A 60948-nucleotide genomic window follows, 5' to 3' on the forward strand; every position below is an offset into this window, starting at 1 on the left:
ATCCATACAAAAACCTGCATACAAACGCTTATTACACTTTTATTTGAGTTGTCAAAAACAATCCAAATGCTCACCAACAGGTGGATGGATAAACCAATATACCCATCTAGTTGAACAATGAAAAGGAACGAACCACTGATATACCTAACATCCTGGATAAATCTCATAATAGTTATTTTGAGTGATGGAAATAACACAGGGCATACTGTATGATTTCATTTATGTAAATTACTAGAAAATGCAAACTAATCTACAGTGACAGAAAGTAAATCAGTGGTTTCCTGGGGATAAGAGGGTAGAGGAGGAACAAGAAGCAGAGATCACAAAGGGGCATAAAGAAACTTTGGGGACTGATATGTAGGTCCATTTTCTTGATTCTGGTGGTAGTTTCAGCGTATATATATATATATATATACACACACACACACACACACACACACATAGGTATAATTTGATAAATTTGATATATATATATATATATACACATATATATATATATATATATATATATATATATATATATGGTGGTAGTTATCATATGTATATATGGTAGGTACATTTTCTTGATTCTGGTGGTAGTTTCATAGCATATATATATACACACACACACACACACACACACACACATAGATATAATTTGATAAATTTGATATATATATATATCATACACATATATATATATGGTGGTAATTGTATAATTTGATAAATTTGATACATATATCAAATATATATACAATTTAAATATGTACTATTTAATGTACCTTAAATCAATTATTCCTCAATAAAACTGTTTTAAAAACCCATTTTTCTGGGGGGTGCCTGGGTGGCTCAGTCAGTTAAACGTCTGACCTCACATCATAATCTGACGGTTTGTGAGTTTGAGCCCTGCGTCGGGCTCTGTGCTGACAGCTCAGAGCCTAGAGCCTGCTTTGGATTCTGTGTCTCCCTCTCTCTGCCCCTCCCCTGCTCAGCTCTCTCTCTCTCTCTCTCTCAAAACTAAATAAACATTAAAAAAAATTTTAAGTCCATTTTTCTGCCTTCTGCTTAGGATATAGAAACATACAGTGTCATCCCTACCTTCACACAAAAAATCCAAATAGTCTGCAAAGTCAAAACTTCTGCATGCCATTAGAGAGATGGAGTTGCAGAGAAACCAACTAATCAGAAATCTAAGGAAAGATAGGAGCCTCCAAGGAGAGACACAATGCAAGCACTTGTTTGCCCAGGGTAGAGGCTGGAAAATTTGTAACAAATTGCTGGAAGAAAACTATAAGAGTATAGTGTGAGGATAGAGAACCCCAGACCTAATGAAAATCTGCAAACATTCATGTGCTTATAAGAAAGATTAAAGACATAGTAAAAGAGCTGAGAAAGCCTCCCTGACAGCGAATCACTTTAGGAAAAGAACAGAAAAAAACTGCTAGAAAAGTCCTGTCCATATCTTTCTCTCCATCTCTCCAGCAGAAGAAAAGCCTTAAAGGACTAGGGGAAAAGTAACAAACTCTGTTGCCCTCAGGCCAAGGATAACCTTGGATCTTTGGGAACAAAGTAGAAAAACTTCCTCTACTCCTGACTATGGGTAGGAAAATATCCTGAACCCACTCCCTTAGAGTCCAGAGAAGGAGAAGAGCAGGAAAACCAAGAAAACCCTATACTATAGAGCCAGACACATATCTCATGGCTCAGACTAAGGCTAAACTAGAGCAGAGATGCTCCCTCATCCACTACTACAAGGCTCACTTGTCAAATACCAAGTGAGAGCAACGGACTGCTGGGAAAGTGACAAGAGTGTGGAAAGAGACTTCTCAGGCACAGGCATGAGGAGAAGAAAAGAGTTAAAGTTGAAGATGGAGCAGACACTGAAAAGACGTTCTGGAAAACCAGCCCCCACTATAAATACAAGTTAATGCTAAGAGGAATTGAGGGCAATCATAGCAGCAATAAAACCCAAATCCAGCTAAAACCCTAACTAGATTGGCTCAACATCCCTCACATTGAAGTCCTAGCAAAAGAAAAGGCATGCTCATTTCCAGGCATGAGATCTACTTACATGAGTCTCTACTGCTTTACATAAGATGTCCTGCTTTTCACCAAACATTACAAAATTCCAAAGAAACAAAGAAACATACCTCCAAGAGACCAAGCAATCACACATCTAGTTATGAACTAGATGTTGGGCTAAAGAATTTTAAATAACTGTAATCATTACATTAAAGGCTCTACTGTAAATAGTGGATGCCGCGCAGGGACAGTTGGGGAATTTCGGAAAATTATAATGGCAACTATAAGAACGAACATGATATTATGTGAAAGTAGATTGCAAGTATTTAAATATGTATATTGTAGGGACACCTGGGTGGTTCAGTCAGTTACACATTTGATGTTGAGGTCAGCTGAACCTGCTTGGGAATTCTCTCTCTCAACCTCTCTCTCTGCCTCCACCTTGCTCATGCTCATGCTCTCACTCTCTCTCCCTATCTCAAAATAAATAAATAAATAAATAAATAAATAAATAAATAAATAAACAAACAAAAATTAAAAATAAATAAATATGTACATTGTAAACTCCATGAAAGACCCAACAAAACTTGAAAAATCAGTGAGACAACAATAATAAGCCAAGAATGGAGATAAAATGGAATAAAAAATATCAATCCAAGAGAAAGACAAAAAGAGGAATAAACAAAGAAAATTAGCTAGCAATATCCAGTAATCAATTAATATCCATAATTATTTTTGATATAAACAGTCTAAATGCATCAAGTAAAAGAAAACGGTGCTGTCACCTTGGATGAAAGAGTATGTCTCGGGGCACATGGGTGGCTCAGTCAGTTAAGTGGCCGACTTCGGCTCAGGTCATGATCTCGTGGTCCATGAGTTCAAGCCCCGCGTCGGGCTCTGTGCTGACAGCTCAGAGCCTGGAGCCTGTTTCAGATTCTGTGTCTCCCTCTATCTCTGACCCTCCCCTGTTCATGCTCTCTCTCTGTCTCAAAAATAAATAAATGTTAAAAAAAGTTTAAAAAAAAAAAGAGTATGTCTCAATATGTGATACCTGTAATAAACCCATTTTAAACATAAATACATAGATAAGGTTAAAAGAGATAGAATGAAAAAAGAGATACTCTGGAAATACTAATCAAAATTAAACTTAAGAAGATATATTTCTTTCAGACAACATAGACTTCAGAACAAACATAATCATGAAGAGAAGTACCTTGTGAAAGGAGTCAATTCACCAAAAAGACATAAAAATCCTAAGGTGCCTGCCAATACAGCTTAAAATTTTTTTTTAAGTTTGTAATTTTTTAATTTGTTTTTTACTTTAGAGAGAGAGAGAGAGCATGAGCAGGGGAGAGGCGAAGAGGGAGAAAACCCTAAGCAGGCTCTATGCTCAGCACAGAGCCCATCACAAGGCTCCAATTAAGAGTTGGACACTAAACTGACTGAGCTACCCAGACACCCCTAGAGCTTCAAGTTTTTAGTAAAAACTCACAGTTTATGACTGCTCAGTCAGTTAAGCATCTGACTCTTGATTTCAGCTCATCTCATGACCTCACAATTCGTGAGTTTGAGCCCCATGTCAGGCTCAGTGCTGACAGTGCAGTCTGCTTGGGATTCTCTGTCTCCCTCTCGCACTGCCCCTCCCCCTCCTCTCTCTCTCAAAATAAATAAATAAACATTAAAAAAGAAAACCATAGAACTAAAGAAGGAGACTAGTAAGTCTATAATTTTACATGGGCACTCTATCATTCCTCTTTCACTAATCAATAGAACAAGTAGACAGAAAATCAATATGAATATAGAGGAACTGAATATTCCTATCAATAAACTTGACCTAATTGACATGTATGGAACACTCTATCTAATAACGGCAGAATACACATTCTTTTTAAGAGCACAAGGAACATTCACTAAGATCAAGAATATTCTGAACTGTAAAGCAAACTTCAACAAATTAAAAAGTATTAAAATCATACAAAGAGTATTTTCTAGCCATGACAGAACTAAATCATTAATCAAAACCAGAAATATTAATACATAATCCCCATATGTTTGGAAATTAACACATTTCTAAATGTATCATAGGTTAAAGAGGAAGACACAAGATAATTCAGAATATACTTTGAATTGAATAAAAATAAAAACAGCATATCAAAATGAGACGCATTAAAGCAATGCATAGAGAGAAATTTATAGCATGAAATGCTTATATTATTAAAAACAAAGAGGTCGCAAACCAATGACTTAAGCTTCCACGTTCATAAACCAGGAGAAAAAAAAGAAAAAACTAAACCCAAAGCAAGCATAAAAAAAAGGAAATAATAAAGAGAAAATAATGAGACCAGATAAATAATAGAGAAGAATCAATGAAACCAAAAGCTAAATACTTTAAGAAGATCTAAAACATCTTTTTAACCTCCAGTTGAAGAGATAGTCTTATTAACCTCCAGTCTGATTTCTAAGAAACAAAACAGGAAACATGCAAATCACCAAAATCAGGTAAAAAAAGAAGGGACATCACTTAAGACCCTCTACATATTAAATGGATAATAAAGGTGTTTTAGTTTTCAATCCCTGGCATAATAAATCACCACAAATGTAATGACCCAAGCAATACTCATTTATTATCTCACAGTTTTGGAAGTCAGAAGTTCATTTTTTTTAAGTTTATTAGTTTATTTATTTTGAGAGAGAAAGAGAGCACACCAAGGTGGGAGGGGCAGAGAGGGAGGGAGAAAGAGAGAATCTCAAGCAGGCTCTGTGCTGTCAGCCCAAAGTCCCTGACAAGGGGCTCAAACCCAGGAACCATGAGATCATGACTGGAGCTGAAATCAAGAGTCAGATGCTTACCCAACTGATCCACTCAGTCACCCTGTAGGTCAAAAGTTCAGATGGGCTCAACTGGGTTATCTTCTTAAAGTTCCAGAAGGCTGAAATCAAGGAAGTTGACTAGACATGGCTCTTATCTGAAGGCTCTGGGAAGGAACTTTCTGTCTGCCCATTCAAGTTATGGCCAGAATTCAGTTCTTTGAGATTAGGTCCCTGATTCCTTGCTGGCTATCATTGGGAGTTTTTCACAGCTCCTAGAGACCACCCACATTTCTTCCCACAGGAGCCTCCATCACCCGACCCTACCCCTGCCATCTTCAAACCAGCAATGAGTCAGAGTTCTTCTGATGCTTCAAATATCCCTTATTTCATCTTCTGCTACTAGCCAATGAAAACTGTTCTGCTTTTAAATGGTGCACCTATTTAGGACACCCAGTCCCACCCAGATACTCTATCTTAATATCACTGATTAATAACTTTAACTATATCTGCAAACCCCTTTTGCCATGTAATGTAACATAATCATGGGAATGATGCTCATCATATTCACAGGGAAAGAAATTATATAAAGGGAAAAGTCTTTCAGGGTCAATCAGGGTCTTAGAATTCTGCATACCACAAGTGAATATCATGAACAATTATATGCCCAGGAACTTTGACAACTTAGATAAATTGAATAAATTCCATAAAAGACATAAAGTGCTAAAAATCATCAATAATTAAATAGATAACCTGAATATTCCTGTATCTATTAAAGAAACAGAATTTATACTTTAAAAACAAAAAAAGACAAAAAAAAAAAAATACCACTCCAGGCCCAGATTACTTTATTGACATATTCTACTAAACTTTTGAGGAAAAAATAATAGCATTCCTCACAAGAGCTTTCAGACTTCAATCAGGAGGAAACACTCCAGTTCATTTTTTGACACCAGTATTACCCTCATACCAATACAGACAAAAACATTAGGACAAAAGAAAACTACAGACTGGTATCTCTAATAAACACAGATTGAAAAACCCTCAACAAAATAGTGGCAAACTGAATCCTGCAGTATAGAAAAAGGGTAATATATCCTGACCAACAGATGCTATGCTGAGAAAAAGCTAGATTCATCAAGGCCGGTTCAAAAGTTTAAAAGAAATCAATCAATGTAATTTACCTACTACCCAACTAATGATGAAAACCTACAAGATCACTGCAACAGACGCAAAGAGCATTTGACAAAATCCAACATCCATGACTGACAAAAACTCTTAGCAAACTAGGAACAGAAAGGAAATTTCTTAATCAGATAAAGGTCATCTACAAAGTACTTACAACCAACATCAATACTTAATAGTTAAGACCTAACACTTTTCCCTAAGACCAGAAACAAGGCAAGGACATCTACTCTCACCACCCATACTGATAATTGGACTGAATATCCTAGAAAGGCAAAAACCTGCAAAATAAATAAAAGCCTACAGATTGAAAAGATTAAAAACTTTTTTACAGATTTACAGATTAAATTTACAGATTAAACACTGTATTCTCAAATGACATGTTAATCTACATAGAGAATCCTATGCAATCCACCAATCTATTAAAACTAATAAGTGGGTTTAACAAAGTTACAGGATACAATATCAATATACAAAAATCAGTCATATTTCTATCCACTAGCAAAGAAAAATTAGAAATCGTATTTTTTTTATTTTTTAATGTTTATTTATTTTTGAGAGAAAGAGAGAGACTGTGAGCAGGGGAGAGACAGAGAGAGAGGAAGACACAGAATCCAAAGCAGAATCCAGACCCTGAGCTGTCAGCACAGAGCATGATGGGGGCGTGAACTCATGTCCACAAGATCATGACCTGAGCCGAAGTTGGACACTTAACCTACTGAGCCACCTAGATGCCCTTGGAAATCAGATTTTTTTTAAATTTCCATTTGATTATAGCAGCTCCAAAAATATAAAATATTAAAGTATACATATGGCAAATCTATGTGCAGTATTGTTATACTAAAACTAAAAGGAAACTAATGGAAGAAATCTAAGAAAATCAAAATGATGAAGAGATATGGAATATTCACGGAATGGATGACTCAATACTGTAAAGATGTCAATTTTCCCAAAACTAATCTATTAATAAAACTCCAATCAAAACTTTTAGCCAATTTTTATCAAAATCAATATACTGATTCTACAACTTATATAAAATCTGGAAGATCCACAATATTGTAAAAATAAGAACAAAATTAGAACACTCACACTACCCCATTTACTCACTATAAAGCTAGAGTGATATTGGAGAAAGGACAGACATATAGATCAATGAAACAGAACAGAGTCCAGAGATAGATCAATATATATATGGCCAATTGATTTTTTTATAAAGGTACAAAGGCAATTTAATGAGGAATTGATAGCCTTTTTAATAAATGGTCCTGGAAAAATTAGATACCCCTATGCCAAAAAATAAACCATGTAAAATTACTCATGCATTTTATACAAAATAATCCAAAATGGATTACAGATCTAATTATAAAATGTAAAACTATAAAATGTTTAAAACAGAGAAGAAAATCTTTGTGACCTTGGCTTGAGAAAAGATTTCTTAGATATAATACCAAAAGCACAATCCATTTCAAAAAAAAATCAATTGGGCTTCATCAAAATTAAGGGCTGCTCTATGAAAGATACTGTGAAATAACTGAAAAGATAAACCATGGACTCAGATGAAATATTTACAAATTATATATCTGATAAAGGACTTACATCCAGAATACATATAAAGATCTCTCAATATTCAATAGTAAGGAAACAACCCCATTTTTTTTAATAGGGTTTATTTATTTTTGAGAGACAGAGACAGAGCACGAGAGGGGGAAGGGCAGAAAGAGAGGGAGACACAGAACCCAAAGCAGGCTCCAGGCTCTGAGCTGTCAGCACAGAGCCCGACACAGCATTCAAACCCACGAACCACGAGATTATGACCCGAGCCCAAGTCAGTGCTTAACCGACTGAGCCACCCAGGAGCCCCAGGAAACAACCCCATTTTTAAATGGGCAAAAGATTTAAACAGCTGATCCACCAAAGAAGTTATGTAGAATACAAATAAGCTTATGAAAAGAGGCTCCACAAAACTAGTCATTGGGGAAACACAAATATAAACCACAATGAGATATTACCATTACACACCCATCAGAATGTGCAATACAGAGGAACTGGAACTCTCACATACTTCTTGTGGGCATGCAATATACAACCACTTTAGAAAATGACTGTATTTTCTAACAAAATTAACCAACCATTACCATACAACCCAACAATCCTATTCCTTGATATTTACCCTAGTGAAATAAAGCTTCACACACCTAGTGAAATAAAAGTTCACACAAAATTCTGAATGTGAATGGTTACAGAGGCTTTATTCATAATCATCAATGACTAGTATCAATCCACATTTCTCTCACATGAAGACTGGATAAAGAGACTGTCGCATATTCATTCAAAGGTATACAACTCAACAATGAAAAGGAACAAACACACAAAAATTGGATGTACCTCAAATGTGTTAAAAGAGTATTGTGTTGAAAGAAGCCAGATTCAAAAAGCTGCACACTGCATGATTTAATTTATATGACATCCTGGAAAAGGAACAACTAAAGTGAAGGAGAACATGTAATAATGAAAACCACATCAGTGCCAGGGGCTGGGATGGGTGGTGGGTTTTTATTATAAAGGGGCACAGGGAACTTTACCAGATGATGGAACTGTCTGTATCTTGATTATAGTGGTGTTTACATTACTATATCCATTTGTCAGAATTACATACTAAAGTGTAGAATATGTGTATCAGTAAGTGTCTAATATTGTGTATCATTAAATCTGAATACAAATGAAACAAACCTATCCTCCTATAAACATCCACTGAGGGACAATTCCTTTGCAAAATTATGAAGTCAATAGTTTATGTTCAACAACTCACACCTACTTTTTAAATTCCTCCTCCCCAGTTATTAATAATCCGTGATATGCCCCCACCGCTACTTAGCAGTCCTCTCAGGCTTATGTCCCAGGGAGGCTCTGTGTGAGAATTCTCCTTCCCTGGAGTAACCACTAGCAATCTCCTTTCCTGATCACTAAGGAGTCTGTTAATTCCTAGACTTCAATGCCATCATTCAAATACAAGACTCTCAAATCACTCTGGGGCCCAAGATGAGAATTTTTTCAGACCCAAGGTCTTTCCTTGAAGTCCTCAAATAATATCATACAGGCAGTCATAAGATTGGTTTTATATCAACTTCAAGAACCAGTGCTGCAAAGAGGAGTTTCTACAGCAAATAATTCCTCACCAGGAGAGCCCCTTTTATCCAACACAGATTTCTCTTTTCTGTAGTTCTTTAATCCAAAATCTCATTTGCGTAAATCCTCCAGGCTCAAACAGATCTGGGTTAAAAATCCCAGCTTTGCTCTTCGGAGCTGTCTGTCTTTGGGTAAACTACTTTTCTTCTCTTTGTTTTGGTTTCCTCACATTTTACAGGGAAATGAATCACATCTTCCCCACACAGACTCTGTGGAGATTAAATGAGATAATGCCCTGAGCACAGGATCTGATACAAAGTAAACAACTGGTAAGTGTAACTACCACTGCTGTTATTATCCTCAGCAACACTGGCTCTGAGTAAGAATCAAACCGGCAACTATACAAATGCACATATTTACATGACTAACTAAATGAAGATGAAGCTATTCACCATGGGAAAACAATTTAAAGAGACCCAGCTCTGCTTTCTACAAGGGCTGCTTCCTAACATATGTAAAAAAGCAATGATAATTGCCTGTTATGACTTAAAGATCCACCTCATTGGTAACTAAATGCCACACTTGCAAATGTTAACATCATAGACAGAATGACATTTTGCCCCACTTCGAAGATTTAGGCTACTCTCACCCTAATTATCACAAACACATTAACGGTCTAAATCCCTTCACAGGCATCAGGAATTTGTTTAGCCACCCAAGAAAGAAAAAAATAACAGCCAGAATAGCCTATTTCATAACTATTTCATTAATTATCTTGGGAGCTCAGAACTATGGTCTCAGTCCAGCAACCACAGGCCACTGGTAAGAGTGACTATGGCAACCACGTTGGTGCCCCCATCCTGACAACTTAACAGGAGACATTATGACAGGAGGTATCAGGAGGTACCGTTGCCACAGACACTCTTAGAGACAGCTAGTGGTTGCTTGGTAACCTGCTCTCCTGTACCGGGTTAGCACAAGATGAAGTGAGGAGCTAACGAGGGCTGACGTGAGTTCATACTTACTTGAAAGACGGAGAGAAGGTAGGATGCAGCCAAACATTTCCAAGAACGAAAAGAGCTCAAAACCCATTATATCCTCGGAGATTACGTTATAATTTCTGCCAGCATCACTTGTAAAACACACCTGACATTTTACTAGTGAAAGGAGCGACTTATAAAATTAATTATTATTCTCTATGAACTCTCTATATGCATACATATGATTGCAACGATTCACTTAGTAGCTCCTAATATTAATTATTGATTGACTCTCCTGAGGACTACAACTTATTAAATCTTATTTGTAAAAACAACAGAGTGGCATCAATAGGAGTGTTGAACAGCGGTTGATTAATGAGGGAGCCTAATCATCGTTGAATCCAGGGGAGTGTTTTTTCCCCATTTCAATCCATTTGGTTGTATTATATTGCAACTTTAAATAGCAGCACTAAGAGTAAGCCCCATGAAAATCATTGTTTTTATAAAGAGAAATGAACAAATCCTTTAAAGAGTATTAACTGTCATTAGTAACCTATGACAAACCAAAATCACAATCTCCTACAATTCTTCATAATTTAAAATATAAGTATGCTCAGAAAAGAAGTTTCTTTTCCTTTCTGGAAATACGTTTTTGTTTCACTGAATCTTTCTCATTGCCAATTTTACAATGACTCTGTAAAGATTATGCTATATGATATTTCCAACATCCCTACCTTATTCTAGGGTCTAGGAGATCCTTATTTGGTCTCAGGAATCCTGGGAAGTAACTGAAAAAGACAAACAGGACTTGGAGAAGAGACGTGGATAAATGTGCTATTTCGGTCTTTCAATAAGGAGTCAGACTACTTCAAAAAGATAGTCTTGGCCACAAAGCCAATAGTATTTCTAATGACAGGGAAAAATCTGTTGTAAGATGGTCGACAGGACTGATAGGGAAATTCCAGTCCCTGACCAAAGACTCCCTTTCCGAGTTCTTCCTACCCAGCTTGCCGAGCGTGTGCACTCGCACGAGCGCCAAATTACTACTAATGCGGAATGCGGAAGTAACAGACTATAAATTGTTCCCTCTGCTTAAGCTCAGGACTCAGACCCCTGGAAAGTGATCTCTTCTGTGCCCGCCAGTGTGAAGTAAACCTTCTGCCTTCCAAGATCCCTGAGTGCCGCTTGGTTCTTCCACCAGGGCAGACCAGGTTCTGTAACACTAGAAGAAGAAAAGGATAAATGAATACACTAGGCCACTACTGCCTAAACTAGAAAAAAAATAAGTGAAATTGCTCTTATGAATCAATTTCCTAGACCCTGTTCGCATGCAGCTTGAAAAGGCACTACAAATAGTGGACATCTCAGAACCAAAATCATTTAAATTACAAATGGGAAACATTTTTATAACTATCCATGCAGTTATTCATTAAATAGTTATTAAGCTACTACTATGGGCCAGGCACTGAATATAGAGTTCCATTTTTAAAAATAGAACTTATCTCATTTTGATATCTTGGAATAGGTTTACTTTATAGACAATGAATATACTGAAGAAAATCAGTGATTTTTAGTCTTTTAAAAATTGCATAAATTACATATGTTGGTTATACATATCTGATTTTCCTTAGTCTTAATCCTCACACAGCTCCTGTTCACTTCTGTAACCCAGGGGACCTGACTGAGATACAGCCTGGGCTTTCAGCCTCTAGTCTCATCTGGCTGCCAGCCTGATTATGCCAATGGGAGGCTATTTAAGGTTCCTGGTACCAATTCCAATGTGGGGGTGGGGTTCCTTACACCAACAAGTAATTCTCAAAACACCAACAGCGTGTCCAAAAATTCAACTTTATTATGGGTGGCTTAGTCTGTTAAGCATTCAACTCTTGATCTCCCCTCAAGTCATGATCTCACCGTTTGTGTTACCAAGCCCCATGTTGGGCTCTGTACTGACAGCATGGAGCCTGCTTGGGTTTCTGTCTCCCCCTCATTTTTGCCCCTTCCCTGCTTGTATTCTCTCTTTCTCTCTCAAAATAAATAAATAAACTTAAAAAAAATTTTAACTTAATTCTGACACTATCCAGGAGCAGCATCAGATTCCACAGGTTTAAGGCTCAGTCCCACAAAACTAGCCTCCCACTTTTCTTTTCTTTTTTTTTTAATGTTTATTTCTGACAGACGGAGAGAGAGAGAGAGAGAGACAGAGAGACAGAGCATGAGCGGGGGAGGAGCAGAGACAGAGGGAGACACAGAATCCGAAGCAGGCTGCAGGCTCTGAGCTGTCAGCACAGACCCCGACGCGGGGCTTGAACTCATGAACTGCGAGATCATGACCTGAGCCGAAGTCAGATGTTTAACCGACTAAGCCACCCAGGCACCCCAGCCTCCCACTTTTCAACCCCCTGACAGTTCAGACATCACTAGGAAGCTTCTGACCAACAGGCTACAAATTGGAGCTTCTCACAACCTTCTCCTCTGTTTCAATTAATTTGCTAGAGTGGTTCACAGAACTCAAAGAAATGTTTTTCTTACCAGATTACCAGTTTATTACAAGGGGATAAAACTCACAATCACCCAGAGGTAAGAGATGCATAAGGCAAGGAATGGGGAAGGGGTGTGGAGCTTCCATGCCCTCTCCAAGCTTGCCACTCTTCCAGAACCTTCTTGTGTCCACCTATCCAGAAGCTCTCCTTTTGGGTTTTTATGGAGGCTTTATTAAGTAGTCATAATTAATTAAACCATTGGCCATTGGCGATTAAATCAACCTCCAATTCCCCTTCACTCCCCAGAAGTCAGGGTGTGACTGAATTTACCAACCCTCTTATCACCTAATTGGGTCTCTTGGCAACCAGCCCCATCCTTAGGTGGGGGCCATAGTCACAGCATTAACATAACAAAAACACCTTTATAACTCTCATTCTTAGAAAATTCCAAATGTTTTAGGAGCTCTATGTCAGAAATGGGGACGAAAACCAAATATATACTTCTTAGCATAAATCACAATATTCCAGAGTTAACTGTGAAAAATGGATGGCAGGAGGAAGGAAGAAGCCCGGGTTTTTCTCTCTGTGCCCCATCCTCTGCCTCAGAGTCTCCAACATGGTTCCAGCTTTAATAGGGTGACTTCAGCCCCTGGGGCTTATTAGTTAACATCACCCCATTGTCCTTTGTCTTCAGCCTGGGAGTGGAAGTGGCAATTTGCTGTTGCTAATTTCTGGGATGGCTCAACACTCTCTGTCTCTTTAAAGCTTCCACCACCTGAATGATCAATTTCCAACACTAAACTCTATGTTTTAAATACATAGAGTAGTGTCAATTTTAATGGTAGAACCCTGATTGATATACTATGTAACAGAGAAATAGTTGGACACAATTTGAATTATCAATAATGAGAAGATAGTTAAATCAATTATGTTGCAGTCAGAAAATTTTACGGCTATGATTATAAAGCCTTCATTCTAGGATTATAAAGACTTCTAAGGAACAAGGAAATGATCATGACATATAATGTTTAGTGAATAAATTTAGAATGTAAAGAAACCTACTGTATGACTATAACTTTAAAAGAAAATCAGAAACCCTGTTTAAGGGCAATAATGAGATCCTGGGTGAATCTTTTACTGTACTTAATTTTTTTTCTGTCATGTATTATCATTTCTATCAGTGAACAAAATAATATAAAAAATATACACATTCCTCAGTGACTGCCCGTTTGGAATTTACTTTCACATATAGGACGGTTCTATAGCATAAACATGATAGATCTATGATACTTAGGGTGTGATTTGAAAGTCTCTAGCCAAACATCATTTGTCCTATTATCCTATAATGAGAGCCTGATAACCCAACATGAAGAGTATGTTTTAGTGTTTGTCAATGAAAATAAAGGTTCGTTTAACTCTATAATATTGTATGTAACTGGTAATACAGGAGCCAACTAACAGACGATGTGGGATTCATTTATTTAAATAGCCCTAAGCACCTACTGGAATCTTTGGAAAGTAGCACTGGGAAGGATCAGAAGACAGAACATATACGATTAAAGGTCTGGCTGGGCACCAAGTCCCAAAGCTTGGCACACTTAGAAGACAATGGCACCAGGTACCCAAAAGGAACTGGCAAAGAGAATTTGAAATTTGCAAGAGTTAGGGAGGGAGAATTTTTCTAAGACTGATCTGTTTCATGTGTCTTCAGATCAGTTCAACCCTGTGTACTCAAGGAAATCTTAACAACCATAACCATCTATTTGTGGACTACAGGGCATCAGTCTTCTGTGACACAAAAGTGAGATTGAAATCACTTTTGATGTAATGGTTGGAACAACACTAATAAAATCCTGTCAAGCTCCTGGGCTTTTTAAATTCAATGTTACTACTCCCACCACCCCACTAAAAAAGTCACTAAATTCATAGCACAGGCATTCATAAACAAAATATAAATATGCAAAAAAAAGTAAACAATGTAAGAAGAATAACATTATTTTTGGAGCTGGAAATCAAACTGGATGTATTTTAATTATTTTAACTAGTATAAGACAGTTGACGGTGGAAAAAAAAAAACAAAAAACGGAGAAACAATCCAATTTACACAGGGGAATCCCACAAAGTACAGGAATTGTCACCCATACTACCCCAGGAAGAAGGAATGAAGATGAAGTTTAAAAAGATTTAAACGAAAGTCTGTACAAGTAGTTATTTCTCTACTCGATCTCATGAGCTCCTTCCAAACAAGTAACCACTCAGCAGAAGAATGGAGGTTTGCTGTATGGATTCCTGGATATGGAGACACCAAACATAATTGGAAACGGGCAATAAATAAAATGTATGCATTGAATGTTGAAACCACTATCTCTCTTCCCTATATTGGCCCTCAGGACACAAGCAGCAAATGTAAATCACTATACTTAAGACCGAGAGAAAGTACTCAGGGGGATATGGTTAGACCATGAGAAAAGACATAAACATATTGGCATCAAAGACTTCTCACTGAAAACAGCTCAGACAGGTCATGCTACAATAAAGTCTAAAGCCTACTAGCCACATAAATGTGGATACAGCCTCCACTCAGTTATTTCCCATGTTTCAACATAAGTAGCCATCACTTCACACCCATTAGGATGGCTCCTATAAAATAAATAAATAAATAAATAAATAAATAAATAAATAGCAAGTGCTGATGAGAATGTGGAGAAATTGGAACCTGTGTGTACTCTTGGTGAGACTGTAAAACGGTGCAATCACTTTGGAAAACAATGTGGAATTTCCTCAAACAAAAGTAGAGCTACTATATGATCCAGCAATCCCACTTCTAGGTGTATATCAAAAAAAAAAAAAAAATCAAAAATAGTGTCTCAAAGACATATTTATACACCTATATTTATGACTGGGTTATTTGCAACAGCCAAGAAATGGAAACCACTAAAATGTCCATCTATGGATGAATGGATAAACACGATGTTGCCTACACATACAATGGAATATTTTTCAGCCTTAAAAGAAGAAAATCCTATGACATGATACCACATAGATGAACCTTGAGGACATTATACTAAGTTAAATAAGCCAGAAACAACAACAAAAAAATACTTTTGATTCCACTTATATGAGGTATCTAAAATAGTCAAATTCATAGAAACATATGGAATGGTGGTTACCAGAGGCTGAGGGAAAAGGAGAAAGGGAAATTGTTTAATCGGAATGGAGTTTCAGATTTACAAGGTGAAGAAGTTTGGAAGATCTATTTCACAACGGTGTGAATATACTTAACTCTACTGAAATTATCCTTTAAATGGTTAATATGCTTAAAAAAAGAAATACACAAGTATATTCATTCACACTCATATGTATGTTTGCATATGTATGTAGGTTTTTAGAATATTTGCAAGTAGACTGGGTAAGTCATAGGCTAGGGCAAAAGGGAAACGATGTGTTTATTTGTTCTTTTTTTAAAAAGTTAATGTGTTTTTTTTAACCATATTTACATATTTTTTCAACTAAAAAAGCCAAATAAAGGGGCACCTGGGTAGCTCAGTTGGTTGAGTGTCTAATTCTTGATTTTGGCTCAGGTCATGAGGTCATAGTCTTGGGATCCAATCCCGAGGCTCAGCGCAGAGCCTGCTTGGAATTCTCTCTCTCATTCTCTCTCTCTGTCTCTCCCTTGCTCCCTCTTATGCTCTCTCTCACATGTGCTTTCTCTCTCTCTCAAAATAAAAACTTTTTTAAAAAGCCAAATAAATTATAAAATATGCTCCTTCCACACTCCTGCCACCATCACTCTACCTGGAAACCCTAACCCACAGACTGACTGGTCAGAATTACAAAAAGCTTACTTCCTCAGTGTGGGACAATTTGTTGGTATCATTCATACTCTAGAGTGCCCTGTAAGCACAGGCTCAAACTAGTCTCCAGTGGAAACCACATCTTGCTTAACTCTCTTCTCTGGTTATCCTGCCTCCCTCTCTCGATTTTCCCTGAGTGCACTCCCTTAAGAAGTAACTTGTACAAGTGTTCTGATCTCAGGTTGTTTCTAGGGAGCCATACATAAGACAGCATTCTATATTTTGCCTTTATGTGCTACCTAAGACTTTACTTGTTATTGTCTTTGCTACTACATCATAAGTCTTTGAAGATAGGGTCCATGTTTCTTTCTCTACAGTGTTATCAACAATGCCTCACAGAGTACCAGGTACAAACATGGTCAGTGTGCAGTAAGTAATTGTTGAATGAATATTAAATGAATCTAAGTATCATTATCCTGCCTCAGTGAGGAGCAGGGTTGAACCATATGCTTTTGACCAATTCCTGGCCCATGATAAATATTCACAAGTGCTGGGATGTCTACCACAAGAGGGAAGTAGAACTGGAAGTTTCATGATGCTACTCTTTGATCTGTTGACCAATGAACCTTGTCTACTTGCCTGGACATAGTTAATTATATGATTTTCACCTATTCTGCGTGACTACTTAGGCAGTAGTCTGTCTTAGGGTAATTTAAGACATTGGCCCCTTCTTCCATTGTCAATCTGTAATCCAAAGCAGTTAAACCACCTATCAAACGGTGGCATCTTCTTCAAGTATGAAAGTGAATGGGAAATTTTATATCTCCATAATTTGGAAAATGGAAGTAACATAGATCACCAGGGAAAAAAAGTTTATTTTCTCTGGAAAATTTACTTTATGCTCTCTCTCTCTCAAAACAATAAACATTAAAAAATAAATAAATAGGGGCACCTGGGTGGCTCAGTCAATTGTCTGAATTCAGCTCAGATCATGATCTCACTGTTCATGACTTCAAGCCCTGTGTTGGGCTCTGTGCTGACAACTCAAAGCCTGGAGCCTACTTCAGATTCTGTGTCTCCCTCTCTCTTTCTCTACCCCTCCACCACTCCCCCCACTCGTGCTCTCTCTCTCTCTTTCTCTAAAATACATAGCATAAATAAATAAATAAATAAATAAATAAATAAATAAATACGAGACAGAGACCACAACAGACCAAGAGAAAAAATGACTTCAAGAACAGAGTATATTCAGGGATATGAAAACTATCCCCAAAGAAATAAGCTATTATATCCTAAAACAGAAAGCAAAACTAATATTAATAATAATAATAATAGTAATAGAAGAAATGAAAAATTTAATTTAAGAGTTTGAAGACAAATAAACTTGATGCATACCGCCCAAAAAAGCAAAAAAAAAAAAAAAAAAAAAAAAGTAAAGTAAGGTATAATAACTTAAACTAAAAACTGAGGAGCCAGTTCAAGGGATTCAACATCCAAATAACAAGAATCTCAGATAGGGAGAATAAGTGGGGAGAAAAGAAGGAGGGAGATGAAAGAAATACTGTTTTTTTAATTTTCAAAACTTGAAAAACATAAGACTCTAGGTTGAAAAAAATCCACCAGAATGCAAACTGGTGCAGCCACTCTGGAAAACACTATGGAGGTTCCTCAAAAAGTTTTAAAAAATGGAGCTACTCTACAACCCAGCAATTACACTACAAGGTATTTATCCAAGAGATACAAAAATAGTGATTTAAAGGGAGACATGAACCCCAATGTTTATAGCAGTACTATCAACAATACCCAAGTTATACAAAGAGATCAAAGGTCCATTATTTGATGAATGGATAAAGAAGATGTGATGTGCATATATACACTGGAATATTACTCAGCCATCAGAAAGGATGAAATCTTGGGGCGCCTGGGTGGCTCAGTCGGTTGAGCATCCGACTTCGGCTCAGGTCATGATCTCACAGTCTGTGAGTTCAAGCCCCGCGTAGGGCTCTGTGCTGACTGACAGCTCAGAGACTGGAGCCTGCTTCGGATTCTGTCTCCCTCTCTCTCTGACCCTCCCCTGTTCATGCTCTGTCTCTCTCTGTGTCAAAAATAAATAAATATTGAATAGAGTAACATTTAAAAAAAAACGGATGAAATCTTGTCGTTTGCAACAATGTGGATGGAGTTTGAGTGTATTATGCTAAGTGAAATAAGTGAATCAGAGAAAGACAAATACCATATGATTTCACTCACATGTAGAATTTAAGAAGCAAAACAGATAAATATATGGAGGGGGAAGAGAGAGGGAAGCAAAACAAGCTTTTAACACTTTATAAAACAGAAAGTTTATAAATATTTTAAAATAGCTATTTTTAACTTTTTTCTCTTAAAGAGGTTAGGTCACTGAGTGTCAGAATTAGTACTAGGTTTATTAATTTATTGTTGTTATTCATATTTATTATGTTTATTATATTTATAGATATACACATTCATTTCAAAACTGTTTACTTTTACTTACAAATATAAACTACTTCTACAAAATACCTAAATTCCAAAAAGAAAAAAAATGTGTATGTAGATTGCAAATGCATACTAGTTACACATACTCTGTTAAATAAAATGCTCAATAATCCAGAATAACCAATTCTCAATAATATCATATAATAGAGTTAAGCTATAACTACCTTCTTAGTAACCAAAACTAAAGTTTTAACTATCCAGTTTGGTATATGTCAGTGTGTGTCTGTATAAATATATATATATATATATATATATATATATATATATATATATATATATGGAATTGGCTCATGGGACTGTGGAGACTAAGGTTAGTCCAAAATCTGAGGAGGTAAGTCAGCAGGCTGGAGACCCAGAGAAAAGTTATAGTTCAAGTTCAAAGTCAGTCTTCTGACAGAAATCCCTCTACTTTAGAGGAATTAAGTCTTTGTTCTATTAAAGCCTCCAACTGACTGGAAGATACCTACCCAATTTATGGAGAGTAATCTGCTTTACTCAGTCTACCTGCTTAAATGCTAATCTCATCCAAACATTCTTTCACAGAAACAACCAGAATAATTTGACCAAATACCTGGCCACCATGGACCAGCCAAAATGACACATAAAATTAACTATAACAATTAACATTAATTATTTAACCAGCTTTGAAGTCATCAAGAAAACTACTTGCCAAGCTTAGGTTTTCTCCCCAGTCCAGGAGGCAAGGGAAGGTGTGGCACTAAATGTGACATCAGCTGGTCACAGAGAGTGAATGTGGCATTCACATCTCTTGACTAGACTACCAACCCCAGTGGAGCATCAGAACTGAGTACCCTACTAGTTTGCATTTCTCCTCTTCTAAGTGGCTATTTCACCATTTAATAAAAGGAGACGGTAAATGGGGTCCAATTTTCCCATCTGCTAACATGATAAAACTGGATGATAGTAGATGGAATATTGGACTCAGTACGTTATACCCCACCATCCCCAACTCTCACACACATCTTGATTCCTCATATTCTTTAAACATACTTCTTTTAGTTTTTTATTCAGAAGTCATCCAGAGAACTATTCAACTATTTCTAAGGCATCATTGCCACTGCTCTCTTGCATAGAACAGAGTATGTGATGGGGATAAAAATCCTCAATATTAGGAATCAGGAAAAATGCATTAACAATAATAATTTGAGAGTGAGTACAGGTTATGACTTAATAAAGTCAATGATTCCATATTGCATACAAATAAAACTAGTTGTTTTTTTTTTTTCTTAATTCCTTACGTTTACACTATAGGCTGTCCTTTTTAAGAATTAGTTAGAATGGAGCAGTGGTGTTGTATGTAAGTGCTGAATCACTATATTGTACACCTGAAACTAATATTACACTGTATGTTCACTAACTGGAATTTAAATAAAAACTTAAAAAAAAAAGAATTAGTTAGAATGCATCATTGTTGATATAACATCTATGTAAGAAAATTAGGAAAGATGTCAGACACATATGCCCATTAAACCCAGGAAATAACTCAACTCGGGTTGTTCATTGGATAAGAAATAAAATATGAGTTTGGGGGCTCATTTTAGTGTCATTTTTTTCTTGAAATATTTTATTTATTTGAATAAATATGCATTTTATTCTGATAATAGAAACTTCAAATTATGTTATTCACTCAAAGTGTAGCACATAGCAGTAATAATGATATAAAATAATGGTAGCAAAATATGGCTTCTCCACATAAGATAGAATAGCAGATGAACATAAAAAAAAAAAATGCAAGTTCAAAGAGCAATTTATTCAGTGGCCAGCAAGCAGGGATTTGTATAATCTAGCCTAGAGGAAACAGAGGTAGAGATAAGCTTCTGGGAGTCTGATCTAATGACATAGATGACCAAGGCTGAACTTTAACAAAAATAAATTATTTGATTTTCTCCCCAGTCAAACCCCAAGCCTATATGTTTAGTAGCCATGAAGCTTACCAGCAGGGCTTCATAACATAAAAAAGGATTCAAAAAAACATCAAAGAACAACATAGATCCTTAAAATATATTAGCGACCGATCCACCTAGAGTAGGTGTTACTTCGTGAAACGGTACTAACATCCATTCCGTGCAACTTTTAAAACATCAAGTTAGAGCACTGCTACAATCACATAGAAGTGTTGAATGAGGTTCAGTTATGTGAGTCAACACAAATATATTTCCACTTCTTCAGACTTAGCAGTTTATATTCTGGGAACTTTCTACAATACTCTTATGGCAGAAATGACCGAGTGGGTCACCAAAAATGTCTTCACCCTTTTCCATAGAGTGTAGAGTTGTCCTGAGAATCAATTGTCCAGCCAGGACAATTTTTTTCAAAGAAAAAAATTTGTATATAAAGAGGCCATCTGACCAGTTCTTGACAATGTAATGGTAGCAATGGTACATGCTGCTTCCAAACAATTAAGAGTGAATGTAAGTTCTCTCTCCTCACTCTATCTGTCTGCTGAATGAAGACTCGGGCCCCAAGAGATAGCATCATCAGAAGGTAGCAGGAGACTGGGTCCCTCAATAACCACATGGAGAAAATTCACATGCCAATCAAGAACACCTGCATTGGATTGGTATGTATACAAGAAAATAAACTTTCTTAGGAAAATCTCTGAAACCTTGAAATGTGTTTATGACAGAGACTAGTGGTGTCCTAACTAGCATAGATTTATGTGTGAATCATTTAGTGAGGGTCTGTTATATGCAAATACAGTAGAATAAGTTTATTGAACTATTGCCATCCTTCAAGTCCAAGTTCATATGCTATATGTTGTGAGAAACATTTTTTAAAATCTAAAATTCACGGATTCATGGGTGGCTCAGTTAGTTGAGTGTCCAACTCTTGATCTCAGCTCAGCTCTTGATCTCAGGGTCGTGAGTTCAAGTCCCACGCTGGGCTCTGTGCTGGGCCTTGAGCCTACTCAAAACAAAATAAAATAAAATCTAAAATTTATACATTTATTGAGTGTTTACCATGATCCAGACATTGTGATAAAAGCTTTACAAGTTTTAGCTACTTTATCTCATGTGATCTTCTGTAATGGGCTCCTTTAGGGCACTGGCCCAGCACACAAGACATCTTCGCCCAGCCACACCCACCCAGCCACAGCAGTAAATCAAAAGTCATTTTGTTCCATATAACCTCCTGATCACAGGTGATCAAAAACCGTGATAAGGTTGAACAATCAGGAGATCATTAGTGATTTTCTAGTAAAAATTTTTAGAAGTCTGCAAAAAATTTTAAAAAATAAAAAGTAAATTTTTAGAAGTCTGTACATTTTGCTCTAGCCACATGGCCTTCATGTAACATGATCTGACTCAGTTTAAAATGCTTTTTTTTTTTTTGCGGGGACTGGGGGTAATTCTTTCTAATTGTTCTACAGAATAAGTATTTTGCATAGGGCTGAGCACACTAAGGATTATAAATCATTTACCACTGCCTGTCATCATATGTCTTTAATAGAATGCATGGATACAGGGCTCTAGAGAACCAATATAATTAACATATTATCAACAGGCTTAAGTTTGATGGCTGAGTTTGTCACTTTATGTGTTTTTGCGGTATCTATTCTGCAAGTTCTAACAAGGCCAGCATATGCATAGTTGATTTATGAATTATAATTTAGAGGGCACTAAATATCCACTATCAAATTTTTAAAACTCGCTATAGCTTGTCATACCCTTAATATCCCACCAGTAAGGTCATCTAAACCCATCTTGCTTAAAGCAGTTATGTTTCCCGAAAGTTTGTCAGATATCAATCGCCCATTAATGTCTTGAGCCATGGATCAGGGCAGAGTCTTGAAGGGAAAGACCCTAGGATATGTTTGTTTTACAGAAATAATGAGGTCAGGCTCATGGAGGAGTTCTTCGCCTTAATAGGAGACATAATGCTAGAGTTCTAAGCAGCCCTAGAATTGCATTAAAGCACCAGGTCCTGAAAGTGGGGGTTACAGAGAGCTAACATTTGTCAGGAATAACTATTACAAGTTAAGCTGGTGTTATATACTCACCTAAACTCCCTAGACACTGACAAAAGCAGTATCTCTCGAGTATACAAAGGCAGAAAAATCTATATTTTGGTATATGCTGAGCTTCAGTATGGAACTACTTCCTGTCCACATTTTTACTGTCTTGTGCAAAGAGTACATCAAGGGAGGCAACTGAATCATGAAAGGTTGAGTGAGAAACCATATTTCTAACTCACATACATATACAATGCTTTTGGTAACTCTTTAGAAATATCATCTATACGCTTCATAGAGAAAGTCTGTCCTTACAAAAATGAGGGAGTCCTATTCTTCACACCCTGTGCAAGTCTACTTCCCCCAAAGAGCAAGATATCTCTGTGTCTGTCGTGTGGTTTAAGGGACCTAACAGATTATGTAACATAAACAAAACACACTAAAGTATAATGTTGACACAGACATAGATTGAGTTGACTATCACAGTAAATAAAGGTTGATTGAAATAGTAAAACCAAAAGAGAAAATAGGAATATGCTAAATAATATAAGAGTTGGGAAAAAGGCCTTATTGACAGCCATTATAGTTATGTTATTGGCATATATAGCTCTGATGGGGAAACTTGAATTAAGTTTCATCTCCCCAAAATCATTTTGAATTCTTTATACTGTCTTGATGATCAAAAATCTCAGATTAATTTAATTTATTTTTTTTTTAAGATTTAATATTTAAGTAATCCTACACCCAACGCGGGGCTCAAAGGTAAAACCCTGAAATCAAGAGTCCCCTTCTCCACCAACTGCATCAGCCAAAGGCCCCTTAAATTAATTTTAGAACAGTATATGGTATAAGTAACTGTTAAATAAGTGTTTGTTAGTTTCATTAAGAAGGAAACAATGGGGGCGCCTGGGTGGCTCAGTCGGTTAAAGGTCCGACTTCGACTCAGGTCACGATCTCGTGGTCCCTGAGTTCGAGCCCCGCGTCGGGCTCTGGGCTGATGGCTCTGGGCTGATGGCTCGGAGCCTGGAGCCTACTTCCAATTCTGTGTCTCCCTCTCTCTCTGCTCCTTCCCCGTTCATGCTCTGTCTCTCTCTGTCTCAAAAATAAATAAGCGTTAAAAAAAATTTTTTTTTTTTTAAAAAGAAGGAAACAATGTAGACAACACTTTGTAAAGTTTACATTTGAAGGGAAAGAGGTAGATCTGTTGCTAAAGGAAAGAAATGGAATGTTCAATAATGTACTTTTAGTGGGAAATAGAATTTTAGAGGTAACAGGAAGAATCTATTGAAAGAGAAAGTTGATATGTGAGCAAGGAAAAAAGTATCATCAGCATTAACAATCTCATTGATTTGATACATATAGGATTTAATATTTTCTGATATTACAAAGGTGAGTAATTTTCAGATTATCTTTCATTAAGCACTAAATATTAGTTTATTCTCTCTAAATGAACTATGAAGATCAGCTTAACTATAGCAAGTCAGTCATCACAGTGCCAACATTATACTTTTTATAATTTGTGCTGAAATTAATGTTACATATTTCCTTTGCCTTGAAAATGTAGCACATATGCATATTTCTATTTAAAAGCCAAAGGTGAAACTTAAGATAATTTAGCAAGTAAATTATTCATAATTTGGTTAATTTCACTAATAAAGGAAGAAAAATCATTCTATGTTTGAAAAATACGTGACTGTCTTTGAGAACATAAAAGGTAAACAGGTAAATGTTAATAAATTCTCATTAACTGCAGCCATACCTTAGAAACAAGGAGGAGGGAGTGTGTTCTCGGGGTCTGTCAGCTACACTTGAGGATAGCTGCCAATCAGATATATTGAACAGTTTTGCGGGCTGCTCTGCCTCAGTGAGCAAAGCTATCATAAGAAACCAGCAGAGAGTAGCACACTTTCTATGGGGCTGGGAAAACAAAGGGTAGAGCGTTAACCACACACAACAAACACTCAGAGAAGAGAAACTACAAAAAAAGAGCAATCAGTCTCTGTGTGAAAGTACTATTTTTTTTAAGGTGAACTTATTCACCTATTTGAAGATCCAATTTGCCAAATTACAACATTTGAAAATTACCGTGATCTGATATCATAACAAAGGCATTGATGTGTGCAGGCACTGGTGTGTGTTCTGATGCCTCTGCCTTTGTCTATTGTTCTTCAAGTGACTGCCTGATAATCCTCACTCTTTATCTCCTCAAAGATCTCTTAAGGTCTAAAGAAATGAAATCCTTGGAGGTATCATTGAGAGACATAAGATATGCAAGAGTGAATTTCTAACATGGAAGAGCTTACCACAGGCATCTTTTCCACTTGGGTGAAAAAAAAAGCATCCCTCCTTTTGTGGTCCATGTGTCAGGGCTAGATCCTTGGCTGGATGTGACAGCACGATCATAGCAAATAGGGCTCTGGCCACTGGAAGGGGCACCTTCTAATTAATGCTGCAGTGACATACAACCTCTTAGATGCAACACTGTAACAGGATGTGGTCCTGGCAGTACTATTTCTCAGAACAAAAACATGAGGAATATGGTGCATCTGTCTGTCCATCAACTCTCTAGGTGACACACTGAAAGTCAGCAAGACCTGGAACTGTGTCTCAGGCACCCATCTGACATCCAAACACATGAGTTCTTCCATAGCCTAAAGTCATATTACCTTCCACTGTGTTCCTAGCAGAACGCAAAAACTAAACTCCTTAGTTAGGATCTGTACCTCCAAATAATCTCTCAAGTTTTCATCATGGTTTCTTTTACCATTATGGAGACTTCTCAGCTGTTCCCAAGGACACTGACAAGGACTCAAGAGATTTTAGAATCTCTCCTTAACTTTGTTCATATCTAAGAGAAAAGAGTTGGTTTTCAGAGTATTATCACTGCCCCAGTCATTTTATTTATTTATTTATTATCTATCTACCTGTCTATCTATCTATCTCCATGTCCCTCTTCGACCTCCATTCACAACACAGACCAGGCAAAGGGCCTGGGCTGGGGTATATATGGGTAGGTTTATTCTGCCTTCTCTTTCTGTACAGTCAGTGTAAGAACACAGCCTGTGGTAAGCACCAGGAGGCTGCCTGAGGCATTTTAAGACAGAAGACACTGGGGCCATGTTTAAATAAAGAAGCACTTCCGGGGGTGTCTGGGTGGTGCAGTCCAATTCACATGTAAGAAACCAATCAGGGGCTAAATGACCATAACTGGGCAGGTTGTCATAGCTGGATCACAAGGGGCCAGATAAGAACAGTGATAACATAAGCCCACTTGGGACTTTACATTAGGACTCTTTCTGTTCCCTTTGTTTAATATCAATATTGACTCTTGACCTTTGGAAGACACTGAACTTGTAAGCAAGGGAAGAAGAGTTTCAATTTTGGGCAGAGAAATTTGAGACAAAAAAGAGGCAGGTTTCAGCACATCTGGGTCTTTCAGACCATCTTACATGATTGACACATTCTCCTCTTTTTGTCTGGAAGTGCTTCTTTTTTTTAAAGCCTTTTTTTTTTTTTTTTCTTTTAGAGAAAGAGAGAGTGCAAGCTGGGGAGGGGCAAAAAGAAGACACAGAATCCTAAGCAGTCTCTCACTGATGGAGCAGAGCCCAATGCAGGGCTCGAACTCACAAACCATGAGATCATGACCTGAGCTGAGATCAAGAGTCGATGCTTAAACCTGCCTCTTTTTTGTCTCATATTTCTCTGCCCAAAATTCAAACTCTTCTTCCCTTGCTTACAGGCTCAGAATCTTCCAAAGGTCAAGAGTCAATATTGATATTAAGCAATGAGAACATAAATAGTCCTAATGTAAAGTCCAGAGTGAGCTCATGTTATCACTGTTCTTATCTGGCCCCTTGTGATCCAGCTATAACAACCTGCCCAGTTATGGTCATTTAGCACCTGATTGGTTCCTTGCATGTGAAGCCACACTATGGCCCATCAGCCACTAAACACTATTTTTATTTTTAATGTTTATTTTTTGAGAGAGAGAGACAGAGACACAGAATGCAAGTCGGGGAGGGGCAGAGAGGGAGGGAGACACATGATCTGAAGCAGGCTCCAGGCTCTAGGCTGTCAGCACAAAGCCCAAGGGACTCAAATTCACAAGCCCTGAAATCATGACCTGAGCCAAAGTTGGATGCTCAACCGACTGAGCCACCCAGGCACCCCTAAAAACTCTTTATTCAGCCATGTCATAAGCTGTGGTATATAAAAAACCATCCACATGACTGCCTAGGCCTATAAAGTCAAAGAAGAGAGCTAGATTCACACCAAAAGGAAAACTTGTGAACATTTGTATTTATAAACTGGTAATCTTTATTTGACAAATTTCATCGAGGATTTTAATGGAATCTGGATTATAGCCAGGGAAGATAAAATACAGGTGACAACTAAGTCTTACGTACAGTCATTTTTTTATTTTTTATTTTATTTTTAAATTTTTTAACATTTATTCATTTTTGAGAGACAGAGTGTGAGTAGGGGAGGGGCAGAGAGAGAGGGAGACACAGGTCTGAAGCAGGTTCCAGGCTCTGAGCTGTCAGCACAGAGCCTGACGTGGGGCTCCAACTCATGAACCATGAGATCATGACCTGAGCCGAAGTCAGACACTTAACCAACTGAGCCTCCCAGGTGCCCCTGTACAATCATTTTTTAAAAGATGATAACCAAATTGCGCTTTTTTTTTCCTACTTTTACTACTGGTATATGATTTAAAGCATAATTTAGATGAGATTTAACAATTTATTTAAAATAATGGGAAGTGAACCAGCCTAGGAGTCAGGAGTCACACACACTCTTGTGTGTCCACACAGGCACTTTCACACACTAGTTATTAGGCAAGCCACTTAGTGTCACCTTTTCTCTCATCTATATCTGTAGAATGAGAGATTCACACACATACTCTTGAATTCTGAATTGATTGGAATCTATTAATGACCATACAGGAAACCCAACCCCACCCCACACCATAACCTCAGTGTAGATTGGATATTTTTAGCTCATTCAGAGTTTGCTGGTTGTATTATATTGACTTTTACACGGTCAAAAATGCTAAAAAAAAAAAAAAAAGAAAAAGAAAAAATCAAAGTCAGTCTGGTCATGTTACATAGTGTGTTAAAGCTGTTTGCTGTAATAGGCAAATCTAGAAACAGATGAGAAAGTTGATTTTTCATTCAAGTAAAGACCAGGAGCTGGGGGCAGGGGGGAGAGAGGGAGGGAAAAATTTGGCTCCATATAGTCATTCAGGGATGCAGACTCATGGGGTCTCTGCTGAATTTGACATGTGGCTTCCATGGTTACCCTTAGCATCACCATTCAGCCAATATTTGGAGAAAACAAGGCAAATGGAGCATCAAAGGGGAGTTTCCATAGAACAGAACTGGAAGTATTATGTATAATTTTTGCTATGTTCTGAAGAGGGAGAGCAGTCAGATTTAGAAAGCAGCTAACTACTCTGTGCCACACAAAGACATATCCAAAAGGCATTTCAGAGCAGGATATGATATATAAATTCCTGAAGCCCCAGCTCAGGTCCTCTTTGTTCCATAAAAACGCACTTGGTTACCACGGGCCTCTATGATTCACTTCCCCTCTAAACTTTTTATCTGTGCCATGTGTTTGGACACTTATCATTTTGTCTTGATATTTCTTTATGAAAGCATGTTTCCTTTGTTAATACCATAACTCTCAAGAATAGATACAGTTTTAAACTTTTTATTTCTAATCTCCTAGCTCCTCCCTTGCCATCTAGCACAACTTAATTAAAGCCATTAACTACAATAAATTTGATTAATTAATCTTGGTGAGTTCTTTCAAAATACACATAAATGTAAGCTATATTATGGCAACAGTGGGAGGGAGCATCTGTTTTTTTCCCAGTCCCATTGCCAAGAACAGTGCTTGGCATATTAAAGCACTCAAAATTATTTGTTGAATGAAAAGCAAAAGTTCTATGATTCCATGTTCTGTGATCATCAGGCCCTGCTACTTTTCTTGGGGTCAAATACTTATGACAAATTCTAGTTTAATAATTATACTAGTACTAATAACAACAACAATAACAGCTAACACTACTATAGTGCCTACCGTATGCTAGACATATAGAAAAACTCATTTAATACAAAAATGTTTTGAGATAGTTATTAATGTAGGTTCTTTGTATATATCTACCTTTTGAACCAATGCCAGCCTTTAGGGAGCCTTTGTGCAAATTAGAAAGGGCACCACAGGCTCTACCATTCACTAATCTATATTATCAAAGAGCATCCAGAGCAGACACTTGCTCATAAATGTTGAATAGATGAATGGATCGATGAAAAAACTATACTATTTGAGTGGGTCTGAGAGATAATAATTCCATTTACTTTAATCTTTTTATTGTCTGATTTGCTCTAATTTTTCTACAATGTTAATATGTCATTCAATGCATAAACTTATTTGATGGAGACAAAAGAAGTCTATAAGTAGAACAAAATGCATCAATCTGGGTGAGTATATTTTTAAGAAAGGAAATTAACATAATGCTCATACATGACGTCCTTTAATTTCCAAAATACCTTCCTTCTTTGATAGAATTTATCATTACAAATGGTCATTTGTAAATCTTTTTATACCTCATTTCTGCAGTTGAAGTTTGTAGAAGTGGAGCAAAATGATATTTATAATTAATTTTTCATTCTTAAATTTTTTTTAAGTTTATTTATTTTGCAAGAGAGAGCATGAGCAGGGGAGGAGCAGAGAGAGAGAGAGAGAGAGAGAATCCAAGCAGGTTCCACACTGCTAGCATGGAGACCGATGTGGGGCTTGAACCTGAACCATGTGATCGTGACCTGAGCTGAAATCAAGTGTTGGATACTTAACTGACTGAGCCTCCCAAGCACCCCTAACTTTCATTTTTAAATAATTATGTAAGTTACATAAAAATCATACAGAAGACTCACATGTAACTCTCACTGAGTTTCTCCCAGTTCTAACATCTCATATAACTATAGCACAATATTAAAACCAGAAACTGACACTGGTACAACCACAGAGTTTATTCAGATTTTACCAGTTTTATGTGTGTATGTGTAGTTCTATGAAATTTTATCACATATGTAACTACCACCAAATCAAGATATATCTAAAGAATACAATCAAAGCATATTTTAGGATTAAGATACCCTAAAATAAAATTGCTAAATCTCTCTCCTAATGTTGTCATTAGACAGTTGGTGGAATTATAATTAATTATCAAAGTAACTTGGATAAACAGGAAATATTCTCTCTATTTTTCTATTTTCAAATATATTGAAATTTTTAGGAAAAATTCATTTTAGATGTTCTGAGGGATTTCTCTTTTTAGAAAGGAATCTGGTGGATAAGACTTACACATGAATAGTCATCTCATTTTTTTTACCATGTCCTTTATCATTTTATGAATAAAGATTAGCAGTTCGAAACTTCAAAATGTTTATTCAGTTATTAATAACAGGTGATGCAATGTAAGTACTCTGCCACCAGGTGGTGGTCCCTCCAATATTTGCTTTGAGATTCAAATTAAAACTAGGAATGTTTTCCATGTAACTCACTGAAATATAACTTTTCATGCTTTTTCTATTTAGCTACTTTAATAATCAGATTTAGTCTAGCATTCAAGGACCTCTATCATTAGTCCCCAATTTCTTTCTCAGGCTCAGCTTCCACATTTTCCCAGTTAAAGGATTTGGTAAGTCAAATCTGATCTCCTCACTACTTCTTTCATATGTTTTTTCTCATTACACTTCTGTATCACATTCCTTTTTTAAAAACCAGTATAGGAATATAACACCTGGTACCTAGAGGGACTAAATGAATGCTTCCTATAAGCTTTTGCTCACTTATTCTTTGTATCTAAATGCTTAAATTTGGATATAAAATGCCACCTCTCCTATCTTGCTATAAAAATCCTTCAATGAATGCTCAATTTCAGTGTCACCTCTTTCACCCTTCCACCTTCATCCCAGGAGGAAGTGATCTTCCCTAGCCATATGTGGGAAATGCTCTGTCTTTAGCACAAATATAGCTCTTCCTCATTGACTTAAGTTGTAGTTTTTAAATATTAATCCCCTATTTTATTCTTCCTTAGCCTTTAGCACAGTATTTGGGTATTCAGTGACTATTAGCTGAATTAATGCATTTCAATATCACATTTTAGAGAAAAATTTGAAAAAGGAAATCCCTATACCTATTACCTTTTTTATTGATCATTAACTTTCCTTTATCATTTATCCTGAATGCTAACTTGAAGTCAAATTCCCTACCTTGTAGTTTAAAAGCCATTGAAGTGTCGAGCCTTCAAGAACTGGGAGGGCTGGAATCAATAGTCTTTAATGTATTAACACTTCCTTGATACTCAGTCATACTCAGTCATACTGTTGGAGCAAGTCATTATTCAGCCTGTTTCCAGGTTACTGGACAGATGGATTCTCTTCTGTCCCACTTACTACTTGAGTCAATTAAAGAGACTCTTCTTTTCCAAACCTAGCCCCCCCTCTTTGCTCAGAAGTCTCACTGCTTACTGTCTAAGCTTACTTTTTACATCTAACACTAGAACTTTTAAGAAAAACATTACTTTTTTTTTCTTATTAAAAGGAAACATTACAAGCACTAGCTATGTTTTTCTTTTATTAGAATTAGTAGCTAGGTGACCTTGAATTGTATGTCCAATAGATCTTCTTTCAAAAACTCTCTAGTAATAACTTGAGTTCCCAACCCAACCTAGTACAGAGTTCCCAGAGCTGTTTCCTGAAAGAGTATATGTTCTTCCTAAAGAAAAGAACATTTTAAAATAAAACTATTTTAAAATGAGGTTTGGGGATGGAAATTTAAGGCAGTTTCATGACAGTAACATTGATCTCTTTTGGCAGTTCTGATATTTATGTATTGGGTTTTCTCAAAGCTAGGTCACCTTTCTCTGCAACCATTTGGTCTGTTTTAAAAAGTGATTTCCTAAAGACCAAAGACTACTTTTTTCTATTTAGAGTCCAACTTCACACTGTCAGAACTTAAAATTCTCCAGACTCCCATGGAAGAGCTACTTTAGGTCAAAGTAAAGCTAGATATAAATGCCTAAATATCTACCCTCAGAAAGGTCTTAGTCTTCAGAAGCGTTAATGGTACCACTTATGACAGACTCCATAACTGTTCCATTCAACTCTTGTGACTACAGACCCCCATATCTAGATAATCAGTCATGGTTTTTGTTAGCTCTGCAAATACTGAATTGGACAAATATTTATTCAACACCAATTATGTGCCACATACACTAGTAGGCTCTGAGAATACAAATTTAAATAACACATGATTCCTGCCCTTGAGAAACTGACTATGTCTTGGTAATGTCTTTACTCTGTCAGATATTCTACCCTCACATCTGTGTGTATTCAAGTCCCTGAATCCTAGCCTAATATCACCTAAATAATTGATTTCCCAGAGAGCCCAAATTCTAGAATGTTCTGGAGCTCACTGGTGCTATGACCCACGACCAAAAGTTTTTCTTGTAGTTTTAATCCATTGAGATCTGATACTGACTCAACAGCAGGAATAAAAATGTTTAGCAAATACTAGGTTACAATATCTGTGCTCGCTCTAAGGTTTACAGATTTTCCAAAATAAAAGAGCCATAAGAAATCATTTAAGTTGGTGTTCCACATGGATGTATTTTAATTTGCATAAGGATCACCTGCAGATATTGCTAAAATGCAGATTCTGATTCAGTCGGTCTGAGGTGGGGCCTGAGACTCTGCATTTCTAAAAAGCTTGTAGCTAATATCCATGCTGCTGGTCCATGGACTATACTTTAAGCAACAAAGCTCTGTGCTTTTTTCCCACTTCTGAATGAAGGCAAGCCATGAGAGGTGTTCAGGATGCAGTCAATATGGTCATAAACTCAGAAAAAAATAATAAGTATTATTAAATTCATTCAATCAACCAGTACAACAATTAGTTACAAAAAAAACAAAAAACAAACAGCAGCTAACTCTGGTGGGGGGATACAGTGGATGAGCAGAGTTCTCTCTACCCAATCAGGACATAAAATTAAAGGCAGTAGTTTTAACTTCTATAGCGTTTGTTTAAAAATTAAAAATAGAATTACTACACGATTCAATGAGTCTACTTCTGGGTGTATACACAAAAAATTGAAAACCAATTCAAAATGATATTTGTATATCCATGTTCATAAAAGCATCATTCACAATAGCCAAAAGACAAAAGCAACTCCAGTGTCTATTGACAGATAAATGATATACTACAACATGGACAAACTTTGAGGAGACTGTGCTAAGTGAAACAAGTCTGTAACAAAAGTACAAATACTGTATGATTTCACTTGTATGGGATACCTAGAGTAGTCAAACTCAGGGAAACAGAAAGTAGCAGAACAAAGTGAATGCACTCAGTGCCATTGAACTGTACACTTAAAAGTGGTTAATATCATAAATTTTATATGTATTGTATCACAATTACATTTTTTAAAAAAATTAAATGAGGTTAAAAGAGATTTATACCAGGGTGTGAACTATCCAATGGAACAACATTAATGGTATCTTTGGAACCAGATTTGTTTTACCAGGGTTCAAGTTCAAACCAGCAGCAGAGGAAGTTCCAGACTTCTCTTTATTCAATTCAGACAGAAAATCAATTTGATAGGAAAAAATCTGTTATAAGATGGTCAACAGGACTGATCGGGAAATTCCAGTCCCTGACCGAACGAACACTCCCCTTCCGGGTTCTTCTTCCTACCCAGCTTGCCCCGGGCGCGCGCTTGTGCGCACGTCCCAAATTACTACTAATACAGAATGCGGAAGTTAACAGACTATAAAGTGTTCCCTCTGCTTACCCTCCGGTCTCAGACCTCTGGAGAGTGATCTTTTCGGTGCTACTGGTGTGAAATAAACCTCCTGCCTTCCAAGATCTCCAAGTGCCGAGTGCCGCTTGGTTCTTCTGCCAAGTGATCCAGAGCAGGTACCGTAACAAATTAATGGTATGACTTGTACCCAGGATTATGAATGTTAAGACTAACTTCGTTATTGTACGTGAGAGTTGCAAAGGCCACAAACAAGAATTCAACACATCCGTCCACATTGTAATTAGAATTACCTTGTATATCTGTAATCCTAGGTTTTGTGTCCTGGCCAAAATTCCCTGGTCCTAAGTTTCCCGGAGTTATAGCCACAACTTTCTCAGAAAGCTAAAATTGTTCACAGGTGTATAAATGTCTTATAACTCTGAGAAATTTTTTTATTCAAGAAGATTTATTAAGTAAATCAAAACGCTGTTAATAATTTATGTAAAGATTAATCTGTTGATTTGGTATGTAAACTATGTGTAGGTTAGATAAATATCTTTAAGATTCAGCCCCATGATTGAATATGTAAAAGTGGACATATAATCAAACATGCAAAATATAAATAATTGACTTCAGCTTTCTGATTTCAAGTTGAAAAGTATGTTTATTTAATAATGTTTGTAAACATTCTTGAAATGATTAAAAAATATGGTTCACTATATTTATAAATTTTAATTGTTAGATATATTGGCACTCACACTTAAATTGTTTTACATGCTTGGTTAAATATTTGAAGTATTTATAAATGAAAGGTGAATATACTGAATTTATAAATACAGTTTTAAATGTTTAAGGATATTAAACTAATGAACTTTGAAAATGAACTGATTATCAAATGTGTTTATTCTGTTCTAAGTCGATTGAACATTGATCAAAAGCCCTCTTGAAAATAATTTCTAAAATTTACTACATATGAAAATCAAAAAGCTTCAGTAAAATAAGATTTTGAGTTTAATACTGTAATAAATTTAGTATTAATTTAAAAGACTAAGGAAACATCAAAATATTTTCTGTGCTCAAAAACCCACCAAAAATTTCACATTGGCACTCCTAAATCATCTTAGATAGATATTCAGCCTGTTTGACAAGATGAAGAAGATAGATTCCAAAAACTTGTTTGATGGAGTTATATAACCTTTAAACATTTCCTCATTCCACTTGTGGTAGTTGTGCAGCCAGGACAGATTGAAAGCCTTGAGGCAAGACTGAGGCCCCCATTGGCCTGTTTCAGAGTACCCTGGGTTTAGAGAAAGTCCTGAGAAATTAGTTGTCAATGCCAAGCTGGGCGTCAGCAACCAACTGTGCAGCACAAAATATTTGAAAGTCAGAAATCAATTATGTAAATCACAGTTGAGGAATGGATAAAAGTGTCAGAGCTTGCAATGGGAGAGAAGCCAGGCAGATGGACCAGAACCCTAAAAGCAGACAAGAAGCTCCCTGAGAGCAAAGCAAATATTGTTCTTATTCACTGTTGTATCCACAGGCCTTCCAGGCAGGGATCACATCTTATTTATCTCTTATATCACCAGTTAGCATGGTTCCAAGCATAAAATAGGTGCTCAAATATCTGTTGAATGAATGAAAGACAAGATAACAAGGCTTCAAAAGTATCCGGTAGGCAAAAACTAATGGAGAGGAAAATGTAAAAAGAATGTTGTATTTACAAATAACCAAAGAAATTAACATTCTGCCCCTTGATCTGCCTCCTACTGTGGTTAGCATTGATTCAACAGGTAACTGAAAATAGGATGATTGCTTTGAGAAGAAACAAACAAACAAACAAAAACCATTATTTCCACTCCAGTGGATAAGCTCAATAAAGGTCTTATCCCAAACTAGCTGTGTTTTAAATTTGAGGGGGAGAAAAAAAAAGATGATTGGTAGGGTTCCTAGACAGAAGCTGCTTCTGATGGATACTATTTATAAACCAAATGCAATCATCACTGAGGGTCTCCATAGAGCTTCAGCAAACCCCATTTCTGGAATAGACAGAGTTTATCATTCCCTGAGACCGGTATTCCTGGGAGTGTGCTCTGTATACCATAAACCTTGTGGAATGGTGATAATTATTATTTGAGAAAAAGATGTCCATACAAGGTTGCTTAAGTAATTAATTCCTAAGCCTAAAGTATTTGACCTTAATTAACTTTTTAAAACTCCCTGCATGAGCCTATATCCAACTTAAAAAAAAAACAAAACAGATATGAATAGATGTTACCCTCTGCCAGACAAAAGTGAGAGGGGTTTCCTCTCAACTAATTGTAAGAAATGCAGTTCAACAAAAATAAACACAATGGCTTTTTTCTTTGCAGGACTTCTCAGAGTCAGTAATATTTTTATTCTCACTGTGAATTTTTAAAGAAAGCATACCATTGTTTTCTAAAGTTTTGGAACCTTGATTCCAAAGTAACTTGAAGAAATAATGTTTCATAGAACCTGCTTAGACCCTTGAAGCCAAGCCCAACTTGGTTTGGAAATCAATTAATGAACAATTCTTCATAGGGTCTAATTGAAATTTGGCTTTATGGGAGGAAAATTTTATTTAATGCTTTTAGTTCATTGATTCCACTGTTGGTAAAATCCCCCCTTGAAATACAGCTACCATAGATTAACGATGCAACTTCAGAGAAATTTTAAATGTAATACCAATTTTTAAGGACTTCACAGTAATAGACGAAGTCTGCATGTGATGCTCACATTTTTCAAAGAACTTTCCCTCATTTATTAAAGTCTCTCCAGTACCCCTGTAAAGTAGTTATGGTACACGTATCCCTTAACAGCAGTAGAAACAGAGCTATGGCATTTTATGGACACGTCACATCTCCACTCTGTCTCTTGGTTTCAAGGCCAGGTTGTGTTATCTGTTTCTGAGTTGGGTTTGTCTGTCATTAGCTGTGCAAATGTTTACTCGCTACCCTTAACAAGTATGGTATAAAAGGAGCCATGGTGACACTGAAATGCAGATTTGAAGAATTAATTTATACTTGAAAAAATTTTCACAGGCAGAACAAGTAGGGTAGTGATTAACCTAGCACCTTTGATTAGAACTTTTTTCCAAATGCGTTGCTCTCTCACTCAATATTCAAAGTAATATTTCTCCCACTTCTATGTACTTTGTTTTCTAAATCAATTTTCTCAACTTTCATCGATCATGCAATCAATCAATAAAACCAATTCCCCTCATTGGTCTATCTCTTGAACATCAAGGTAGCCATCTGGTTCTGCAAAAATACATCCCAAAATGATTTAAATGTTCTCTAAGTAATTTCTCTTTCTGAAGTTCGGGCGAAATATCAAAAAGGCTGGTCCTTACTCACACGGGATATCAGCATCAGGACCAAAAAGCATCCAAAATTCTTGATTCTCTGGGTGACCAAATCTAAACCATTCACCAAACATCTCTTTGTATAATGGATATTACAGGAAATGTTTCATTCTTAAAGATCCCCCAAATCAAGTTGATAGCTCCATGCTTTGAGTACCAAAAGGATTCTAAAGTAGTGATAGTTGCTGATATAAATTCCTCAGCATTTCAATTTCCTCTCTATAAACTATAAATATGAAATTGCTGATGCTTACAGGATAGGAATCTTGTTTTATTCATTTCATATTTCCCAAGCACTTGCTACAGTGTCTGGCCCAAAATATGGGTTCAAGAAAGGTTTATTGTTTTTATCAACTTCTCTGCCTGACAAAAATAAATAAGATTCCATAATTTTTTGGCCCAATCCCAGCATGAAGATAGACACTGGGAAAATCTGGCTCCATGGTACATAAAATTCCTTTTTCCAAAATATTCAGAGCATCAGATTAGCTGATGACACACAGGCCCGAGATGAGAGAGCACCCATCAGGGTTTTGGTATTTTGGTTTTATAAAAACCTTGAGAAATTTTGTTTTGAAGCTGATAGTTTCAAAAAAGTTCTTTGAATTTTTTAGAACATTTCAATCACTGCTTTTCAAGGGAAATTTTAGTAATTTTTTCCAGCTGAATGGAAAGCTGTGCTATGCAAACAACAAAGATTTTTTTCTTTTGAAAGTTATTCATGTCCTGCTTCTAGGATTGCCAGGGGAATTGAATTTTCAAAAAAAAAAAAAAAATTTAACCAAGCTGAATTATATTGTGTTAGAAACAACCTAAACTCTGAAGTTCATAAGTTTTATGTTTCCTTCTCAACTTGGAGCCCATGGTTTTCACATGGGTTCTGAAGTTAGCCAAATACATTTGCATGGTCTATAGCCAAATTTCTGTTATTTTTCAAAGTATATTTATTTTTACTAATTTTTATTTTCATTCTTTAGTCTTATGCAGGTAATATAAAAGGGTTGTAAGGACTTGATCTCACGACTGTGAGAGCATGACCTGAGCTCAAATCAAGAGTCAGACACTCAACTGACTGAGCCATCCAGGTGTCCCTCTACTCACTCATTTTTTAACATACCCTTTTTTTCACCACTTTTCTTTTTGTATGGTAAAAATTTTCCATAATTGCATGTGTTTTTATCCATATTTTAATTACAAGAACACTGAAGCTCACTGGCAGATAGCTTAATAGAATAGCTGTGCCTCAAATCTAGAACTTTTAAGCTCCAAGGCCTAACTGCACCCTCCTTTCCAGTTCTCAAACTTAGGTATACATAAAATCACCTGAGATAGTTTCTGTAGCACAGATTCTCGGCACTGTTTCTGGGGATGGTGACTCAGCATCTTCCTTAGGCTCAGAAATATGGATTTTTAACAGTGATCCCCCATGATTCTAAACCAAGTCACCCACATCGCAATTAACTGGATGACATTCCAATTAGGATTTGACTATACCTGCTTCCTCTCATCTGCCCCTAGAGATGAAGCAAGATTATACACATCCACAGTCTCAGCTCCACCACCAATCACCATATGGTATACACCAGAGTAAACCGCTTTCTGTTTGGATCCTGGTTTCTTTAGTCTGTTAAATGAGAAAAATTGTATTTTCCTTACCTCAAAGGATTGATACAAAGATAGAATGACATAATAGATACCATACATTTATAACAGCAGAAAATACTATTTAAATGTATTAAAGATGTTTTAAAGACAAAACAAAGACATACAACACAGGTTGATTTGTATGCTTTAATACAGGGTTGTCTGATCACAATATTGCAAACAATAGTTAGACATTAAGTCTACATTTATAACCTCTTAGACTTACTTAGCCTTCATTTATAACCACTGTGGAGTGTAGAAAATCCTTTAGTAATGTGCACACACATGCACCTGCATGCACACATACATATACACACATACACACACATATACATAGGATTGCCACTGCTAAATTAGTGGCACATTTTCCACTGTCTCCATTCTAGACATCATCAAAAGATTAAAGATCTCTCTTTTTAAGACAATGCAGGTGAGTTAACATCCAAGTGTTACTAACTGTTACGACTGTTACACTCCCACTGACCCACGGGGGCATTGTAGGGCCCCAAGAAGACTCCATTCTCAGTCATGAACGAGTATGGACTTCTACTACCTGTTACAGTAGAAAGAAGGTTCTGAAACAATTGGTATGACAAAAGAGACTGACACCAAACAGACACAGCTTGATTTCATGGCACACCACATGGAATTTTTCTAAAAATGAAGAAACTTTAGCATTTCCTTGTTATTTGGGGCTACAAAGCCATAAGCCTCCCACCTATCCTGGTCGGCTTTGAAATGAGCAGACTGGCTGGAAAACAAGAGGCAATTTGCATGTGAAGAATAAACAAACAGAAGTCTGCTGTATACCGTGTCAAAAAAAAAAACAGAGTTGATGTCTTTGTTTAGAAAGGAGAAACCGCAAAGTTTAGCAGGTTAGCAACACAGCACTTTCTCTTCCTGCCTCCTTCCTAATACATATTAGGAATAAACCTGACTTGACCTCAATACATCATCAATAGCCTTCTCCCATTAGGCCTCACTGATTCAAAGCTTTTCCCCACTCCAATATATCAGGCACACAGCATCAAATTTCTTAAATAATGATCTCACCACCTCCCCTGCACCACAATCATGAAATCGCTTTATATTCTATAGCATCAAGTCTATATTCCTCTGCCTGGCATTCCTTGCCTTCCATAAATTTTCTTCCACTGTCAGGTTTCCAATTATTCCTCATTTTGCCACACCTCCCTACCCCACCCCCACCTCCTGACCTACGCACATTCACACATTCTAGTAAGGTCAGTATCTTCAGTATCCCCCAATTCAGATGCACTCACCTCTGCCTCCTTGTTTTCACTGATACTCAAACCAGGCAAAAAGTATTCAGTGAGACTCCATGTGCTTAAGTGACTGTTCAAGGCTCAGCAGGAAAAGATCCCAAATGTTAACATTTAAGGAGCTGGCCTCTGACATGGAGAGCAAAACATTTATTCACACATATGTTCACAAATACATGCAGAAAAGACAGTTTATGTGGTCATTCTGGCCAGAAGACTGAGTTCTGAGCAGAAGTGATATGTATCTCTTTCAGGCCTGCCTCATAAAAACTTATGATTGTTTACACTGGTTCTTTTATCTTCCAACCAGCTATAGAAGATCCAAGAGAACGTTGGAACAGTGCAATCTAACAGAAATACAAGTCACATGGGATTTTAACTTTTCTAGTAGCCACCCAAAGTTTAAAAGTAGAGGTGAAATTAATTTTAAGAATGTTTTTTATGTAACCTAATATATATGTATATCTATATATAATATATGTATAAATATGTAAAAATATATACATTTCCACATGTAATTTAAAAACTACTAATATTTTACATTTTTTAAAAATTCTAAGTTTTCAAAATCTATGTGTATTTCACACTTCCAGTACATCTTAGTTCAACAGTGTCTCACATTTCAAATGCTCAGTAACCACATGCAGACTAGTAACAATCTTGGGCAGCATATCTCTAGGGGATGGTGAAGTCCCAAGATGGAAGAAGCCTTTTCTTAGCTTATTCCACCATTAGTATTCTCAGTAAAATGTTGAATAGAAGAAGTGAAAGCTGATGATCTTAAGGGAAAAGCATTTAGCCTTTCATAATTAAGAATGATGTTAGCTCTAGGATGCATATAGATGAGCTTATTAGGTTGTGAAAGTTTCCTTCTATTCCTAATCTACCAAGAGTTCTGACTGATATTAGATTTTATTAAATATTGTTCTGTATCTATTGAGATAATCAAATGGATTTCCTCTTTTGTTGGTTAATAAGGTGCATTCCATTGATTGATCTTAAATGTTAAACCAACCTTGCATTCTGGAATTGGACCTGTTATTCATTATATATCATCCTTTTCATGTATCCTTGAATTTAATTTACTAAAATTTTGTTTAGAATTCTTGCATTATGTTCACAAGAGATTTTGGTCAGTAGTTTTCTTTACTTCCTATATATTTGTTTAGTTTTGGTATCAGGGTAATGCTGGCCTCATGAAATGAGTTGGGAAGTATTTCCTTCTCTTCAATTTTATAGAAAAGTGTGCTTAGAATTGATAGTAAATGTTTAGTAACATTCACCAGTAAAGTCATCTGGGCCTACAGTTTTCTTTGTGGAAAAGTTTTTAACTCAAAATTCAATCTCTTTAAGTATAGAGATATTCAGGTTATCTATTTCTTCTTGACTAAGCTTTGGTAGTTTGTACATTCCAAAGAATTTGTCAGCTTCATCAAAGATGTCAAAGTTATTGACAGAGTTGTTGATAATATCCCCTTGTTGTTCTGGTAATATCTGTATAGCTTTAGTGATATTATCTTTTAGATTTCTGATATTTGTAATTTGTGTCTTTTCTGTTTTCTTCTCATTAGTCTGTCCAGATGTTTCTCAATTATATTGATCTCAAAAAAGCAACTCTTAATTTCAGTTATTTACTGTGTTTCTGTAATGTATTTCATTGATTTCCACTCTGATCTTTAATATTTACCTTTTCTTTGTATTTAATATTTGCCTCACTTTTTCTAATTTTTTTAAAGGTGGAAGCTCAGGTCATTGGTTTGAGACCTTCTTTTCTTTTCTTTTTTTTTTTTTATTATATATTTTTGACAGAGAGAGTGCGAGCATGAGCTAGGGAGGGGCAGAGAGGGAGACACAGAATCAGAAGCAGAGACCTTTCTTCTTTTCTAATATAAGTGTTTAATGCTATAATTACTCCTTGAAGTACTGCTTTAACAGTATCTCACAAATTCCTTACTTGGTGCTTTTGTTTTCTCTCACTACAATATATCAATTTTCCTTTAGATTTCTTCTTTGACCCATGGGTTATTTAACAGTGTGGTGTTTGAGGGGCACCTGTGTGGCTCAGTCAGTTAAGCGTTTAACTCTTGATTTCGGTTCAGGTCATGATCTTGTGGTTCCTGAGATCAAGCCCTGTGTCCAACTGTGTACTGACAGTGCTGAGCCTGCTTAGGATTCTCTTTCTCCCTCTTTCTGCCCCTCCCCTGCTTGCAGTCTCTCTCTCTCACTCTCTCTCTCAAAATAAATAAATAAACATTAAAAAAAATGTTTTTGAGAGGGACAGAGACAGAATGCAAGTGGGTTAGGGGCAGAGAGAGAGGGAGACACAGAATCCGAACCAGGCTCCAGGCTCTGAGCTGTCAACACAGAGCCAGACGGGGGCTCGAACTCAGGAGAGCTGCGAGATCATGACCTCAGCCGAAGATGGATGCTCAACCGACTGAGCCACCCAGGCACCCGATAAAACATTTTTTTTTTTTAAAGTATGTCATTTGATTTCCAAATCTTTGGTTATATTCCAGAGATTTTCTGTTATTAATTTCTAATTTAATACTCTTGTCACAACATATTTTGTATGACTCAAATACTTCTAAATTTATTTGAACGTGTTTTATGACCCACCTATGATCTACCCTGGTAAATATTTTGTGTGCAGTTTAAAAGTATACTTCTGGGGCGCCTGGGTGGCTTGGTCGGTTAAGTGTCCGACTTCGGCTCAGGTCATGATCTCACGGTCCATGAGTTCGAGCCCCGCGTCAGGCTCTGTGCTGACAGCTCAGAGCCTGGAGCCTGTTTCAGATTCTGTGTCTCCCTCCCTCTCTGCTCCTCCCCTGTTCATGCTCTGTCTCTCTCTGTCTCAAAAATAAATAAACGTTAAAAAAAAAATTAAAAAAAAAAAGTATACTTCTATTGTTAGATACACTGTTCAACAAATATTGATTGGATCAAATTGGTTGATAGTGTCCAAATCTTCTCTAATCATACTGATTTTCTGTTTGTTTTGTCAGTTATTGTAAGGGGAATGTGAAATCTCTATAACTGTGATTTTTTTTTCAGTTTTATTAGTGTTTATAGTTCTGTTATTAGGTATATAAACATGTAGGATTGTTATATCCTCTTAATGAGAAGACTTCTTTATCGTTATGAAATGACTTCTTTATCACTGGTAATAATCTTTGCTCTGAAAACTACTTCTTTTGATATTAATATAGCCACTTGGGGTTGTTGTTTTCTAATTACTGTTTCCATGTTATATCTTCATCTAACCTTCATTTGCAAATTGGCTGTGTCTTTATGTTTGAAGTGTCTTTATTGTATACAGCATATTGTTAGGTCTTGTTTATTTTTTTCAATCTGACCATTTCTACCTTTTAATTGACCGTATTTATATTTAATGTGATTATTAATAGGTTTAATCTGTCATCTTGCTTTTTGTTTTCTAATTTCCCAATCTGTTTTTCTCCCCATTTTCCTCTTTTCCGGCCTCCTTTTGGATTATTTGAGGTTTTTTATAGTTCTGTTTTATCTTCTTTGTTGGTTTTTTTGCCACATTTTATCATGTTATGTGTGACTTTAAATATTTATGTCGTTATACATCCATAACTTATCATAGTCTACTTTCAAGTGATAATACACCTTATATAATGTAAGAAACTTCAAATATCCCTCTTACGTTTCCATTCCCAACCGTATGTTATGGCTGTCACACATTTTACTTTGACATGTTATAACCCCATACAACATTGTGATTATTTATATTAAAATAGTCATACTTTAAGGTGACTTAAATAACAAGAAAATAATTTGTGTTCATTCATGTTGCTATCATTCCTGATATTCTTCATTCCTTTTTCCATATTTCCATCTGATACCATTTCCCTTCTGCCTGAAGAACTTGCTACAATATTTCTTGCAGTGAGGATCTGCTGGTAATAAGTTGTTCAAGTTTTGTTATGTCTGATGTAGTCAGATACTCTGATTAATGGCCAAGATTAACACACATGCTCAAAGGTAACTTTGCAAAAAGTCCCTTCTTGCTTTTTTGTTCTATAACCTTAAGATTGAGTTTTTGCATAACAAATGTGTCTCTTGCAGATCAAATCATCATCCTCATCATCACTGCTACCATTTATTGAATACTTATTTTCTAAGAGTCACACTGAGTACTGTGACATACAGTATCTCATTTAATCCTTATAATAAAGTTGAGGTAATATTATCTTCCCTTTACTTATGGGGAAACTGAAACTCTGGTAGATTGTCATTGCCCAAGTTTACACAATAATAGAGAAAAAGTAGGCCTTTCTTATCTCAAGTCTCATACTCTTTAGTCGGTATCCTATACTACCCTACACTACCACCATAAAGATTTTCTTATTTTGCTGGTTTACCAGGAAGCTAATTGGGTGAGATTCTAATCAACTAAGATATAGCACATCTTATTGATTTTAAAACACTTGCAATTGGAATTCATTTTATAGTAGATCGTACAATTTATCTTACAATTCCCGTTGGAAAGTTAGCAGTCATGATGCAGCTATCATTGCTTCTGCTTATTCAACATTTTTCAATAAGACGAAAAGAGCACCATTATCAAAATTTGAAGAATGGGTATCTCTAGCTTGAAAAAAAAATCCTAACAATAATAGTAAGATATTATTTTAAGAAAGACTAAGTCACCAAAACTCTTAATAACACACAAGACAGTATTTTTTAGAAAAATACAGATATTGAAACTCTAAGTTTAAAAGTGACTCCAAATGGAATAGACTATGAAAAAAGTTTAAGAGCATCTTGAACAATTCATTTTACTTATATTTCTCCTTTATTTGCATGCCCAAGTGTGATAAAATGTAAAATTTGTGTCTAAATAGATATCAAAAACTGTTTTCAATACATATAAAATAAATATTTAAGAAATAAGGAAGCATTGTATCATACATAGTTGGCATATTTTTTTTCTTTATGATACATGACATGAAGGGTCATCTTAATAATCAAAGGCATTTTAGATACAACAAAATGTGGTACATCACTGGACAAGACATGGCTTTTGAGTTGTTTTTCCAAATTGATAATAGAATCAATGGTATCTGCACACATTATAGCCCCAGAACACCTTACAAAAGAGGGCATGTTTTCTCAAGATAAAGAATCAAGATTGAAACTGAGCTGTGCTCTGTGACTATAAATTACAATATTGTTGATTTAGAATCCCCAACTTGGCCTCGTTAATATTATATTGAATGATAAAAAGTATTCTTCTCACATAAAAAGCCCTTCTGCCAAATTTATTGTTTTTATTTTACTTTCTTGGTGACCTTTAAAGCAGGGGGTAAAGTATAAACCAGGCTGCTTAAATAATTCATAAATTGACTCCTATGCCCTACCAGCAAAATCCTTAAGCATGAAACTTGTCCAAACAAGAAGAAGAAAAAAGAAAAAAAGAGGAATAACCCCACCCCAGCTAAATGAAATTCCCTAAATAAAATACTTAACATAGAATAAGATTATGATAGATCTTTCTCTTCTTTCCATCAAAATAGTCATCTTCTAATTACCGAATCAAACTCCCGAAAACATACCTCAGTATCTCTTCAGACATCAACTGTGCCAAGCTATCAGTAGTGTGTCAGGAAAGGGATGCAAATGGTACGCTCTGGGTGCCAGCCGTAAGAGATTCTGTTGTCTGTTGAAAATCTTAAAACAACAATAAAACCAACTAAAAATCAGTCTAGTTTTCTATGTCACCATATACCACCAGCAGTTCTGAACAGTGTAATACTCCTTGCCACAGTGGGCTGCTCTTACACATAATTCCCCTTGGTTCCCAACTGGATCATCAGATGAATGAATGAATGAATGAATGAACGAACGAACAAATAAATAAATAAGAGGTTAATGTGAGGAGGCACAGGATCATAAAGGATGCTTGGGGAAGAAGCTTGTCAATCATTCCAAGTACCCTTCAGAAGCATTAACTGACTTCCAGTATATAGAAATCCAAATGTTCACAGGGCTACAGCTTCATACAGAAGCTTTTGTGAAAGGTTTCCCTACCCACATTCAATATAAGATTAAGTAAATTGTGAATATCAAGCATTTGTGTAATTAATGAATTAAATTAAAATTGGCAGTCACATACTTCCTTCCTGTTCTTTTCTGCTATCCACCACACCCTAAAGCGGAAGCAGATCTCACAGAACAGCTTTCTCTGCAGCCTGGAGGACTGCTTGGCACCTGGTAATGAGACAAAAGCCATAAATCCAAGGGTTTTGAAGCCATACAAATTTACGAGTAACACAATCATTGGTCAGGAACTAAGGAAAGTGGAAAAGGGGTGACCTTTATACCTATAATTTGGATTCTTCTGGTCCCTGTGGTTAGGTAATCATTGTTGACAAACTGTTTTATAGACTTTGTAGACTAGTTGCGTAGGGATATGTATGAGCTTTATTGTTGTTGTTGTTTTTAATTTACCCCTCTGGAACCATGTGGGTAGACAGGTGTTAGGGTTAAAAATTCATATGGTATGTGATAGGATTTTGGTGAGGAAATGGAGCAGAAGGGATGGACATTTTAACAGCTTGTGAGGTTTTAGAAGTGAAAAGGGAAGAGGGAGAAGTATTTTGCCTATTGAAAAAAATCATGAAAATATACAATTGTGCATACCAAAGAATCAAAAAGGTCTAGCTCTGAAGTTAGAGAAGAAATAAAAAGTCAAAAATATTTTGTAAGGACTAAGAGACTGTAAAATGGGGATTTTTTTCCTCCAGAGATTTTTCTAATGAATTAGCCCAACGACAGATTAATATTATGTAAATCAGATTAAATCAATGTAAATACAGAGAGAAAGAAGAAAATAGACTCTTGTTGGATTTTAGTTCTTAAGAGCCTGTCTGCATCTGTTCATTTTTTCAAAAACATTTATTGTGCTCTTCATATATGCAAAAATTCCACTGGTGACTATGAAGTATACCAAGAGATTTTTTTTTTTAATTAACAATACCCTCATTTAATTTAGAAAGAGGAAATTATATAATAATAATAATTATAGTTACCATTTTTGGAATCCTACATGTATACCTTTGAGTAGGCATTTTGCATGGATAGTTTATAATGCTGACAATAATGACACAGCAAAGCAGGTATTTTTAATTCCCATTTTACAGGAACTGAGGCTTAGAGACTCTCAAAGATCACATCCCTGGTACAAAATGGAATCAAGATTTGAACCCAATTTTTTTTTTTTTTTTTGCATTTTGTTAATGAATAACAGCAAAGGTACATGTCAGAAGCACAGTATCACAATACAAATTTAATTAAAAGTTAAAACGAAAGAGAGAAGTATATTTTCAAACCCCCTCTTCTCTCTGCATCCTTTTATGTCTTTCTACATCATTGGCATCAACTTTTATTTTTCCATGCATTTAATAACTCATTTAACAAATATCAGCAAGGCACTGATATTTTACAGTGAAACTGAGGCTCAGAGAGTCTCAAAGATCACAGCACTGGTACATAATGAAATCAAGATTTGAACCCAATTTTTTTTTTTCATGCTGCTGTAGTCATATACACACTGACCCGTTGCCAGACTACAGAGTCAGCCAATAAACAAACAAGTATAGTGTCAGGTAATGAAATGTACCATGAGGAAAAATAAAGCAGCACAGCAATAGAAAAACAGTACTCTTACAGACCACTTAGAACAATGATTCCGAGGAGGCCTGTCTGGGATATGGCATTGGAGGTGCTGTAGTATAGTGAGTTATATCTGGAGATAGGCATTTTGAGTAACAGGAAACACTAGGTTAAAGGTCTTGGAGGGGCGCCTGGGTGGCTCAGTCGGTTGAGCCTCCACCATGTGATTTTGGTTCAGGTCATGAGCCTGGGGTTGTGGAATCGAGCCCCTCATGGTGCTCCATGCTTAGCACGAAGCCTGCTTAAGATTCTCTTTCCTTCTGCCCTTCTTCCCTGCTCGCGCGCTCTCTCTCAAATAAAAATTTTAAAAAATAGTAAAATAAAAAAACAAAGGCCTTGGAGAGTTCAAGAAACAGCAAGGGACCAGTGTGTGTATGAGTATAGCAGCATGAGTGATAGAGTGACGGAACATGAGGTCAGATATGGAGACGGTTTGTGCATGAACCAGGTAACATGGATTCTTGTTTGTCGCGGGATTCTTTAATTTTATTTATAGTGTGATGGGAAATTATTAGGTTTGAGCACAGTTTTTAAAAATCACCCTGGTTGCTACATGAAGAACTGACTCTATAGGAGGCAAAACTAGAGGCAAAGAAACCAGTTAGGAGATTGTTTCAGTTCTATCGGGAAAGTATGATGCATTCCATTCATGGCTCTGGCACATAGGAATCTATATCATACACAAAACTTAGTTTGAAAAGGTTCACGAACTTAAATGTGAAAGTTAAAATATAAACTTCTGGAATAAAATATAAGAGAATATATTCATAACCTTCACATATACAAAGATTTCTTTAAAAGAACACACACAGGGGTGCCTGGCTGGCTCAGTCAGTGAAGCGTGCATCTCTTGATCTCAGAGTTGTTGGTTCAAGCCCCACATTGGGTATAGAGATCACTTAAAAATAAAACCTTTTAAAAAATAAAAATAAAATAAAAATAAAAGCATACACTCAGGTACTCAATCAATCAATACACACACATGCACACACACACAAAACCTAACCATTAAAGAAAAGATTAACAAGTTGGACTTCCTTAAAATTAAAAACGTCTGTTCATCAAAAAGAATAAAATTAAGAGAATAAAAAGTATAGGTGTAATCCAGAAAACATAAAGGATCCCCACACATTAATAAGGTAAAGAAAAATAATATAATCATAGAAGTGACAACTCATCACCTTTGTCATATAATACGGGCTGCAAACAAGTTCTCACCAACATTCAAGAGTATCACCCAAGGGCATGAATACCAGATGCAAGGTCATACTACAGTCTTTAGGGTCATATTAGAGTATTTACAGCACATACCCTACCCCTTTACTACACAAAAGGAAACCTTCTATACACACTATTCTCACGTTGCATTTTTTTTTTATGACACTATATATTCTGTCACTCACTCCATAATAGGATGTGGAAATCTTGGGGCACCTGAGTGGCTCAGTCGATTTTTTGGCTCATGTCATTATCTCACGGTTTGTGAGTTCCAATGCTGCACTGGGCTCTGTGCTGAGGGCACAGAGCCTACTAAAGATTCTGTCTCCCTCTCTCTCTGCCCCTCCCCCACTTGCTCTCTATTTCTCTCTCAAAATAAATTAAAAAATAAAATAATCTTTCCCGTTCCTTTTTACAGCTTTTAGCGTACTCTTTTGTGTGAATGTGCCATATTTTTTTAGCAGTCCCTTATTAATGGACATTTGGGTTGTTTCCAGTCTTTTGCTATACAAATACTGTGGCAATGAATAGCCTTGAACATACATTTTTTTTTCCTTTTTTTGTTTTGTTTTGTTTTGCCAGTTTATCTGTGAGATAAATTTTTAGAAGTAACTTCTTGGTCACTGGGTTAATGCATATGTAATTTTGTATTCCCTTCAGGAATATATGAAAGTGCCCATTTCCCCACATCTTTGCCGACAGAGTGTGTTCTCAAACTTTTGGATATCATATGTCATTGTAGTTTTCATTTGTATTTCTCTTATGAGCAACAGTAAGCATCTTTTCATATATTTAATGCCATTTGCACCTTTATGAGTTTTCTGTTTCACCCATTTTTCTGTTAAATTTTTGGCCTTCTCAGTTTTCAGAAGTATTTTTATGCCAGGATAATTGCCCTTTGTCTATGTTATAAGATGCAAATATTTATGCCTTTCTGTTTTGCTTAGATGTTTGCTTGCTTGTTGTTGTTTTGCTATGCAAAATGGTTTTTGCATGTAGGCACATAAATGTGTCAGTCTTTTCTCAATAGTTTCTATGTTTCAAGTCATAGATAGGGAAGTTTTTCCCACTTAATGGATTTTGTCTAAGGTTTCTTCCAGATTGTCCTTTTTTAACCTTTAGATCTTTCTTTTGGAATTAATTTCAGTGTGCAATATGAAGAATAAAACGAATTTTAATCTTTTCCATATGCTTTATCTAGTTGCCCCAACTTATTTCAGATTCCACATCTATCATTAAATTTCCCTGTGTAATTTTTTATCCTGCTCCATTGGTTTTCATCAAGCATCAATATTACAGTGTTTTAATTACTCAAATTTTCTTTTTTTACTGTTTAATATATGGTATGTTTAGTATTCCTCCCCAAATTGCCTTTCTCCTTTATGGTAACGAGTTACTCTTGCCTATTTATTTTCCCAAATAAAGCTTTAAATAGATTTGCCCATCAAAGTAAAGAAGCAATAACAAAATTATGTCATTTTTTTTTCTATTTGCTTCATCTTTATAAATTAACAAGAATGAATTTCCTTGCGATGTTTTGAGCTTCTTACCTAGAAAGAAGAGATAACTTTCCATTCCTTCAACTCTACTTTTTAGGCCTTTTAGGAATATGTTATAGTTTTCTGGAATAGCTTTTACCGATTTCTTGTTAAGTTTCTGCCTAGATGTTTTATGTTCGCCATTGTAAATGGAGTCGATTTTTTCACTATTTACTCTAACTGGTTATTATTTGAATATATGTAGGCTGTTGATTGCTGAATGATATTTTTGACTAATTATTTGTAGTAGTGTTTCCCTCAATTCTTTTTGCTTTTCCAAATAAGTAATTCTATTCCTATGTAGAAAAAAGTTTTATTTCCTTGTTTCACATTTTTATGCTTCTACTTGCTTTTTCTTATCTAAGTTTATTGAGTAATATTGTATTAAATAATACACAGCAGCCATCCTTGTCTTTTTCCTAACTTCAGCAGAGAGAAGAGGCTGCTAGTATTTTCCCATTAACAAAGATGCTGACTACCTAGGGCTAAGGTATATATGGATAAATGTCAATTTAGATATACAATCAGGTTAAGGTAGTAACTTCCAATTTATAATTGATTGTGTATTTTTAATATGAAAAACTGTTGAATTTTGTCAAATTTTTTTCTCGTCAAGTGATAAAGTGTTTTTCTCCTTAGCTCTATTAATAATTTGTTAACTTATATTAATGGCACTCCTATTATTGAACTGCCCTTGTATTCCTGAAGTAAACTCCACTTGATCATTATACATTTTTAGTGCTCTTGGAATCTGTTTGCTAATTTCTGAGTTATACATTTGGCATTAATAATCTGTAGTTTTCATTTTGTTACAATTTTTGCCGGGCTAGTTGTTTCATTAACAAAATTATGATGTTTTCCTTCTTTTACTAAGCCCAGAAGAAGCATAATTAGCTTAGGGAGAATCTTATCTCCAGATATTTTATAAAATTTTGTATCTTGTAACTCATGCTCATACCTAGACTGGAGATTTGAGCAATTTGGTAGAAAAATATCGTGAAGTTAAATTGTGCTGGCTTATTGAAATAAGGTGGTGTCAAAAAGAGACTCTTCAGACTGATACAGTATCCTTTGAAAAGAGAGAAGTTTAGGGGAACTTGGGTGGCTCAGTAAGTTAAGCGTCTGACTTCAGCTCAGGTCATGATCTCCCAGTTTGTGAGTTCAAGCTCTGCGTCAGGCTCTGTGCTGACAGCTCAGAACCTGGAGCCTGTTTCAGATTCTGTGTCTCCCTCTCTCTCTGCCCCTTTCCTGCTTGCGCTCTGTCCCTCTCTCTCTTACTCATAAATAAAAAATAAGCATTAAAAAAATTAGAAAAGAGAGAAGGTAAACAACAAGAATCTTTGTTACAAGAAATCTTTTTCGGGGCGCCTGGGTGGCTCAGTCGGTTGAGCATCTGGCTTCGGCTCAGGTCATGATCTCGCGGTCCGTGGGTTCGAGCCCTGCATCGGGCTCTGTGCTGAGCCTGCTTCGGATTCTGTGTCTCCCTCTCTCTCTGACCCTCCCCCGTTCATGCTCTGTCTCTCTCTGTCTCAAAAATAAATAAACATAAAAAAATTAAAAAAAAAAAAAAAAAAAAAAAGAAATCTTTTTCACCTAGACCAAGAAATTCAAGACTCCTGTGGGTCTTATTAATCATGCATTTTTCAGAATTTGCAAAAGCCGGTAGACAATTTCAAGCCAAATAAAGTGTAAGCACAAACGAAGTTCTATGTAGAAGCGGAGTATGTGGGGAAAATTAAGCTGTGCTATGGCTCAGTGCAATGGGGGAGCATGATCTGACAGGTCCCTCCAAAATTCTTCTGCAATGTTCTCCAGCCTGAATGCAGTACTAATTATCTACATTATAAACACTGTCTACAGAGAAGAAGCTTAAGGACAGGAGCTATAACCTTGTTCTTTCCTATGGATCTAAGGACCAGGCACAGACTAAAGCCAATGTTAGGAGGGTTGGGGAAATGGACAGAGTTCTGAAACCAGTTGCTAAAGAATGGAAACCACAAAGGGAGGCAAAAGTGAAGATTTTGATGGATGTCTACATTCAAGGACCATGACTGTTTAAGAACACCAAGATTGGTGAATAGCTGACAGCGTGGAAAAGAAATTCAATAAAGTAGCAAGGCAAAGAATTCTTTACCTGCTGTCTGCAACAAACCACACTTACAGAGGATAAGAGGTTCAAGTGGTGCAGCTTCTAGAATAAAAATCGCTCTCTGTCTACTTCAGTGGTGGTTATGGAAAACAATGAACAAGGCAGAGGCTTCTGCTGGGTTCACCAAGAAACCATCTCCCCTGCCAAGGCAGAGATTCCTCGTTTTTCCTGCCCAGGAGAGTGTTAGAGACAGTGAAATTTGTAATTGATTCATTGTCAAATCATGTGGAGCCAAATCTGGACCCAACCTCCAGGAAAACACATCATCTGGAATTGGGACTAGATGCAGTAGCAAGAAGTGACACGTGTCTCCCACTGGGGAGGAGTGAGTATATTTTAGTTGCAATCTGAGATGGCTCTTAAAATCATAAATGGCAAAAAGCACACAGGTGCAACTGTATGTGTGCAATATGTATGTCTTAGCTTGAGGGTTTAAGAAAGCAGTAAGTCAAATATACTAGACTGTTAGCAGCTCTTACTTCCTGGAAAAAAAAAATCCTCTTTTCCAATGGAAAATCTTTGTGTGTTGTTTAGACAGTGCTGACCTCACCTTTTCCTGAGCCTAGGTTTTGGATGCTGGGGATACAGAGGTGAACACAATTAGACCAAATCCCTGACCTCCTGGAGCTTTCATTCTAATCACTAGAGAAAAGCAGTAAACATAAAAATTACTGCACATCACATTATGTCTGAAAATGTTATGTACGAAGGAAGGAAGGAAGGAAGGAAGGAAGGAAGGAAGGAAGGAAGGAAGGAAGGAAGGAATATAGGGGAGATGGAAGTGAAGTACTTAATGACTCAATAAATGTTTTCAAAGTAACATTTATTGCATTTTATGCACGATACACTCCATTTTGAAATGTAGGGAAACAGAAGACAAAAATTGCCCATGAGTAAATTCTGAAAATTTTCCCATCTATATCAAAGAACTTATTATAATTTTCTCCTACACCTAAAGCTTATCTGGTCAATACTGAAAATATTTTGAAGCTGATGTACTATAACCACCAAAATATGCCTTTCATCTCATTTATGAGATGTTGACAAGATCTGCAGGTATTCTAAAACTCACTTTTCTTTATGTAGAACTGTCAAAGTAGAGTCTGACTTTTAAGTATCTTAAATCCATCTCCACAGACTATTTCTACTTTTTCAGAAATATATCGTTCATGCGTAATCATTTGGCTTCAAACCATGTGCAGAGGAAACAATAGGAGGAAAGGTTTGCCGTGTAATCATTTTTAAAGAATACATTTTAAACCATATTCACAGAAATTCATGAAGCTTTAAGAAGAAAAAAAAGAATGTATGTCATCAGCTTAGCCATACCAAATAAGAAAACTCATGCATTAAACATCGGAAAAGGAAGTAATACAGCTTTAGTTCAATCTGTAATTTGTGAGCTATCACAGAGATTCTGGCTTGGCACCACTCAGAAATGTTCACTGAATGTCATTGTAGAGGTTTGAGAGGACTCTCCAAGGACCAATTAAAGGAATGGAGAACTAGGGAAGATTGTTCACCAGTAGGAAAAAGCAAGAATAATGGTGCAAGATGGATGTGGTTTTCCAATTTTCTAGTTTTGACTATAAATTTGGAAACCCAAGCCAAAAATAAATAATAATAATAAATATTTCATCCAGTTATTTGTTTATGATCATTAAAAAGGGATTTTGTGCACTCTATTCTGCCCTAATGCCCTCTAACTTCCAGTAGCCTTCACCCCCCAAACACCAAACTAAGTTATCGACTACATTGTCACTGTTCCTTTACCATGTGTACATACACACACATACACACACACACACACACACACACATTTCCATCTTATGTTCTTTTTACTAGCAAGTAGTATCTGACAACAAAAAATAGAAAACAAATATTCTTATTTAAGTATACAGACACAAATTTTTTTTTAAGAAATACTCTTTGTCAGGATTCTTGGGTGGCTCAGTTGGTTGAGCACCTGACTCTTGATCTTGGCTCAGTTGTTTCATTCCAAGTCATGAATTCACGGTTCATGGGTTCCATCCCCACATAGGGCTCTGGACTGACAGCATGGAGCCTGTTTGGGGTTCTGTGTCCCTCTCTCTCTCTGCCCATCCCCCACTTGCTCTCTCTCCCTCAAAATATCAGGGAATATTATAGATACTCAAATGTTGATTTAATAATTAGCTAATTGAATAACTTGGCTGGTTGGACTATGAGTTTTTATTATGTCCTTTAGGGGAAAAAAAGTCTTTCCTCTTTTCTATATGTGTTTGTTACCCAAACCTAGTTGATATTTTCAGAAATTTAAGGAGAAAGATGCTCAATAGTTTCATTACACAGAATGCCTCCTTTGACTTAAGAGTTTCTATAAGTCTGGATTATGAATGGAGGAGACCACAACAGGAAGAAAGACAGAATGGAGGGAAAAGCAAATTCTCTTGGCCCAACGATGTTAATTTTCTCAAAGGTTTGGACGTTCTATATTTTTCCATATGCCTGATGATAAATAATAGATCTTCACCAATTCCATGTTATATTGAGAAAAGGCAGAAATTTAGAGAAAATGTAAATCCCCTGTAGTAACTTCCCTGAAGAGTTTTTTACTTTCTTTTTTCTTTTATCTCTTTTTCACTTCTGGGTTCCTTTAGCTTTTTTTGAGTTTAGCCTCTGAAATATGAGAAATTTTTATTATCAAACTACAGAAGGGTGGAAAGTCTTACAAAATAGAAAAGCCTAGTGCCACATCCAGTTAGAATAATAAGTAAGAATTGCCACAGAGCCTTGTGTTGAGCAAAGTCCTGGTCTGGAGATAGTGAAGTGGCAAGGCAGAAAGAGCCCTGGGCTGAGTAACCAGGCACATCTTTCTACACAATTTGCCATTCCTGTCTGAGATCTAGTTTCTTCATTTGTCAAATTCAGGGACTGAGTTATGTTTCATTCCAGCTCTGATTTTCCATAATGCTAACAATTTCCCTAAAGCATATACTTTGCGATCATTTACAAATACGACGGATACATTTCACACAGACATGCCAAATATCAAAGTGAATAAATATCCCCTAAAGATCTTTTTTTAAGCTTTGCTGTGACCAATTGGTATGTAAAAGACCGAGTTCCATTCAGTGTAACGTAAGGTGTGAACATATTTGTACAACTACTATAGAAATTGTCAACAGTACTTTTTTATTATCAGCTTACAGATCCTTTCTATTCAGTAGACTGTGAGCTCCTCTGGGGCAGCACTATTTCTTAGTCATTTTTATATCTCCAGTACATGGTATTTAGCATGAAAAAATTAAATGTTTTTAATAATTAATCTGAACAGCTCATCCAGGCTGGAGAAAAGTATGTAGAAGAAAAAGCATGCTGACTGATCTCACTTCCAAGGCATGACCAGGAGCCTCAATGGGGTCCTCAGTGCTGTCTGGAAATCATACTGTATCTCCTTTGTTCATCCAGGCTATACATATAGAAGTCTATTTCAGGCTCTAATATCCTCTATCCTCTAATCCTCCTGAGGACCCCTGAGGAAGTGAGATCAGTCAGTGTGCTTTTTTAGGTAATTCCTACCTCATACTTGCTTCAAAAGAGAACATTCGCCAGCTCCCATATGCATCCCGATCAGCCTCTATAGCATATGATGTCTTCCTGTTACTACTAAAGATGAACTTTTTGTGCTCCTGGGCAAGTCAACCAATCCACCTGTACAACAGATCCATACACTCAGATCAATACAAAACCAATGATTCCTTCTGGAATTCTCCTCAATTGAATCCCATGTTCTCTTTCTCCACTGGATCTTTTCCATCAGTGTACAAACATGTTATTGTTTCTCTCATCTTAAAACAAATGCAAAAACAATAACAACAACAACCAAAAAAAACTGCTGTCTTGAACCCACTTCTTCTTGTAACCATTGCCCTGTTTCATATTTTAATTTATTATTGAAGTATAACTGACATAAAATGTTCTATTATGTTTCAGGTGCACAGCATAGTGATTCCACAGTTCTGTACATTACCATATGTTCACCATGGTAAGTGTGGTGATCATCTGTCACCATACAACATTTTTACAATATTTTTGATTATTCCCTCTACTGTACTTTTCAGTCCTGTGACTTACTTATTTTATAACTGGAAGTTTGTACTTCTTAACCCACTTCACCTATTTCACCCATCCTTCCTACCCCCTCCTTTCTGGCAACCACTAGTTTGTTCTCTACATTTATCAGTCTGTGTCTGTTTTTGTTTGTTTGTTTGTTTGTTCTTTCATTTGTCTTGCTTTTTATTTTTTATTTTTTTAATGTTTGTTTATTTTTGAGAGGGGGAGAGAGAGATGGAGTGCGAGCAGGGAAGGGGCAGAAAGAGAAGGAGACACAGAATCCGAGGCAGGCTCCAGGCTCTGACCTGTCAGCACAGAGCCTGATGAGGGGCTAAAACCCACGAACTGTGAGATCATGACCTGAGCCGGAGTCAGACGCTTAACCTACTGAGTCACCCAGCCACCTCTGTCTTGCTTTTTATTTTTTTTTTAATTTTTTTTTAATGTTTTTATTTATTTTTGAGACAGAGAGAGGCAGAGCATGAGCAGGGAGGGGCAGAGAGAGAGGGAGACACAGAATCAGAAGCAGGCTCCAGGCTCTGAGCTGTCAGCCCAGAGCGCGACGCGGGGCTCGAACTCACAGACTGTGAGATCATGACCTGAGCTGAAGCCGGACGCTCAACCGACTGAGCTACCCAGGCGCCCCTGTCTTGCTTTTTAGATTGCACATATCACTAAATCATATGGTGTGTCTTTCTCTTATTTCATTTATTATATTAAGTGAAATCCATGTTGTTGGTTCATCCATGTTGCTGCAAATGGCAACACTAAAGTTGCTTCCCTATCCATACCTACCTCACTATATTCATTCTCAACTTTCTTTGTGGATCGCTCCTCTTCTTCCCAGACTCTAAATAAACAGTGGTGGACACCAGGGCTGAGGCTTTGGACTTGTCTTTTTCTATTTCTCTGTGTTATTTGAGCCAGATCCATGGGTTTCTAAATCATCCAAATGCTTATAATTCCAAAATTTATAACAAAGGTATAACTCTAGGGCAAACCAAACTCCCAATATCCAAACTCATTTATCCAATTGCCTTCTTAACATCTCCACTTTGAAGTCTGATAGGCCTCCAAAAGTCAGCACATCTTCAAATCAAAGTCACAAATTTCTGCTTCAGTCTATTCTTCTCTTAGGCTTTTCCATCATGAATAATTATAAGTCAACAATTCCAATTGGTCAAAAAAAAAACTTGGGAGTCACCCTTGAATTCTTTCTCTCTCATCTGTAATCCAATCCTATCAGATACAGCTTTAAATTATGTCCAGGGCACCTGGGTGGCTCAGTCCGTTAAGCGTCCAACTTTGGTTCAGGTCACGATTTCACGGTTTAATCAATTCAAGCCCTGCATGGGGCTCTGCACACTGACCACGTGGAGCCTGCTTCGGATTCTCTCTCTCTCTCTCTCTCTCTCTCTCTCTCTCGCTTTCTCTCTGCCCCTCCCCCACTCACACTCTGTCTCTCAAAATAAATAAATAAATAAAAATTAATTTTTTTTAATTTAAAAAATAAAATATATACAAATGCAACCATTTTTCACCACCTTCACCTTTAACAATCTGGCTTAAGTCACCATCATCTCCCATCTGAAGTATTGCAATAGTTAACTCTTTTGCCTGTGCTTCCCTCAAGAAAATTCTTAGCATAGCAGCCAGACCGATCCCACTATGTCAAATCAGGTCAGAATTCTGCAATCTTGTCTCATCTCGCACAAAGTAAAAGCACAAGATTAAATAAATAAATAAATAAATAAATAAATAAATAACATACCTTATCAAAATTATCATGTCCCCTAGAACTCCTCTTTATACATTCTCCCTTGCTATCTCCCACTCAGCTACAATAGTTCCCTCCATGTCCTTTGAACACTCCTGGTACATTTCTATTCAATGCACCTGCGCACCTGCATTTTACACTACCTACCACATTCCTCTCCCACATGGCTTGCTCTCTCCCTTTCTGTAGGTCTTTAGTCAGATGTCCTACTTACCTAGACTTTCAACCCCTCCGCACCAACATCTAGCAATCTCTAACCCCCTTTCCTGCTCTATTCTGAAACATAGTAGGATCTGATAGAGTTAGTAAATGAACTGAAAGAAAGGAAGTAAGCATAACAGTCAGTATCAGAGATAATTTTTGAGAAACAAAACTTACTTTCAAATGCCTCAAACATTCATGAAGCATTGCCTAAGAGAGGCCTCTGAAGTCTTTCAACAATTAATAAATAAGAGTTGTTCGTAATGTTCATTTTTGGAAGCAATTGGGTGCTACTAACATACTTAAAATAGTTTAAAAAAATCTCGGAATGAGAATATTAACAGATGAAAATTTCACAGAATTAATGATTGTTCATCTTTGCTACAGACAAGCTGGAATGTATTCATTTCTCTGTTGTAGGAAGATGTAGGAAAAAGAGGAAGCAGTATAAATCTAATTTGAATTTTATCTTCACCAACAAAGAAAATAAAATTCAATAACACACTGAAACATATAGTGCCTACTTATATACACACAGTAGGGAATTAGTAAATGAAAATTCCCTTTTTCTAGTGTACTATATATAGTGTACTATATTTATTTTCTAGTATATATTTTCTAGTATATATATATACTAGTATATATAGTATATCTAGTATATATAATATATTTCTAGTATATATTTTCTAGTGTACTATATAAATATAGTGTACTATATTTATTTTGTAAAGTGTTTTTATAATTTACTCTCTAAACTGTTTGTCATATCATAATCACAGTATTTTCTTAAGCAATTGAAAATATTTTTCCCACATATAACTTTCTGCAAGAAAAAGAGTTGTTCACTATGTAGAATAAAACTTATGACTTTCTTTTTGTTCACTTTACTGTTTTTTAGGGAAGGATATTTGCTATATTGATAGTGCCTTCATGAATTATCTTATTTAATTACTATTGTAGATGTTAAACATTTTAAATAATAAAATGTCTAAGAACCAAAAATCATGAACGCAATAATAGCTGAATTCAAATTTTAAACTGTATTCTGGGTATTAAGGATCCAGAAGGTAGTAACTTGGTTAGTAGCTTCTCATCATATAATGTAAGTAAACGTTAAATAAAAAGGAATGCAATCATTATTTTTTTTTTTTGAAGGAAAAAGATGTTTGGCCACCTTCTGATGATTTCTTAGCCTGGAGGGAAGCTTCTGAATATGAGCTGCTAGAATGACAGTGGAGAACTGAAGTTCAGCAAAGTCTGGAGAGATTTAGGAAAACAAAGAAAGATGGTTTAAAAAAACAAAAAAAAAAGAGAACTATGAAATTAGTTCTTAATCCAGAGGGCCAAACTGTCCTGGTTTCAAATGAGCTCTTGAACCACAGTCGAGCTGCTCAAAATGGGGGTTGCCAACTGAAATTTTTAAGGAAGCAGAAAGTCACTTGCTACTTCTATTTGTTTTAGTGATTTACCCTTCCTCCGGACATTGTATTCCTCTTTCAAAGATGCTGCTGAATCTATTGTTTAGTAGATGGTTTTTCATTTACCCATCAAAGCACCCTTCCTCCTTCTTTTCAGAGTATTGTCCAGGGGTGCGTTCAGGAAGATGAAAAGAAGGATATAAGGTCGATGGTCACAGGCAGAAATTAGCCACAGTTATAAAAATAAGTAGTAGATATCCAGTGGTTTTGACTTTCTGCTGTTTGAAGGTCTCCCTGGAGAGATGAGGAAGGGAGAAGAATGTCCCTTTAGTTCCTGCAGAGTTTTCTTCTCTAGTTAGTCATAAACCTGAGTGACAGGGAAAAGATGATCCAAGGCCCCTGCTGCTCCAAGAAAAGGAAATCAGTACAAGAATGTTTTTACATAGCCTTGCACAAAAACCATCATTATACATATGTAACCTCTCACTACACCCAAAACCAATCCCAATTAAAATGAGAACAGGACTAAAAATCACGCTGAAAATCTTTTCTCCAACTTCTGTGGTACTTCCTTTTCTGAATAGAAGAAATAATTTCTCCTTTCTTTCTTTTGGTAATATCCTTGTGCATTTCCACTGGTGGATGAGGTAAAAACCTTGGACTATTGTACTAGCCTCCATTCCATGCCATATAATAGATGTCACATCCCCTGTATTTTCATAGAGGTCTGTGAGCCTTTCTTAAGAATATAAAATATTAGGGGCGCCTCTGTGGCTCAGTCGGTTAAGCCTGCAACTTCAGCTCAGGTCATGATCTCGCGGTCCGTGAGTTCGAGTCCCGCGTCGGGCTCTGTGCTGACCGC

The 60948-nt window shown here is 36.4% G+C and overlaps 1 long non-coding RNA gene and 1 other non-coding gene across 2 annotated transcripts; one reads left to right on the forward strand and one right to left on the reverse strand.

The window, feature by feature from the left end:
- Nucleotides 1-25818: 25818 nt before the first annotated feature.
- Nucleotides 25819-25949, reverse strand: LOC122220867. The gene has a single exon (XR_006203033.1). It is a non-coding gene; the product is annotated as a small nucleolar RNA SNORA51 (small nucleolar RNA).
- Nucleotides 25950-33706: 7757 nt separating this feature from the next.
- Nucleotides 33707-60642, forward strand: LOC122220013. The gene is made up of 3 exons (XR_006202642.1): nt 33707-33853; nt 56571-56622; nt 59824-60642. It is a non-coding gene; the product is annotated as an uncharacterized LOC122220013 (long non-coding RNA).
- Nucleotides 60643-60948: the final 306 nt, after the last annotated feature.

This window comes from Panthera leo, chromosome B2 (assembly GCF_018350215.1).
Source record: "Panthera leo isolate Ple1 chromosome B2, P.leo_Ple1_pat1.1, whole genome shotgun sequence".
NCBI classification, from domain to species: Eukaryota; Metazoa; Chordata; class Mammalia; order Carnivora; family Felidae; genus Panthera; species Panthera leo.